Here is a 68,432-nt window from a genome sequence, read left to right as displayed (position 1 = left end):
ACCTGTCCTTGAGAGGGCTTTTCACGTGCCCATCCGCACTGGGTCTCTCCTGTTGCCAAGCCCCAGAGCCCCCTCCTTGCAGCTTTCTTTTGCCTGAGGATCTCATCCGACTGCGATCCCTTGACTGGCAGATCTGCTGAAGGCCCTTGAGTCTGGTTTCCCCACACACCACCCAGCCAAGTGTGGCCGTTCTCTTTGTGTGGGTGTGAGGAGGGATGCCCTTCAGCAATCCCAATTGGGGGTCTCCAGTTCGGGAGTGATGCTCAGGAGACTGCATCCTTCTCCTGCAGTGGTCAGGGAAAGAGAACATGTGGGAGGAAGGGAGGACAGACGTGGCACAAGGAAGCGCACCTCCCACACCATCCCAGAGGGCACATTGAGTGACTAGAGAGGTACCCTGCCCCCAAGACTCCTGCAGATGGTGTTGCACCCAAATCCCAACAACTCGTAGGTGGGCTGACCTATGCAGGCTGAGAAAGTGGCCTCTTGAGATTCTCCTAGGAGGAGGCCAAGGCCCTCAGTCACATCCTGACTCCTACCTTGAGAGAAGGGAAGGACACAAGAACACTTGACACACCCAGCAGTGGCTGAATCAGGCCACAGGTGATCCACTATATTCAGCTTCCTCTCCCTGCCCACAATGCTCAGCCAGATGCCCCAGTGGGAAGCCCATGAGAACATCTTCCTGTATCTCACAGCGGCCCACCAAATGCCCCAGGGAGCACACAGGCAGCAAGAGACCTGCATCCTGGTGCCCTCCCCTGCATCTGGCATTCTGACATAACCCATTTCTGAAATCAGGAGGTTGCACATACACATCATGGCTTGTAACCTGTGGTGGATTTTTCCTCCAGAAATTTGTCTAATCCAATTTTCAAGCCATCTAGGCCAGATGCCATCACCACATCCTGTGGCAAGCAGGGCAGGAAGGCAGCAGTTCTCCCTCCTTGGCCCTGGCCCCAATGTGAGCAATAGTTGCTGACTGGCCCAGACCTGGGCATGTGTGAGTGGCTGGCATGGCTGGGTCCAAAGTGTCAAAATAGTCAGAGGCTCTGCTAGCCTGCCACAAGCCACCTGTCCCTCCAAGGCAAACTGGAGGCTAAAATGCCCGGATGTTCCTGTGTGGGGCGAGGGGGGGGGGGAGAGATGCACAGTGTGTGTGTCAGACAGACAGACAGACAGACAGACAGACAGACAGACAGACAGACAGAGGGGGGGAACTTCCGCGGCCTGGGGGTTGGACGGAGGCTCCCTCCTTTGGCACCAAAGGCCTTACAGCTGCCAACCCAATTCCTGCTCTAGTGGGAAGCTCTGACTCAGCCACTGGCAGCCGAGCCCAAGAATGGCGAGCGGATGATGAGACATCTTTGCGGGTTAATGAGGGATGGTTTATTATCGCTTTGTCATGGGAGAAGGGGCTGGGGGAGAGTGCGGTCCCAGCTGATCTTCAGCCAGATTTGGGGGAAGGGGAGGAGGAATTGGGGAGTGCTGATGTCAGGGGCTGAGCCTCTCAGCTGGCAAGCAAAAGATAAAGGGTGCCCAGCCTGGCCTGCCTGCCTGCCTGCCACAGTGTCATCACAGCCCTACACTGCTAGGGTGGAGAAGGCTCACTGCTGGGCCGTGGGCCTTGCCCCACAAAGAAGAGGAGGAGGGGAGCTCCGTTGGAGCTGTTGACGTTGAGATAAATGGCTTAGTCCTGAGGGCAGGTGGGGCCCTTCCCCAATGGCTGCAAGAATAGGGCCTGCATGTGCGCCCGCTGCTCTGGGCAAGGAAAATGACTCCGGAGTTTGCCTGGAGGACCCGAAGTGGGAATGGGTGTAAGTTGTTGGAGGAATCTTAAAAAGTGGTTTCCTCTTTGGGGGGAAGCAGAGTAGCTTCATCAGCAGACCCCCCCCCTTTTGCTGGGTAGCAACCCAGGGAAGCTCCCACACCTGGCTGACTGCTAATTAAGAAAGACAAACGACAATGGCTGGTTGAAGTTGCAAAAGAGAGTCATTTACTCATGGTTCCAGAGAAGCATGTTTACAGCATCTGATTAGGATCAGAGGGTCACTAAACTTGAGACAGCAAGGCCCTAAAGCTGCCTCGCCCTGCGTGCCATGTGGTCAAGATGACGTCATCAGCAGAGCCCTGCTGGGTGCGACCTTGTCAGGTCAGTGTGGAAGAGAGGCAAGAGAGCAAGAGCATGGAGCAGAAGGGAAGTTTATAGGGTCTGGGCCACACTCCCCACATAGGTCACCAAAAGGGACAGGTAAAGAGTCGGGTCACTGGGCCATGACTTAACCCTTTCAGGACAGTATCCTGCCACCTTTGGACAGCAGACGGAGTTGCTCCAAACACCAACGTAAGTGAGGCAGTGGGGAGGGTGGCCAACCCCCAGAGAGCCTTTGTCTGTCTGTCTGTCTGTCTGTCTGTCTGTCTGTCTGTCTGTCTGTCACACTATTGTACAAAAGATGGTGACTAAAAGGGGGGGGTGAAGCCTTTCCTCCTGAGGAAAAAGTTTTTGGAGGTTCCAGTTGGAGGAACTTTTCCCTTTGGGGGATGGAAGCCTTGAGAGAACATGAAGAGAAAGCAAGAAGACATGCTTTGGGGAGGGGGAGGACAGAGCCATGTCTCAGCTGTAGGCAGGCTGCCCGCTCCTGGGCACAGCTGCCACCTTGGCTGGCAAAACAGGCTCCCTGCCAGGAAAGGGTACCTCATAAGAACATAAGAACAGCCCCACTGGATCAGGCCATAGGCCCATCTAGTCCAGCTTCCTGTATCTCACAGCGGCCCACCAAATGCCCAGGGAGCACACCAGATAACAAGAGACCTGCAAGGCCTCCTGGGAATTGTAGTTAAGAACATAAGAACAGCCCCACTGGATCAGGCCATAGGCCCATCTAGTCCAGCTTCCTGTATCTCACAGCGGCCCACCAAATGCCCAGGGAGCACACCAGATAACAAGAGACCTCATCCTGGTGCCCTCCCTTGCATTGGCATTCTGACATAGCCCATATCTAAAATCAGGAGGTTGCGCATACACATCATGGCTTGTACCTTGTAATGGATTTTTCCTCCAGAAACTTGTCCAATCCCCTTTTAAAGGCGTCCAGGCCAGACGCCACCTCCTGCTTTGACCGTGACGCAGCCTGCCTTTGGCCCTCCTGCCCTGGGACAAGTCGCCTGCAAACTGTCCAGAGGATGTAAAGCGCGGGAGAACCTACTCCCCCACCCCCAAATGCCCTTGTCAAGGTGAGGGGCAAGAAGAGCCCCCTGCACAGACTGGAAGGTGCTCCTCTTCTGGCTCCATCTCTCCAGCTGACCGAGCATGGTATGTAGAAATAGTCTTAGGTGGGTAGGGGGGAACAGTGTATGCATCTCGGAGCGGGGTGGGCAGCTGTGAGTCACGTGGCTGCGCCCACCCTGCAACACAGGCGTTCCCTTGTCCCGTCCAGCAGGAGGAGGAGGAGAGGTGGCAGGCGGTCCCACTGGTGGGGGGAAGCAGCAGCAGGCATTCTGGGGGCCGGAGGACGTCCACACTGACTGCAAAAGCGTCGCTGCCTGGCGTCAGGGGTGGGGCGACCCCAGCCTCGTTCGGGGCTGGGGGGAGTGAAAGCTTGTGGCGTCATTGCCCTTGGCCCCGCAGCCCCCTGTCCCTGGCGACCCCAGGCCTGGCGCTCCCCACGCCGCCCGGAGGTCTCCTTCCTTCCTTCAAGCCACTGGTCAAAGCCTTGGCCCCACCCCCTGCAACTGAACCCAAGTGTGAGCAGGTGACCCGACGGCACAATCTTCCCCTGGCACCCCACCCTGCCCCTTCCCCTATGGTCACCCTTCGGTCTCCCTATAGATGGTCAGCGCCTCGGGGCAGAGACCTGCTGTTTCTCCTGTGCGCAAAAGAATCACGTGTTTCCTTATTCCTGCAGCTGGTGGCATCGCTTTCTCCCTGGTGATTCAGCAGGGCTCGCCTCTGCAAGAGCCCAGCCCCCTCTTTTCCCAGAAGGCCCCCCACTCTCCTTTAGAATGGAGGATCTCCTTGAAAGGGTCCCACAAGGCCATCTAGACCAACCCCCTGCCTGTGGCAGGAACTCCTCCTAGAGCAGCTCCAGCAGGCGTCTGGCGAGCCTCTTCCTGCAGTGAGGGAGAGTCCACCGCCTCCCTGGGCGGTCTGAGCCTCCCCGACCTCCAAGAGAATGCCGAGCTCTCAGTCCTCACCTCCGCCACTGGCCCCCTGCCCCCCCCCCAGCAACCCCGTCACTGGTCTCCTTCCTCGTGGGGCGCTGCAGGTGGCGTTTTCCTTCCAGAGAAGGCCCTGCTCAGGCTCCAGTCTTGCGAGAGCGGCAGGCACGAAGGGATCCCGCAGCACATGCCGGCCTTCGGGGTGGGAGGAGCAGGGCTCTAGCGGCCGCGCAGCCGGCCTGCTTCGGGCTGCCGCCCTGCAGGCGAGGCGCGGCGAGGCGAGGCGAGAGCCCGCCTGCCTGCCTGCGCGTTGCGCGCCTTTCCCAGGCGCGCAGTCGCGGGCAGCCCGGGCGCTGGTGCCGTGCGGCCTGGGCCCGGGACTGGAGAAGAGGGTGCCTGGGCTCGGCTCGCGGCAGGGCCCGGGGCGGGGACTGCTCTGGGGCGGGCTCCGCTTCTGTACGTCGGAGAACCTGGTGCCGCCTGCCCGCTCCGGAATGAGGCCTCTCCTTTTCAGCACCGCGGAGAGCTCTCCCCAGGGACCGTCGCGGCGCTCTTCGCCTTGATTTACCGGGGGGGGGGGGCTCGGTTTGTCCCACCTGTGATGGCCATGGTGCTCCCCCCCCCCGAAAAACCCCGATAGTTGGACGGTTCTGTGGGTAAGAACATCAGAAGAGACTGGTTGCGGGTCAGGCCAAAAGGGGCCCACGTGGCCCAGCTTCCTGCCTCTCACCCTGACCCCCACAGACAGACGACCAGGTCCCCGTATCCTGGCGCCCCTCCTGCACCTGCATTCGGAGACAGGTCAGCACCTGGAGGCTGCTCACAGGCTTGGACGGGGGGGGGGGGCTTTTCCTCCACGAGTCTGTCCGATCCCCTTCCAAAGACCTGGAGGCCTTCATGCCTCCTGAAGGAATGCCGGGATTCTGGAACTTTCTGCGGATGCCCAGAGGCACTCCTTTCCTCCACTCCAGGCATTCCGCGTGTGCGGCCCGACTTCTAGTGGGTGGGGAGGGGCAACACTGTGCCAGGAGTCTGTCCCCTCCCCTCCCCTCCCCTCCCCCCTGCTGCGCTTCTCTCTACGGAGAGCCGAGGAAACGATGAATCACACCGGCCAAATTAGCTGCCTTTCAACCTGTTATCAGTTCCCTGCCACTTCTGCTTTCGTCCCGGGCAAGCGGGAGGGACGTGCGGGGGGGGGGGGCGGCGGGCGGGAGAAATGAATGCCATTGCAGGGAGCGGGCGGGGGCAAGTGCGCGAGCTGCTCCCATCCCCGCCACCGAGGACTGTCTTTCCCTTCCCTCCCCTCCCCCTCCCAACTCATTGCAGGTATTGGGGGGGGCGGGATGAGTCACAGTTAATGAAGGTTTCCGAAGGATGCGCTGATCTGCCGGCGCTGCCAGGACGGCCACCTCGGCAGTTTGTGGGGGCAGGAAGTAGTTAGTGGCTTCAAAGAGGTGCTGAGCTCCAGGTCAGAGTTCGGGGGCGGGGGTAAGACGTTCAGAAAGACAGGCGCAGTGTTCAGGGGCTCCTGGCGTCCAGGGACCCTTCCCCTCCCTGGCGACGAAGGAGAGGGCCGCCCCTCGCCTTATGGCTAGCCAACGGGACTGCGGGGAAGTCTAGGGGCGCCGCTTCTCCGCTCCTGGGGCCACTCTGGGGGCTTGCTTGAAAACCCCCGACCCCCACTTCCCATGGTGGTGAAGGACAGGACCCGTGCACAGGCCCAAAGGCGAACCCTGGCTGCACTCATTCCCGCCCCCCTTGGAAAGGAGTGCTGGGGGGGGGACGACGTTGGCGCTGGAGCTGGGGAAGACGCAACAGGAGTCTCCCACTGAGCTGTGTGAAAGGCCGAACGGGGGAGCAGAGGGTCTCAGCCTGGGGCGGGCGGGGTGCAAAGAGTCGAGATCCGGGTTTGGACCTAATTACGCCTCCTCCCCCTCTGCAACCGCCGCTTCCTCTTCCCGGCTCGGGTGACGCAGGAAGCGGCTGCAGAGGGTGAGTCATGCAGCTCCGGAGAGCGCAGCGAGACCAGCGGGAGCTAAATATAGTGCTGGGGGGGCAGAAGGGCGGCTTTTGAAAGTCCCCCCCAACTAAGAGGGACGACCCATGCAAAGGAGCCGCTATGAGGGGCAGGCCTGCCCCGCCCTGATCCCAGCTCTGTGTGTGTGTGTGTGGGGGGGGGGAGCTTTCTGGAAGCCCAACGCAGGTAGTGAAAAGGGGGTCGCTCCATCTCCACCCCACCCCCCCACCCTCCCACATGGCGGCCAAGAAGTGGCAGAGAGGGCCTCTGAGCACGTGCAGAGGACTCTTTTCTCCACCCTGAGCAAGTACAATCAGCAGCGCCACCCATCTGGGCGGGGGGATCCGGCCTCTCCTCGGGGGAACAGGGGCTTTGGAGTGACCGGAAACCCAGGCCTGGCCTGGCCCGCTTGGCCGGCCTACCTCGCAGAGTTGTTGGAGAAAGGAGGAGGCGGGCCGGTGGCCACCCTGGGGCGCAGGACAGTGCTGGCACCCGGCTCGCTTCCCCGGCCCCCGCCCCGCCCCGCCCTGCAGCCCTTGGCCGCAGCGCCCCTGGTCCCCTCCCTCCCTAAGCTGGTCTCCGCCGGGCGCCCGAGGCCTCTGGGAGAGGCTCCTTTCCCGGTCCGCAGGCGGAATTCCCTGAGCGGGCGGCGCGGGAGCCTCGGGGCGCGAGCCGTGCTCCCGAGAGTCCACCTGGGCGCGCCGCCTTCTCGCTCCCGCCTCTGCTCCCCTCCCTCGGGGCCGAACTGGACCGGGCCGGCCGGGCCCGCCCCTCCAGGAGTCAGCCAGCAAGCGGAGCGGAGACCTGCAGGCAAGACGGGCGGGCCCGTGGCCTCGCGTTCCCTCCCGCCCGGCGACCTGGGCGGGCAGCTGCGGAGGGGCCCGCCGCACTCGCCCGGCCTTCGCTCCTCGCGCGCATTCAGCGCAGCTGCCCCGGGGGAGCGCTCCGGCCGGCCCAGCAGGCTCCCGTTCGCTTCCGGCCCGCCCGCCCCCTTCCCGATGCCGGCGAAGCCCCGAAGAGCGGGAAGCCCTTGGCCGGGGCAGATTCCCACTCGCCCGCCCGCCCGCCCGCCCGCCCGGGCATAGCGCCCCGAAGGCCTTGCCCGAGGTGCAGGGGCGGCCCGCGTTGCAACGCAGGAGGCCTTCTCGGAACCCACCCCAAGGGGCGCCGGTGATCGCGCCAGCATCAGTCGCTGCAGGGTGGCCACGAGCAGACTTTCCGGCCTGGCAGGGGGCCAGGGAGAGAGAACCCCCCTCCCCGTTGGGTGGGTGCACCGCCGTCTGGGGAAGTGGCTTCGAGCGGAGCCTCCACCGAAAGGTCTTTCCCCAGACAGCCAGCGGGGGACCTGCTGCTCTGGGCAGGAAGGCAGACGCCACTTGGCCTGGGTGCGTCCTGTGTTTGTGCAGCACGTCACTGGCTGCTGGCTTTCCGAGCATTTTCGAGAAACTTTCCTTCCTGCAGGTCCTGTTCCCAAATGGGCGCAGCGTTCGTTGGATGGCGGAGAGGCAAACTACAGACAGGAGAATTCAGAGGGCTTCGGAAAAGGCTTTTACTATGTTTTGCAAATCGGGTCCACCACAAAGGCATGATGGACCCCGAAGAGTTACAATGTTGCAGGTTTTATAGAGCATTCTGAATAGTGGAGGGGTATGCAAGGGCCTCAACAGGTGGGAAACCCTGGCCTCTGAGCGGCCCGCTTGGAGGCAGGCTGTGCAGCATGGCCTTTCCCAGTTTGAAGAGACACTTGGCCAACAGACTGAGGCAAAGAGGCAAAGAAGGAAGGCCCACAGCCAGGGAGACAGACCAGGGACAGACTGCACTTGCTCCCGGTGTGGAAGGGATTGTCACTCCCGAATCGGCCTTTTCAGCCACACTAGACGCTGTGCCAGAACCACCTTTCAGAGCGCGATACCAGAGTCTTTCGAGACTGAAAGTTGCCAACACATGCAAGGGCACAAAGAGAGAGGAGTAAACACCCTTGGAAAATTAACAAGTAATCAGGCAGAAAGCAAAATCAGCATCCATTATCAGTTTGGAATGTTTGGTCGGAAGAACCGTACAATGTGCATCGACAGGTTATTTACATCTATTATTGAAGGTTTGGTAATCAATCACACCACTTGACCCTAGTCCTTCCAGGGGCTCACATCCTTGGTCTATTTGTTTATTGCCACCTGTCCTTCCTTGGAGGCCCATACTCGGCTTATCTTGTTTAGCCAGCTTGTTTCTGAGAAGGATGGTAGATGCTGACTAGTAGCATTTCTGAACAAGGTTCAGAGAGAGGCCTAAACCAGAGAAGCCTGATTTTTGAAGTTGGGCCTTGTGGGTATTTCAGTGTTGTGAGCTGGGCATTTTGGGAACAGTCCCAAGAAGTCCCACCCGGACTCTGAAAAATGAGGGCACTCGGAGCAGGAAGGCCAGAGAGGAAGCCAAGTGCGTGGATCTCTTTGGAGTGCAGGAAAGACTGTCTGAAAACCAGAAGAACAGAAGCTTGAGGAGAATGTGCGCTGCTCGGCAGGGAAGACACGACTAGGTCCAGGACGGCAGCTGATGAGTGGAGCCAAGGAAGGACAAGAAGGCTTCCTTCAGAGTAGCCCAAGCAAAGACCGCAGATGGGGACAAAAGAACTGCAAGTTGAGGATAAGGGGGGAGAGCAGGGCTGGAAACACCAGAGGGAAACAACAGCCATTTCTTCATCAAAAGTAAGAGACCTGCTGAGTGTTGGAGGAAATTAAAAATAGTTTCCTCTTTGGTGATGGGGGAAGCAGAGTAGCTTAAGCAGCAGACCCCCCCCTTTGGGTATCACCCCAGGGAACCTCCTTCACCCTTAGGGTTAGGGTTACAGGTAGACCACAGCTGCGATACATCTGCAAGAGGGATCTGAAGGCCTTAGGAGTGGACCTCAACAGGTGGGAAACCCTGGCCTCTGAGCGGCCCGCTTGGAGGCAGGCTGTGCAGCATGGCCTTTCCCAGTTTGAAGAGACACTTGGCCAACAGTCTGAGGCTAAGAGGCAAAGAAGGAAGGCCCACAGCCAAGGAGACAGACCAGGGACACACTACACTTGCTCCCAGTGTGGAAGGGATTGTCACTCCCGAATTGGCCTTTTCAGCCACACTAGACGCTGTGCCAGAACCACCTTTCAGAGCGCGATACCAGAGTCTCTCGAGACTGAAGGTTGCCAACATTCATGCAACAAACATGTTTCTGTCTTTGGTTTGAGCTGTTACTTGTAAATCTGTGAGTGGGTTTGCCAACCCCCCTTTTCTGATTCTCTCTGATTTTTTCCTCTGCCTTGGGCTAAGCTTAGGTGTTCCTTTAAACCTGGCTGTTTTGAATAACAATAGTGAGCTAAATGGCTTTGTTTTCCACATTGGAAGCATCTCAAGAGGTTCTTTGTTTAGCTTACTCTCTGCCCTGTAATTTGATCCACTCTCAGCAAGGTCTCCTTGCCTATAGGGCATCCATTCTGTCCTCAGCTCTGCTGATATGTCTTTATACACCCTTCCCTCTCTTCCACTTATTGCTGACTTAAAACTCCCAAAAACTGATTTGCTGAGGTAGCCAACAAGATATGCCACATGTTGATCCTCTGAAAGAATCATGCCAGTGAGTGCAAGATCATGGAAAAGCTGGATCATCTTGCTACAGTACTTATCACAGTCCTCTTTCCAAACTGAGGCAACACAAATCATTAATCAAACTGAACTGGTCTTTCATTCCTGTTTTTGAATAAGTTTCAATTAGGATTGTAATAATTTCTTTTCCTGTATTACCGTCTAGCACGTAAGACAACTGGAGCTCAGTTAGTGATCTGAGAATGAGGCACTTAGTCTTCCCATCTGCCTGATCCCATTTTTCAGTTGCAGCCTCTCCACTAGTTGGGCGCTCTTTTTTAGAGCAGTCAAGGTTCCATACATTTGTATTTCTGCCTTTATTCTACAATACCAGTTGTGGAAAGTTTTGGGGTTCAACCTGACCATTGGTTGGATGGTTAAGGCTTCCACATCTGATCCTTACATAAGAATATAAGAACAGCCCCACTGGCTCAGGCCATAGGCCCATCTAGTCCAGCTTCCTGTATCTCACAGCGGCCCACCAAATGCCCAGGGAGCACACCAGATAACAAGAGACCTCATCCTGGTGCCCTCCCTTGCATCTGGCATTCTGACATAGCCCATTTCTAAAATCAGCAGGTTGCGCATACACATCATGGCTTGTAACCCGTAATGGATTTTTCCTCCAGAAACTTGTTCAATCCCCTTTTAAAAGCGTCCAGGCCAGGCGCCATCACCACATCCTGCGGCAAGGAGTTCTACAGACCATCCACACGCTGAGTAAAGAAATATTTTCTTCTGTCTGTTCTAACCCTCCCAACACTCAATTTTAGTGGATGTCCCCTGGTTCTGGTGTTACATGAGAGTGTAAAGAGCATCTCTCTATCCACTTTATCCTTCCCCTGCATAATTTTGTATGTCTCAATCATGTCCCCCCTGAGGTGCCTCTTTTCTAGGCTTCTGCCATCCTGCCATCTTTTACTTAGCAAGCAAGTTCAGCCTTACAAGAGTGAGTGGGGAGAGATCCCAAAACTCAAAAAGCAAAAAATAAAAATTCTTCCAACGTATCTGGGCTTCTTAGTGCACAGTCCCTTGGTTTCTTAGTGCATGGTCCCTGGGCCCATAACCTGTTGGAGGAAATTAAAAGTAGTTTCCTCTTTGGGGGAAGCAGAGTAGCTTAAGCAGCGAACCCCCCCTTTTGGGTATCACCCCAGGGAACCTCCCTCACCCGGCTGACTGCTATTCAATGAAAAAAGACAAAGTGGCCATGGCTTGTTAAAGTTGCAAAAAGAAGTTGTTTACTTACAGTTCCATTGAGAGTATATTTACAGCATCTGATTAGGATCAGAGGTTCAGCTATGACTTAGAGAGCAAGGCCCTAGAGCTGCCTCGCCCTGCATGCCATGTGCTCAGGATGGCCTGGGCATCAGAGCCCTGCTGTGTGCCATCTGAACAGGTCAGTGGTCAGAGGACAAGAGAGGAAGTGCTCAGAGGAGAAGGGAAGGGTAAAGGGTTAGGGCCACACCCCCACAAAGATCACAGAGAGAGAACAGGTAAAAAAGAGTAGAGTCACTAGGCCAGGGTGCTCAATAGGTAGATCACGAGGCAAAATGAGTAGATCGCGGAGTGCCGACCCCCCCCCCCTTCAGGTGCCTCTGGGAGGAAATGCTGGGAGTAAGGCCCATTGTACTCAATGGGGCTTACTCCCAGGTAAGTGTGGCTAGGATTGCAGCCTCACAGCCTAATCCTAGGCAGGAGTAAGTCCTGTTATACTCAGTGGGGCTCAAGGTACACCAACATACATTGTACACATAAATGTTATAGGTTACGATGGCGCGAACATTGTAAAAAATACTCTGGTAGATCTCCGGGCCTTGCTGGGTTTCAAAGTAGCTCTCGAGCCAAAAAAGTGTGAGCACGCCTGCACTAGGCCATACCTTGACCCCTTCTGGACAGCAGACAGAGTTGCATCAACTCCAACAGCGAGAGGCAGTTGAATGGATGCTTAATGAGGGTGTCAGGCATCACACTTGGAGAAGCCAGACCGACAGAAGGGAGCACGACCTAGTATGCCGAAAATACCCGAAAGCCTGGGGGCCTGCTCATGGGTTAATAGCGACAATACCCTGGGAACACCAAGCCAGAATGGAGGCACCAGAGATGCAGCTGATGGGCAGTGCCCACTAGGTGGCTCTTCAGTACCAAGTACCAGGCATACTGCAGGACTTTCAGAAGGCATTTGACAGGATCCCTCACAAAAGGCTCATGAGAAAATCCATGATCAAGGAATAGGAAGGCAAGTCCTCTGATGGATTGGGAATTGGATGAAGGCCAGAAAACAGAGAGTGGTTGTCATTGGGCAACTTTCACAGTATGTGTGAATGTGGTGTGCCTGTAACCTGGTGCCACTCCCTTCCACCTGGCATTCAGAGAGGGGCTCAGTGGTGTACCTAGGGGCAACGGGGGCACATGCCATGGGAACCATGCCTGCAGGGTCAGCACCACCAGCCTCGCCCCTCCGTCACCCAGACATGGCATCCAGAATTGCGGCCAGAGTGACTGCAAGTTGAGGCAACTTCAGCTGTGATTCAGCACCATTTTGGGCCACCCCCCCTTTTGCTTTATAAAGGAGGAAAGAAGGGGGGCTGCCTAGAGCCCCAGAATGGCACTGAATCGCAGTCAAAGTGGCCACAACTCACACTCCGGCCATGATTCTGGGTCATGTCTTTTATCTCCTTGGAGGAGATGAAAGACATGGCCCAGAGCAACAGAATCATACAGGGGGAGGCATGAACTCCTACATGATTCTGGAAATAATTGTGGTGACATGATGATGTCACTGCAATTACTTCCAGGTCAGGGACAGAGGGAAGGCAAATACAATGGTGTCCCTGCATCACCTCTGCACCACCACTAAGAACATAAGAACAGTCCCACTGGACAAGGCCATAGGCCCATCTAGTCCAGCTTCCTGTATCTCACAGCGGCCCACCAAATGCCCAGGGAGCACGCCAGATGACAAGAGACCTGCAAGGCTTCCTGGGAATTGTAGTTAAGAACATAAGAACAGCCCCACTGGATCAGGCCATAGGCCCATCTAGTCCAGCTTCCTGTATCTCACAGCGGCCCACCAAATGCCCCAGGGAGCACACCAGATAACAAGAGACCTCATCCTGGTGCCCTCCCCTGCATCTGGCATTCTGACATAACCCATTTCTAAAATCAGGAGGTTGTGCATACACATCATGGCTTGTACCCCATAATGGATTTTTCCTCCAGAAACTTGTCCAATCCCCTTTTAAAGGCGTCCAGGCTAGACGCCATCACCACATCCTGTGGCAAGGAGTTCCACAGACCGACCACACGCTGAGTAAAGAAATATTTTCTTTTGTCTGCTCTAACTCTCCAACTACAATTTTAGTGGATGTCCCCTGGTTCTGGTATTATGTGAGAGTGTAAAGAGCATCTCCCTATCCACTCTGTCCATCCCTGCATAATTTTGTATGTCTCAATCGTGTTCCCCCTCAGGCGTCTCTTTCTAGGCTGAAGAGGCCCAAACGCCGTAGCCTTTCCTCATAAGGAAGGTGCCCCAGCCCATAATAATCTTGTCACTCTCTTTGCACCTTTTCCATTTCCTGCATCACCTCTAAAGCTGTGATGGACTTTTCCTCTAACAATCTGTCCAATCTTCTTTAAAGGCATGTAGGCCTGGTGCCATCACAAAGTCCTGTGGCAAGGAGTTCCGCAGATTAATTCACACAAGGTAAATAAATATTTCCTTTTGTCTGTTCTGACTCTCCTCACATCAGTTTTTGCGGATGTCCCCTGGTGCTGGTGTTGTAAGGAACTTCCCTCTATCAACGCCTGCATTATATTATAAGACTCAATCATGCCCCCCCCCCCGGCACCCTTCTTCTCCACTGAAGAGTTCCAAGCATTGTAACCTTTCCTTGTAAGGGAGATGCCCTTGCCCAGGAACCATTTTGGGTCACTCCTGTTCCACTCTACTATTTTTTTACATGTGGCAACCTGAACTGGACACAATACTTCAGCTGTGGCCTCATCATTGATTGTACAAAGGCATAATAATAATGGCTTGTTTTATTCTCTGTTCCTTTTAATCGTCTCAAGCATGGAAGTGGCCTTCTTCACAGCCCCCATAACTGGGTTGACACTCTCATTGAGCAGTTCACCAACATGCAAGATCTCTCGATCTCTCCTGATCCATCACAGACAGCTCAGAACCAGCAGCAGCTCAGAACTCATTACCCTAAATAAGAACATAAGAACAGCCCCACTGGATCAGGCATAGGCCATCTAGTCCAGCTTCCTGTATCTCACAGCGGCCCACAAATGCCCCAGGGAGCACACCAGATAACAAGAGACCTGCAAGGCCTCCTGGGAATTGTAGTTAAGAACATAAAAACAGCCCCACTGGATCAGGCCATAGGCCATCTAGTCCAGCTTCCTGTATCTCACAGCAGCCCACCAAATGCCCCAGGGAGCACACCAGATAACAAGAGACCTCATCCTGGTGCCCTCCCCTGCATCTGGCATTCTGATACATAGCCCATTTCTAAAATCAGGAGGTTGTGCATACACATCATGGCTTGTAACCGTAATGTATTTTTCCTCCAGAAACTTGTCCAATCCCCTTTTAAAGGCGTCCAGGCCAGACGCCATCACCACATCCTGTGGCAATGAGTTCCACAGACCGACCACAGGCTGAGTAAAGAAATATTTTCTTTTGTCTGTCCTAACCCGCCCAACACTCAATTTTAGTGGATGTCCCCTGGTTCTGGTATTATGTGAGAGTGTAAAGAGCATCTCCCTATCCACTCTGTCCATCCCCTGCATAATATTGTATGTCTCAATCATGTCCCCCCTCAGGCGTCTCTTTTCTAGGCTGAAGAGCCCAACGCCGTAGCCTTTCCTCATAAAGAGGTGCCCAGCCCCGTAATCATCTTAGTCGCTCTCTTTTGCACCTTTTCCATTTCCACTATGTCTTTTTTGAGATGCGGCGACCAGAACTGGACACATACTCCAGGTGTGGCCTTACATAGATTTGTACAACGGCATTATAATACTAGCGTTTTGTTCTCAATACCCTTCCTAATGATCCCAAGCATAGAATTGGCCTTCTTCACTGCTGCCGCACATTGGGTTGCACTTTAAGAACATAAGAAATAAGAACATCAGAACAGCCCACTGGATCAGGCCATAGGCCCATCTAGTCCAGCTTCCTGTATCTCACAGCAGCCACCAAATGCCCCAGGGAGCACACCAGATAACAAGAGACCTCGTCCTGGTGCTCTCCCCTACATCTGGCATTCTGACTTAACCCTTTCCTAAAATCAGGAGGTTGCGCATACACATCATGGCTTGTACCCCATAATGGATTTTTCCTCCAGAAACTCGTCCAATCCACTTTTAAAGGCATCTAGGCTAGACGCCAGCACCACATCCTGTGGCAAGGAGTTCCACAGACTGACCACGCGCTGAGTAAAGAAATATTTTCTTTTGTCTGTCCTAACCCGCCCAACACTCAATTTTAGTGGATGTCCCCTGGTTCTGGTATTATGTGAGAGTGTAAAGAGCATCTCCCTATCCACTCTGTCCATCCCCTGCATAATTTTGTATGTCTCAATCATGTCCCCCCTCAAGCGTCTCTTTTCTAGGCTGAAGAGGCCCAAACGCCGTAGCCTTTCCTCATAAGGAAGGTGCCCCAGCCCCGTAATCAGCTTAGTCGCTCTCTTTTGCACCTTTTCCATTTCCACTATGTCTTTTTTGAGATGCGGCGACCAGAACTGGACACAATACTCCAGGTGTGGCCTTACCATCGATTTGTACAACGGCATTATAATATTAGCCGTTTTGTTCTCAATACCCTTCCTAATGATCCCAAGCATAGAATTGGCCTTCTTCACTGCCGCCGCACATTGGGTCGACACTTTCATCGACCTGTCCACCACCACCCCAAGATCTCTCTCCTGATCTGTCACAGACAGCTCAGAACCCATCAGCCTATATCTAAAGTTTTGATTTTTTGCCCCAATGTGCATGACTTTACACTTACTGACATTGAAGCGCATCTGCCATTGTGCTGCCCATTCTGCCAGTCTGGAGAGATCCTTCTGGAGCTCCTCACAATCACTTCTGGTCTTCACCACTCGGAAAAGTTTGGTGTCGTCTGCAAACTTAGCCACTTCACTGCTCAACCCTGTCTCCAGGTCATTTATGAAGAGGTTGAAAAGCACCGGTCCCAGGACAGATCCTTGGGGCACACCGCTTTTCACCTCTCTCCATTGTGAAAATTGCCCATTGACACCCACTCTCTGCTTCCTGGCCTCCAACCAGTTCTCAATCCAGGAGAGGACCTGTCCTCTAATTCCCTGACTGTGGAGTTTTTTCAGTAGCCTTTGGTGAGGGACCGTGTCAAACGCCTTCTGAAAGTCCAGATATATAATGTCCACGGGTTCTCCCGCATCCACATGCCTGTTGACCTTTTCAAAGAATTCTATAAGGTTCGTGAGGCAAGACTTACCCTTACAGAAGCCATGCTGACTCTCCCTCAGCAAGGCCTGTTCGTCTATGTGTTTTGAGATCCTATCTTTGATGAGGCATTCCACCATCTTACCCGGTATGGATGTTAGGCTGACCGGCCTATAGTTTCCCAGGTCCCCCCTCTTTCCTTTTTAAAGATAGGCGTGACATTTGCTATCCTCCAATCTTCTGGCACCGTGGCCGTTTTGAGGGACAAGTTGCATACCTTAGTCAAGAGATCTGCAACTTCATTCTTCAATGAAGTTGAAATGAACCAAATGTGTTGGTTTCATACCCCAAAGTGCATCACTTTAAGCTTTCTCACACTGAAGTGCACCTGCCATATTGCCGCCCATTTCCCAGTTTGGAAAGATCCTTCTGGAGCTCTTCACAATCCATTCTGAACTTCACCACCCAGAACCATTTAGTGTCATCTGCAAACCTGGCCACCTCACTGCTTATCTCCAACTCCAGGTCACTTTGGGCCCAATCCTAGCCAACTTTCCAGTACGCACTGCTTTTCACCTCTCTCCTTTGTGCAAATTGCCTATTTACAACCACCCTCTGCTTCCTCTTCTTCAGTCAGGAGAAGACCTGCCCTCATATTCCCTGACTGTGGAGTTTTCTCAGCAGCCTTTGGTGAGGGACCGCATCGAACTGCTTCTGAAAGTCCAGATAGATAATGTCCACGGGTTCTCCCGCATCCACAGGCCTGTTGACTTTTTCAAAGAATTCTAGAAGGTTTGTGAGGCAAGACTTGCCCTTACGGAAGCCAGGCTGGTTCTCCCTCAGCAAAGGTTGATTTTCTATTTTGGAATTTATCATAATCTCTTTGGATTGGGCCCAATCCCTCTACTAACTACTGCCACTGGAACAAGTGAACTGGTGGTGCTAGGTGCTTTCCCGTGGTGGTAAGGCAGTGATATCAATATGCCCAGCTTACAATATGGAAATATCCCAAGATGCCCAGTTCACCCATAAGGCTCTTCCCTGACCAAAAAGCTATCCCTCTCAGAGAACCAGTTAACTGTGATATTACGCCTCCAAGGGTGAACAGAAAGGTCCTAGACAAGGGCAATCAACAAACGAGGATAAAAAGGTTAGGGTAAAAGGGATGAGTCAGAGTGCCAGACCCCCTCTAACGGATATCTCTGTAAACAAACTGCTGATGTGTATTGAATTGCCATCCTCAGATCAACATCCTGTACGATAACATGCCGAATGTTGTTTTGGGCGTCTGCCTGTATGTTATTTTTCCCTATAAAACCTGCATGATTGCAATCCTTCTGGGTCCTCCAAGTGTGTGGAGGTCCCGTTTGCAAACGAGTAAACGTTAAGAAGTTCTTTGAATTCTCCTGTCGCCTGTTTGATTGCCTCTCCAAAATCCAAAGAATCGTGTGTGTGTTCATTCGGGGTCAGCAGGACAAGCTGGAGGTCAGGGACTGTCTGCTGCCGGAAGCAGTGAATGGCTGGCTGTGCGTAGAAGCAGTTGACAGAGGTCCGCTGCCCAAGGTAAAAACATGCAGCAGGTGGGAGTGGACAGAACGGGGTAGGATATGGGTGGCAACAGGATGGGGTGGCAACGGGATGGAGAGGAGGGTGGATCAGGACCGGGAAGAGGGCGAGTTCAGAGGCAGCAGCATCTACTGAGACAAAGCCCCTTCTCAGGCCCAGACTGTCTTCACAGGTCCAGATGGAGCTGCAGCAGAGACATCACTGAAGAATGAGACTTGCTGAAAGAGAATCGTGTCGAGTTCTTTGAGGGTATCTGTAGACCTGAGAATAGAGATGATCCAGTTGCAATTGTGTCCCTGAAATGTCAGAACACTTTTGACACAGTTCCTCCCCAGAGGCTCTTGAGAAACCTTTGCATTCATGGGATAAAAGGACGAGGCCTTCTGCAGGCTGGAAACTGCTGAATGAACCGGAAACAGCTCATGAGCAAATGGAGGTCTGTCCTTGGGTCCCCCAGGGTTCTGTCTTGGGACTGATGCTTTTTAACTTTTAACTGTACACAGAGGGTGTTTGTCAATGCCTTTGCTTCAACCTGGAGGGCAGTTTCCAGTGGGGTACCCTAGGGCTCTGTCTTGGGCCCGGTTCTCTTTAATATCTTCATCAATGACTTGGATGAGGGCATACAAGGGAGCCTCATCAAATTCGCAGATGATACCAAACTGGGAGGTGTAGCAAACACAACAGAAGACAATAGAAGCCTTCAGGAAGACCTGGACAAAATGGAACACTGGGCTGAAATGAGTAAGATGAAGTTCAACAGGAAGAAATGCAAAGTTCTGCATTTGGGCAAAAACAATCAAAGATGCAGGTATAAAATGGGAGCTATGTGGCTTGGCAGCACTACCTGTGAGCAGGATCTTGGAGTTGCAGTGGATCACGGGATGCACATGAGTCAGCAGTGAGACGCAGCTGCAAAGAAGGCAAATGCCATTTTAGCTGCATTAGCAGAACCGCAGCTTCCAGGTCACAAGAAGTTGTGGTTCCGCTTTACTCTGCACTGGTCAGACCTCACCTGGAGTATTGTGTCCAGTTCTGGGCACCCCACTGTAAGAAAGATGCAGCCAAACTGCAGCAGGTTCAGGGGGGAGCGACAAGCACGATGCGGGGGCTGAAGGACAAGCCCTACGAGGAATGGTGGAGGGAACTTGGCATGTTCAGCCTGGAGAAGAGAAGGCTGAGAGGGGGTATGAGAGCTTTCTTCAGATACCTAAAGGGCTGTCAGATGGAAGAAGGGCATAATTCATTCTCAGCTGCCTCTGAAAGCAGAACTAGAAGCAAAGGGTGCAAACTACAAGAGAGGAGATTTCAATTAGACCTCAGGAAAAAATTCCTGACAGTCAGGGTGGTTCGGCAGTGGAACAGATTGTCCAAGAGGTGGTGGACTCTACCTCTGTTGGAGGAAATGAAAATAGTTTCCTCTTTGGTGATGGGGGAAGCAGAGTAGCTTAAGCAGCGGACCCCCCTTTGGGATCACCCCAGGGAACCCCCCTCACCTGGCTGACTGCCAGTCAATGAAAAGACAAAGAGGCAATGGCTTCTTAACAGTGCCAAAGAAGTTGTTTGCTTACAGGGCCATCGAATGTCTATTTACAGCATCTGATTAGGGTCAGGGGTTCAGCTACTACTTAGAGACAGCAAGGCCCTGAAGCTGCCTTGCCCTGCATGCCTTATGCTCAAAATGGCGTGGGCATCAGAGCCCTGGTGTGCGCATCTTAACAGGTCAGAGGACAAGAGGGTGTGCTCAGAGGAGAAGAGAAGGGTAAAGGGTTGGGGCCGCACCCCACAAGGATCACAGAGAGAACAGGCAGAAAGGTCAGGGTCACTGGGTCAGAGTTCGACCCCTTCTGGACAACATCCTGCCCCCTCTGGACAGCAGATGGAGTTGCACCAACTCCAACACCCTCACTGGAGATCTTCAAGCAGAGGCTCGACAAGCCCGTTGGAGATGCTCTAAGAGGATCTCCTGCCTAAGGCAGGGGATTGGACTAGATGATCTGTTAGGCCCCCTTCCAACTCTATGATTCTGTGAACTTGTTCATTAGTGACCTTGAGTTAGGACAGACGCACCCTTGCCCTGAAGGAGACCCACTGACCCCCCTCCCATCACTGGCCCCTCTCCCATCAGTTGGTCAGTAAAGAAGACCTGACCAGGCACACTGCGAAAGGGTTACTTGCACAGCTCGAGATCTTCCGGAAGGTTTCAGTGTGATGTTGGGTTTCCCTTGTCAGGGGCTCAGGCCCCTCCACTTGGGTCTGCTTTAATTGTTGGCTGTTTTACCGCCTGCTTCCTACCCCCCTTCCACCTCCACCCAGCAAGGTGGGCAAAAGAGGTTTCCAAACAAGGAAATAAACCATCCACATCTGTACCACCCACCAGCCTCAACCATGATGGCAATGATTTTTGCTGCACCCAGGGACAGACACCCTACTCTGGGCCCCCCGGAGTATGCTGAGATCAGCATGTGGCTTCGGTGGCTCGTCTGTGGCAGCCTTCCTTGCTGGTGACTGGGGCAAGAGGGTCTCCCCAGACACCCTGAGTGCCCTTATGCTGGGAGGTGCCAGGCCAAGCCTGCCCTTTCTCAGAAAGACTCTGGCACAGCCAGCAAGTGACCTCTGCGTGCCAGCTTCAGAAAGACACCACCCACCACCAGAGACTGACCCCCCCCCCCGGAAGACAGTACGGCACTAACCAGACTCCCAAGTCACAGGCCTCGTGCATCAGTTTTATAGGCACAGCAGCCTCTTCTTTCCAGGGTTCCAGGCTTTGGAGTGCCTGCTTGTGGGGAGGGGGGTGCTGCTCAGCCAACTGGCTCTCAGTGCAACTTCCCTGTTGTGTCTGGCAGGTTGAAGGGGGGACGTAATGAGGTAGGTAGGATGGAACTGGAGCTGTTGACTACAAATGGTGCTCTTTCCCCTCCAAAGTGGGAAAGGCCTCTCAGAGCAGGAGCAACCACAAAATCCCTGCAGGCTCCCCCAGTTTAGGGGCGTTTTTGAAAGGCTGTGACTGAAGTGGTGACTTGTGCCGGGTTTTTGCATTTTGGTTTTGAAGAGGCTCTTGCAAGGCTCCAGTTCCAAAGCCTCCCAGTTTCACATCTGTTAGTGGAAGTGTTTTTCCTTCCCCAAATTTTGGCAGTCCAGCAGCAGCCATCACAGTGAGTCACGGCAAAACTAGGAAATCCCCCCCTGCACTTTTAAAAGTAACCATGAGACTAACTTGACTCCCCCCCCCCACTCCGAGCACACATGGTGTTGGGTGCTGCTTCCCTCCCTTCACAGCAGCAAGAGAACCTGCTGGAGAAATAAAAGACGAGGCCACCACTGGTGCAGGATAGTTTTATTGCCAGAACCAGGAAAGTTGTCCTGCATCCAGGGATGGAAGGAGGAGACAGGAAGAAGCCGCCCTCTCCACAGGGAAGTCATGCAGAAGCAGGAGGGGGAGGATTCCCTCCAGAGGGTCTGCCCACCTCTCTCGCTGCTTCTGCTGGGGGGGCTCTCTCCCCCAGATCTGCTCAGGCTCTCTGGCCCGCTACAGCCAGCCACTGTGGAACTGGAGAGAGTGTGTCCAGCAGCCACACCACAAACTGCCACACGCCAGACATGCATGTGCCAGGACTGATCCTGCCCCGTTTACACAGCAGCAATTGGGAACAGAGGGGGTGGGGGCTGCGTGGATTTGCCTACAGACCCGGAAAATGGCTGCTGGGGAGGGCAGGGCAGCTTCTGGACCTGGTACCTTTATAAATATATTTTAATTTACAAGATTCTTATATTGCACATTAGCTAACCTGAAAGCTGCACACAAGAAACCGGGAGAAGTGCAAGCCTAGAGCTGAGGGAGGGAAGGGGGGAGGCTGTCAGGCCCCACAGCGTCCCTTCTGGAGGTCACGCTGACCTTGGCGCCACTCCATCAGTCACCATATCACCAAGCTCCATCACCACGTCAACTGTTGCCAGGTTCAGTCCTGTGCGTCAGCCTGGTTGCTAGGCACCTTCAACGGCTGCCATGTCAACCATTGCCAAGGGTGCTCTGTCACAATGTCAGCTGTTGCTAAGCGCCGGACACGGGGGAGGGGCGTCAGTTTGAATGGTGCCATTGCAAGCGGACCATCAGCATCCCACCCCAAAGGCCTGTCCCAAAGGTTGCTGGCTGCCTGGGGGTGCAGTGCCAGCCTTAGGAACTGTGGGGCCCAATGCAAAACATTTTTGTAGGACCCCTTCACCCCGGCCCCCCCTCACCGGAATGACTGGCAGCAGCAAGGCACCCAGCAGCGGCGTCGTCGGCAACTGCTTGGGGGGGGTAGTTTCAAGCCAATTGGGCTTGGGGGTGGGTGAGAGGGAGGGCCGCCCAGCAGCAGTTCTCTGCCCACCGCATTCTCCGTGCCGGAGCGTCAGCTGCAGAGCGAGGGGCTGGCTGAGGCTGTGGGTTCTCCGCCTGCTGCTCCAGCACAGGGCCCCTCCAGGCGCAGGCCCCAATTTAGCCAAGGTGCCCAGCCCTGCCCACCACTGGAAGGGGCTGTTGCCAGAGCTGCGTGTCTCCCCTTGCAAGCAGAGGCTTCTCCCTTTGGTCACTTGCCCAACATGGATCTGGGCTCTCATTTTAAAATAGCCCGAGACTCTTTGGCCTCAGGAGAGAAGCCCCAAAAGAGCCACCGGGAAGGGTGAGGTGCAACCCCAGGACTGAATGCCAGCCTAGATCCTGCGCAATGGGCAAATCTCAGCCAGGCGGCTTGGTTTGCCTTTGTGATTTTCAGTGCGCCAAGTGTGGCTATTGCATTTGGGCATTTGCGTGGCACACAGCTTTGGAGTCAGTCCCACCCCCCCAGAGCCAGTTGTGACCCAGTGGGGAGGACGGCGCCTCCTCCTGGTGCTCCAACAGCCTGTGTTTAGGACTGGGCGACTGACCCCCCTCTCCCAGCTTTGCCCCCTACATTCAGGCTGGCAAAAGGGAGGAGGGGGCAGGGCCTGATCTCTCCAGCAGACTTGGCTGTTGCTGCCAGGACTTTCTGGGGAGGGGAACACAAGTATTTCCAGGATAACACGTCACAGGGCTCAGAGAAAGTGCACCACCGCAGGAAGGAGCGTCAGCACAGAGGGAGGGAGGGAGGGAGGGAGGGAGTGCCGGGTTGGGGCGGCCTGTCCGCCCTTTGCCCCCCCATGCCCGCCCTAGATGTCTGACTCTAGCAGGTACTGCTCCGTGTAGTCCTTGGCCAGCTCCAGGCCCAGCGCGGACTGGCAGAAGGAGGCCATCTCCAGCCAGAGGGCGGGCTCCAGGAAGAGCTGGCACATCACCTTGGCCCGGAACCAGGGCGCCTGCAGACGCAGCTGGTGGATCAGCTGGCTCTTGATGTGGCCCAGGTCACGGCCAAAGACGTCGATGTTCAGGTAGCACCAGTCCTCGCCCAGCGGGATGGCGAAGGGCCGGGTGCCCAGCGTGGCCACCGTGGGTCGGGCCTTCTGATCCACCACCCAGCAGAGCTCCTTCTGCCGCAGCAGGCCCAGGTTGCTCTCCGTGGCCTTGAAGGGCTGCCAGTCCTGGATGATGGTCTGGTTGGGGAGCACCTCATTCTGGAAGGACTCCTGCAGCACCACCTCTGGCACCTCGCTGTCCAGCAGCAGCTCCGAGGGCTCTGGGCAGAAGCCACCCTCCACCAGGGCCAGCACTGTGGCATCCAGGCGGGACAGCAGCTCCGGAGCATTGAAGCGCACCAGGAGGATCCCCTGGGGGGGGGGCGGGAGAGGAAAGGAACAGGGAGGCAAAGGGGTGAGTCCTGCCAGCTGGACAGTCCCTTCTTCAGCCAGCCCCTTCTCGCCCCGATGCCAGCATCACAACTCCCTCCAAGGAGCCTGGACCTCTGGGCAGGGCTGTGTAACCCATGGCCAGGCCCCCAGGCGTGCATGTGTTTCAGGCCCAGAGCCCACCCCTATCAGGCGAACTACCAGCAGCTCCACAAGGCAGACGTAGCCCGAAAGCTGGTGCGGGAGGGGGCAGATCATGGGTGGGAGGGGGAGAAACCAAGTGTTCTGAGGAAGGGGGTTTGCATGTCTTTGTGGAGCAGCTGCATTGGCGCTGGATTACAGCCCAACCCTGTCCCCGACTGGCCGAGAGGGTGCAGTGCCGCTGATGGGCCAGCAGGAAACCAGTAAGACCAGGAACGCAGTGAGTGCCTCCCAGCAGAACCACAGCTCCTCAATGACACCCCCATAAGAACACCCCACTGGATCAGGCCAGAGGCCCATCTAGTTCAGCTTCCTGTATCTCACAGCGGCCCACCAAATGCCCCAGGGAGCACACCAGATAACAAGAGACCTGCAAGGCCTCCTGGAAATTGTAGTTAAGAACATAAGAACAGCCCCACTGGATCAGGCCACAGGCCCATCTAGTCCAGCTTCCTGTATCTCACAGGGGCCCATCAAATGCCCCTGGGAGCACACCAGATAACAAGAGACCTGCAAGGCCTCCTGGGAATTGTAGTTAAGAACATAAGAACAGCCCCACTGGATCAGGCCACAGGCCCATCTAGTCCAGCTTCCTGTATCTCACAGCGGCCCACCAAATGCTCCAGGGAGTGCACCAGATAACAAGAGACCTGCAAGGCCTCCTGGGAATTGTAGTTAAGAACATAAGAACAGCCCCACTGGATCAGGCCACAGGCCCATCTAGTTCAGCTTCCTGTATCTCACAGCGGCCCACCAAATGCTCCAGGGAGTGCACCAGATAACAAGAGACCTGCAAGGCCTCCTGGGAATTGTAGTTAAGAACATAAGAACAGCCCCACTGGATCAGGCCACAGGCCCATCTAGTCCAGCTTCCTGTATCTCACAGCGGCCCACCAAATGCTCCAGGGAGTGCACCAGATAACAAGAGACCTGCAAGGCCTCCTGGGAATTGTAGTTAAGAACATAAGAACAGCCCCACTGGATCAGGCCACAGGCCCATCTAGTTCAGCTTCCTGTATCTCACAGCAGCCCACCAAATGCCCCAGGGAGTGCACCAGATAACAAGAGACCTGCAAGGCCTCCTGGGAATTGTAGTTAAGAACATAAGAACAGCCCCACTGGATCAGGCCACAGGCCCATCTAGTCCAGCTTCCTGTATCTCACAGCGGCCCACCAAATGCTCCAGGGAGTGCACCAGATAACAAGAGACCTGCAAGGCTTCCTGGGAATTGTAGTTAAGAACATAAGAACAGCCCCACTGGATCAGGCCAGAGGCCCATCTAGTTCAGCTTCCTGTATCTCACAGCGGCCCACCAAATGCCCCAGGGAGCACACCAGATAACAAGAGACCTGCAAGGCCTCCTGGGAATTGTAGTTTAAGAACATAATAACAGCCCCACTGGCTCAGGCCATAGGCCCATCTAGTCCAGCTTCCTGTATCTCACAGCGGCCCACCAAATGCCCCAGGGAGTGCACCAGATAACAAGAGACCTGCAAGGCCTCCTGGGAATTGTAGTTAAGAACATAAGAACAGCCCCACTGGATCAGGCCACAGGCCCATCTAGTCCAGCTTCCTGTATCTCACAGCGGCCCACCAAATGCCCCAGGGAGTGCACCAGATAACAAGAGACCTGCAAGGCTTCCTGGGAATTGTAGTTAAGAACATAAGAACAGCCCCACTGGATCAGGCCATAGGCCCATCTAGTCCAGCTTCCTGTATCTCACAGCAGCCACCAAATGCCCCAGGGAGCACACCAGATAACAAGAGACCTGCAAGGCTTCCTGGGAATTGTAGTTTAAGAACATAAGAACAGCCCCACTGGATCAGGCCAGAGGCCCATCTAGTCCAGCTTCCTGTATCTCACAGTGGCCCACCAAATGCCCCAGGGAGCACACCAGACAACCTCATCCTGGTGCCCTCCCTTGCACTGGCATTTTGACAGAGCCCATTTCTGAAATCAGGAGGTTGCACATACACACCATGGCTGGTAACCCGTAATGGATTTTTCCTCCAGAAACTTGTCCAATCCCCTTTTAAAGGCAGGCAAAGGGTGGCAAAAGGGAAAGCCCTGCTGGCCCAGAGTGGACCCTGGCTGCAGAGGGCTGCCGGTCGGTCCCATGCCTGGCCTCCCCTCCTCATCTGAAGCCACCCCAGAGTCAAGTCACCAGACTCCCCTTCCCCACAGGCCATGCACAGGCAGGTGAAGAAGGCCTGAGCTTCTCCCCTCTGGGCTCTCGCCTGTCCTAGAAGTGAAGCTCCATGGAGAGGGTGCCATGGAGGCCAGGAGGGGAGGTGCACTGGCAGCCCCCCCACCAGCCGGACTAGAGGAATGGTCCTTGCAGAATGGCCCAGGGCGTGCAGAAGGCACTGCAGTGAGGTGCATCTCGGTGGCACTGGGGTGTGTCAGAATCCTATCCCTCTTCCATCTCCTTGTGAGGAGACCACTGGGGCAACTCAAGGGGGCCTCCAGGACTGCACTCCTCCCCAGGAGGATGCAGTGCATGCTCTGTTGGCCTGGCTATATGGGGGGGGGGCAGGATTGGACGGAAAGACCCACGAGATGATGCCTGGGTGGGTCAGGGGTCCAGGAGGGTGTTCTTTTCCGTCTCACACCTCACCAGAGTTTCCAAGTCTCACTGTGAGGTTTCCTCCAGGGGGCAGGGTGTCTCTTCACACATTGATACGCTCTCCCCAAGTACTTTTCAAAACTTCCCCTCAGAGTTGGACAGAGCGGCACAGTGGAGCCTCCCACCACCCTCCTTGGCTTTAGGGATAGTTCTTGCAACTGTGGGGGTCCCCCTCTTCCTTCCTTCTTGGAAAGCAGGGGCCTCTCCTCTGGCAGGAGCTGATGCTGCTTCGTGGCACTGGGCAAGGAGAGTGGCACTCCTCACACAGAAGTTAGCAGCAGGAGGTCACTGGAGAGGAGAGCCCCATGCCTCTTGTTCACACCCAGAGAGCTTGGTGGCCAAGGCAGGCCCCTGAGTCTCTTGCTGGACAGCCAGATTCCACCCCCCCCCCCGGAGAAACCCACAAGCATGGCAACCCTCCCCACTGTCCAGTTCCACAACCACCATTAACCAGGGTTAATGCCTCTGTGCATGGGGCTCCACCTCCCATCACAAGGGGCAGCCACTGACAGGGCTCTGCTCCTCCCCCTTGTCTGGCCCCTTGTCAAAGCCCCCTCAGTCAGTGCCCCTCCCCAGGCCTTGCAGTGGGGGGGCAGGACTCAACCCTGGCACATGTGGGTACAGTCGCAGCCCAGGAGGCCCCAGACTGCCTGCCTGGGATGGGCCACCAGCCCCAACAGCCTTCCCCCCGGCCCCAGTTACCTGCTTGGCAATGACCCGGTACTTCTGGAAGTCCCTGGGACCCAGCTTGTCGTCCCGGGTCAGGCGTGACACCTTGACGCTGGGGTGCTTCTCCTTCACCATCTCGGAGCAGAAGCGCTGCAGCACGCCAGCCACCCCCTTGCCACGTTCCCAGGGCGCCACCCTCAGCCCCTCCACCAGGGCTGTCTCCCCAGCATCGATGATGTAAACCGACTGGAGCCCAATCTGATCAGGTGGGGGGGGAGGGGGAGGGGAAAAAGCAGAGAGGTGACTCTGAGCAGGTTGGGCAGAGCCTCCCACCATCTTGAACAAGTCTGTAATTGGAAAGAAATGTGGCGTTAATTACACAAAGCAGGTGAGGAGGGGAGGGGCGAGGGGGAGGCAGAGAGGAAGGAGCAGTTTCAAAGGCAGCAAGTCTTGGCACATTATCAAACAATTACAAACAAGAGAACAAAGGCAGCGATACAGCAAGATCACAGAGTAAGCATCATACTAGTACCATTGGCCGGGGCCCTTTACGCTACGGGGGTCTCAAGAGCAGAGACACACAAAGAGGGAGACATTTATTTTGGTAACTTGTGTCCTGAGGCCGAACTGTAAGGATTTAGGATCCGCGCTCCAGCAGCCCCGTCACGATCCTCCGAGGGGAGCCCCGCCACCTTCCTGGACGGGGGCCTGATCCCCCACACACCTACGTGAATAAAATCCAGCGAAAATCATTGGGTTTTTATCCATTGCTTTCTTTCAAAAAAAGAACAGGAGACAGAGAGAGAGAGGCAGAGTGAGAGCAGACAGAGAGTCCAGAGAGTGAGGCTGGAAACAGAAGAGTCCCATGAAATGCCAGAGGAAGGGCATTGGGGTGCCCCACTGGAGCTGGGCATGGCCACTTGGCTGCTGCTCTACTCCCGGAGTGCCACTGGACACCAGCCCCTCCCCCAGGGAGAGGGGTTCCGCTTCAGAGGGCGCCTGCAGAGACCCTGTTCAGAATGGCAGAGGGCCGGCAGGTCACCGCCCCGGGCCAACTGGGCCAGGAGCCCTTTTGGTCATCTGCTGCCCCGGGAGACTTGCTTGCCGAGGGCGATTTCTGGAGCAGCTGGCTGGGGTGCAGCCTCCTGGTGAGGTCAGCCACCCTCCCGTGGGCCACAGAGCCAGGCCAGGCAGCCACCTCCCGGTTCGCCCCACAGTGGCTGCTTTAGGAAACACTGCAGCTGATTCAGCCGGGAGATGTCCCTCTAGTATGGGATGCCACCAGACTAGGGAGCCTCTGACATGCCCAGCTCCAGTGCCAGCATGACACACCCAAGTGTGTGACAGACTCACCCATGTGCTTCAGTTTCCATCAGTAGCCCTCCCCTCCCCCCTCCCTGCGATGATCAGATACAGGGGAGGAATCAGATGCAGAGAGGACTCAAGGGGGAGGCACCCAAAATGCCCCATCGGCTGTCGCCAGCTGGCACAAAGTCTTCCCTCCCCACACTGGCTGCTACTATGGAGCGGCAGGCCTGCAAGTGGCTCTTCTCCCAAGGGACACGGAGCAAGCGGGCTCCCCGCTGGGAGGAGGGGCTTCCCCTTCCTGCAACATGTGTCCCGACTCTGGGAACCATGTGCCCTTCATGCTGCTGCTGTGTGCCCAGCTCTCCACACGGGGCCCCCCAAGGCCTGGCTCCTGCGAAGCTGGTAGGGGCTGATCCTGTGGTCAGATAAGGGAGCCCCCCTCCCCCCCCAGAGCTGCCAGCCAGGGTTGCCTAGTTCAAGGATCAGAGGAGCGGCCTCTCTTCTGTCCTGCCTGCACCTGCGGAAGCACCACTTTGGGCTACAGATGCCACTGGGCCTGTCCTCCTCCAGCTTGGTCCAACCCTCTTGAAAAAGGCCCACCCCAGCCTCATCAGCCAGTCCAGGATTTCAGGCTAGAACTGGCACATTCCAAGACCCAGCAAAAATGGCAGGACTGACTTGTAAAAACCAACCAACCTTTTAGAAACTCCACTTTTCTGACTTTAAAAAACTAACCCATGCCTGTCCCATAACTGGTCAAATTTGGAAATTTTACACCTTGTACTTTCTCTCTGTAAAACCCAACAAAGGTCACTGGCTACACTGAGGAAATATGTAAATAGGAGAGCAAGAGGCTGTGCAAGCAAAAAGGTGCCCGGGAGGTCCGCACTGGCCTGCGAGCAGAGGCTGCAGGACCAGGCACTGGTCACTCTTGCAGCCCCAGACTTGGACACTGGATGAGAGATGCCGCAGGAAGGTCAGCTCCCCTGAGAAGGGAACCCAGGCAAGCACCACGGCTGTGAGCATCAACTGCTGTTTCTTCGGAGAAGCCAGCTGGGGCTCGCAGTGGGCGGCCCTTCCCTGCCAGGCTGGCAAGTCTGACCACAGAAGCAGGCACTGGTCTGCCCCAACAGTCCTGGCTTGGCACCTGCACCTCACGTGTCATGCTGCTGGCCAGCCAAAAGATGCCCCGCAAACGGCCGTCTCGCCCCACATCGGATGCCCCCTTTCTTCCAGGGAGGTTCACTGCCACGCAGGGCCCTGAGCCTGCCTCCCCACAGGCTCCATAGCAGTAGCCAGAGGGCTGCCCCTCAGTCGTCTCTGCAGCCTCTGCCCCAGAGCCGGGCACTCCCCAGACAGAGCAAGAGGCCCGCGGCTCCCCAGGTCCTCACCACAGCTCCATTCTTCTTGGCGAGCACGACTGTGCGGTTGGTCTCCCGGATCCAGGCGTGGTAACGGCTGGGGAGGTAGTCGAGACCTCCATAGATGCCCTTGGACATGGCCAGGATCTCCTCAAACTCCTTCTCTGTGGCGACTGTGAACTCCAACGGAGGGTCCGCACTGGGGGGGCGCTCCAGCTTCATGGCTGCACGGGGTACAGAGCGGCTGCAGGGAGATAAACTTCCATGAAAACCATCAGGGAGGTGATGGGATGGGAGCCACACAGGGGTCCCCAAGGTCCTGAGGCCTCTGAGAACAAGCCAGACAGACACCAAGCAGTGCCCCTTCCGGGGAGGGCATCCCCGGCTGCAAGGCGGCTGCCTCTGGGTCCAGGGAGGACCCAGGAGGGGATGCAGCTGGCTCTGGGATGGGGCAAGCCTGCTTTCGTGCAGAGGCCAGGCCAAGCATGACTGGGCGGTGGGGGGGGCTCCTTCCATAATCACAGCCCCTCTCTCTTTGGCTTTCTTCGGTCTTCAACAGTGCCGTTTGCACCCATCTGGAGGAGGGACATGCGGGGGTGTGGAGGAGGGGGCCTGTCTCTGGCACACCTTGGGGGGGGGGCTGCCACTCTCTCTCCTGGCTTGCTGAGGTCTGCAGAGCCTTTTGTCTTCCGAGGGGTCTGGCACTGGGGCGGGAGGGGGGTGAGGGCCAGCTTGCAGGCTGGGTCACCTCTGCTGGGCTGCTTTGGGTAAGACAGTTATGGTTTGTTTTCATTGCTGGAGGGCAGTTTGAATGTATTTTAAAATTCCTCCACCCCCCTTCCTGCTCGGAGCCACTTTCCCTGCTACTGGATCAGAACAGCAGGCCAGAAGAGGTATTTCTGAATCCAAGGTCAAGAACAAAGACAGAAGAGGCCTTCCGGAGGAGCCTGCTCCTCTTTCCTGCCATGGCAGGTCTGAAAAAGCCAGTCGCTGCTGCCTCGTTGAGGCCACCTTCGCAGGGAAGATTTCCTGCTCTCTGAAGGGCAGCGGCAGAAATGCTTTTCTGAACACCAAGTACTTTTACAGAAGGACACCTGAGAGCAGCCGCTTTAGCAGGTCTGCAAGCGGAGAGTTGGGATGCGGGAGCGGCACTCACTGGTGACCTGCTTTCCTCCTCTGCAGTGACGGACTCCTGTGAGATGCTGTCACGAGATGCCCACAGGCGGCCCTCCTCCCCGGGTCACTGACGGGTGCCTTGTTAAAGGGCTGCTCAAGGGAGTGGACCACAGCCTGTGTGCATGGTGCTGCTGCTTGTCTTTCATCCCCCCCCCACACACATGGGGGTGCAAAGGCCCCCTGTGATGTGCAGCCTGCCATGTCACCCAGTAGGGAGGTCTGTTCCAAGATGGCTGGACAATGAGGCCTGTCCGGCCTGAAGTTATCTCAGAGAGCGCAGGGTAGGCCATGGCCAAGGGACGGAGAGAGGCAGCTGGCCGAGGAGCAGAGCACTTCAGCGGGGGGGGGGGGAGCAAGGAGGGATGCGAACATGCTCCCACTGGGGGCCTCGGACATGGGGGCTGTGCTCAGCCACCAGCAGCACACTCAGTGCCACTTTTATTCTCTTCTCTGGCCCCTGCACAGCCTCTCAGTGGTCCAGAGTTCTATTTTGACCAGCGCCAGTTGCGTCTCCCTCTGGCTGCTCCAACTCCGTCCCTGCCCTGAGGGGCACTGCAGTCCGTCTCTCCCGAGTCAGCCAGTGGACAACAAGCTCATGCAGCACCCATGCAGTGTCTCACCGGGGGAGGGGGCTGAGCCCTGCAGTTCATCTGGGGGAGGGAGCCTGACTGAAGCAAGAAGCCTGTTGCCCTGCCCTGCCCTGCCCCGCCTCTGGGAGCGCAAGGGATTCGTTTCCCCAGAAGTCTACTGCAGAGGCTGGGATGAGGTTGGGGGGGGGGGCTGGAAGGAGGAATGACCCACCCTGCTCCAAGTTCAGAGGGCTGGGCTGATCTGACCTCGGCCTGTTAATGCCTCCCCTCCCCCCTCCGGTCACAACTGGACTCAGGAAGCAGGAAGGCAGCAGCCCTGCACCGCCTGAGCAGTTCTATCTGAGCAGGGCATCAGACACTCCCAAAACCCAGTGCCCAAGAGTGAGAGAGTTTGGAGAGATGGGGGTCCCCTTTGCTGCAACTCCCCAGAAACAGCATCACAGAGACAGACACAGTGCCAGCCTTGTCGGGCAACATGCTTTTGTGGGCAAGGCGTCCACTGTCAGTGGAAAGGGACCATTGCTAGGCCCTTCCTCCAGCTTGGCTGCCACCTGCAGGCCAACAGGTGGCTTGTCTGATTCTGGAACCGAGGCAGTGGCTTGGATGGGGCTACTCAGAAGTAGGCAAGTGGGGGGATGCAGCTGAGGAACTTAATATCCTCCTGATTGTCCACAAGCTTTGGAGAAACTGTTTATACATCTTTTAGATAAAAAAAGTAAATGATGGGAGCAGACGGAAAACCCGTGTCTGCACAGAGCCCTCCAAGCACCCCATCCACCAACCAGGAGAGCACCACCAAGAAGAGGGCCCCTTCCTTGATCTGTGATCAGGAGCTCTTCTTCAAGCCATGCCTGCCTCCCCCCCCCCACCCAGAGGCCCTCCCAAGTACACTTCTCATGAGTCTGACACCCCTCACCAGAACAAACCAGGCAGACACAAATGCTGTGAAATTGGCGGGGGGGGGGGGGCTTCCATACCACACCCTTAGAAGGGAGGTGTCCCATTCCCCAGCTGGTATTTGTGGCCCCCCCTTACACCCCAAATTGTCTGGTGTCCTTAGTCAGGAAGGAGGAGAAGCAGCAAAGAGAAGACGACTGCCCTCCCCACGTCTTTTCAGGATAAAACAAGGCTCAGTCCTGACCCTGCCACTGAGCCTCCTCACCCCAGTGATGCGCCCTCTGAAGGTCCCCAGGGGTAAGCCCAGCTTCTCCCATTTCGCCCTTGCTCCAGTCACCCATACAGAGCCTTCCCTGATGGCCTCGGACCAGCAGTGTCTCCCCCACCCCAGCCAGGCTGCGCATTTCCGAGAAACTCAACATCAGAAAAACAAGAGATATAAACTCTGCTTTACAGGTTCTGTCACTGGGCGGTGTGGCTCCGAGAAATGCCGCTGGTGGCGATGGGGAGCGGGTTGTGGGGCACTGGCTGTCTCTTGCCTTACCCGGGGATCCAGGCAACAGGCCCTGCGGAGACAAGGAGGGGAATGTCAGTGGCACTCAACTGAGGAGGGAGCAAATTGGGCTTTCTGGCCAAGAGTCTGTCAGAAACGCGTCCCACAGGCCAGCGCTGCCCCCTCGCCCATTTCGCCTCTGCAGCTGGCTGCCTGGTGCCCCTTTGCTTGGCCTCGAGGCTCAGCTGCCCACTAGTGACTGGCAGCCACTCTGTGCCCAGAGGCCACCTTCCAGGCTTGAACAGTTTTTCAAACACAGCAGCCAGCCTCCTCCAAGCCGGGTGCCCAAGCAGGAAGCCCCCCAGCAGGCAGGAGGACCCAGCTGTTCCCCCCAAGTCTGTCTGGTATGCAGAGCGAACTGCCCCCCAACCGGACAGGCTCTGGTCTTGGCTCTCATGGCCCAGAGCCACGGACTGCAAGAGAGGAGACTTTGATTAGACAGCAGGAAAACATTCCTGGCGCTCCGGCAGCGGAACAGACTGCTGAGAGGTGCTGGCCTCTCCCTCCCTGGAGATCTTCAAGCAGAGGCTCCACAAGCACCTGTTGGAGATGCTCTGAGAGGATCTCCTGCAGAAGGCAGGGGGTTGGACTAGATGACCTATGAGGCCCCTTCCAACTCTAGGAGTCTATGAATCCTCTCTGAGGGGCAGGCGGGGGTGGCCAGAGAGGAGCCACCCAGCTGGCATCCTGCTTCCTTGCTGCTGTGACCCCCCCCCCGCCTTGGCAGGCACCAGCATCTGCCACTGCCTCACACCCACCTGGCCAAGCAACTCCCCAAACAGTGGGGGAGCCCCCTGTGCCACAGTGTGTGTGTGAGTCTCAGTGCGTGTGCCTCTGTGTGCACACTTGCAGAGGCTTCGTTGTCTCCAGGCATTGCTTGTGCCCTTGCTGACGTCACCTGCCCCCCACGTGGCCAGTCTGGGAAGGAGGGGCACCACCAACCACCACGAAGGCCACAAAAGCCTCTCCAGAGGGCTTGGGGCATCCAAGCCCCATCCTGCTGGCACCTCTATGCTGGGAACCTCTGACCCCAGGGTGGCGGCAGCAGCAGCGTTGGGTTTCCACAGCCAGCGGCCATGAATATTCTATTGCATGGAACCTGAAGCCCGAGAGGGACCAGGAAACAGGTCGGACAACATAACACCAGGCTCAGACTTGCGGCCCCTGCAGGGCCCGGATGGAGGCAGGAGGCAGTGGTGGCATCTGCCATGGCCTCAGTTCCTGCTTACCTGGACCCGTTTCCAGAACTGAAGCACACCTGCAACCAGAGCAAGAGCGGAAGGGCTTCTTCCCATGTGCAGAACGCATTCTCCACAGTTCCACTCATGGTTGCAGAGAAGCCTGTCCTTTGATCAGAACTGAGGGGGTGTGCGGGGCAAAGGGGCGGGTCTCTCTGCAACCCCAAGATGCCCAGAAACTTTGTGGTCACTGGTGGCAGAAGTGGTGTGCCACTTTGGCCCATCAAACTCAGACAGGCACCTGGAGCCCGGAGGTCCCTAGGGAGGGAGGGAGGGAGGGAGGGGGCTTCAGGAAAGGCTTGGCTTGGGGGCCTTTTCACTGCCCAGGACTGCCACTGCTGAGCCCAGCTCCTGCATCCCTGCCTTCCTTCCTTGCTCACGTCCACCTTCTGGCCATCTCAGATGTACCACTCATTTTGCATTGGCTGGAAACTGCTGGCAGCCTGGCAGAGAAGGTGGAACAGAGAAGGCTGGTGGCCAGGCCGCTTGGTTTCTATTGAGGGTCACAAGAAGGTCTGCAAGTGGTGGTCCCACATACAGGCATAACTAGGGTGAAGCCTGAGGGGCACCTGCCCCAGGTGCTACACCAAGGGGGGCACAAAGCCGACACTGCCTACTCCTCAGGGGAGAACCTGGAAGCAACAGCCTTGCACCACTTGCAGTCCTCCCTCAGGATGGGGTGCTCACTGCAGCAGCTTGCACCCCATTCCTTCTCCTGTGCAGGCTTCCCTTCGAAGGGGTGCAAACTGCCAGCACCTCCTCTGCGGAGAACTTGGCAGTGACGATTTGATGGCATGTGATGTTGGGACATGGGCGCCGGGGCTTCCAGTGACACCTCTGGTCCCATGAACAGTCAGGGTCCCCAAACCCTCCCCCTGTGCAGGAGAGCCGGCAGGGCTTCTGCCCTGGGGACACAGTGCCAGACCCTGGCAGGCTTGGGAGTCATTCTTTCCCCCTCTGGGGAAGCCCTGGAAAAATCCTGGAGGGGCTGAGATGGCACAAGCGGAGTGCCAGGGAGGGGGTGCACCAGCCTCTGGGCAAGGAAGGAGCTGGCTGCCCAGGCGTCAGTCAGCCCGGCACACACAGAGGCAAGCCGGCCTCCAAAGCTCCCAGGCAACTGCTGAACACACAGTGCGTGTTCCAACTTCTGCCCAAGTCACAAAAAACAAAGGCACTCTGGGAGCCCACCCTCCTCTAGCGAGACCCAAAGCCTCTGTGGGGGGAAAGCCAACTCCTCAGGCTGGCCTGGAGTAGGGGCACTAAGGGAGGAGCAAACAGACTGCCCCCCTCCCCGGCCTGAAGTATGGATGCAAACATGGATGGACACTGCTTCAGACCTGGCGCCAGACAGCGCCAGACCAGCCCCACTGGATCAGACTGGAAGGGGGCACTCCTGTTTTCCCCACTACTTGCACCAGCTGTGTTCTGGGGGGGGGTCCATCTAGCCGTCTTACTCACAGCCACTGGCAGACCGACCTCCTTCACACACAGTCTCCTTCCCGTTAAAGCCCCCTCATCACGGCTGGTGGCCAGGGGACGCCCACCCACAGTGCAGACGGGAGCACTGTAGTCTCAGGGGATGACCCCAGGGATCTGCTGCTGGGACAGGAAGCTTTTCTCCCTCACCTGCTCAGGGAAATGCAACCAGGACAGGCCCTCTGGGGAGCCTTGTGGCCCCCACACCGGCCCATGGCCTTGGCAGCCCACGAGGAGGGCGCCTGAACAGCCCGACTGGGTGCGCCTTGGATGCCTCCACCTCAGCCCCAGCCTGTGGGGGCTTCCCCACCCCCTGCCCAAAAGGCCACCCTCCCCAGTCCTCTGCTGCGGCTCAGCCTCTCTTCCACCACACAGCTTCTGCAAAGACAACCAAAGCATCTGTGCTGCAGCCCAGCAGGAGAGCAGGGATGAGGCCAGGGACCCCATGTGGACACCCCCCCCCCCCACGCAAAGAGTCTGCCATTGCCTCCGGAGGCCAGGCTGCCTCTGGAGTGGCCGGTGCACCAGGCTGAAGCAGATGCACCTGCAGCCCCTGGTCTGCCTGCTGACACCATCCTCTCCAGGTACAGGCTGATGCAGATCTCCTCAGAAGCAAGTCCCACTGAGTTCCATGGGACCTGCCCCCCCATCACCCCTGTTATGGCACGGACTGGGTGAGCCACTGGCAAGCACAGGGAGCCTCCAGCAGCAAACACTGGCAGTTTTGCACGCCTCTGGAGACCGCACAGCAGGACTGGTGGTGGTGGAACTTGGTCTGTCACCAAAGCCCCAAATAGGACTGGGCTGCCCTGTCCTGACCCGCAGAGACAAGACGCTCCCTGCACTTCTGTACGTGAGCAGCCATTCCGAGAGTGGCAGGAGTTTTCTCAGGAGAGAGAGGTGACTGGCTCGCCCTCTGCTGCCGTTTGGCTGGGGGGGGGGAGCACATGTATTTGCCTTCCCACTTGGAGCAGAAGCGGAATGATGGAGAAATGGCCACATCTCCTTAACTCTGCCCCTTCTGAGAGATCAGTGCAGTGGATGCTGCTTGTGGGATGCAGCACCTGGTCTAGGTAGCCTGACAGAGTGGAGTTCCTGCCCCAGTCTTGTTCTGCCCAGCCCCACCTGAAAGGCCTGTGGAAGCACACCGGGGCGGGAAGGAAAGAGGGCCCCCAAAAGAACTGCCTCGGACCCAAGGAAAAGGCAGCAGACTCACCTGCATTCTGCACACCTGCACTAACAGGCAGGCAGGCGAGTCCTTGCGCTCACTCTGTGCCTGCACCACAGCCTGCCCTGACTCTGGGCGAGGTGCTCCCCCCGGGTCACCCCCCCACGCCCGTCATCTCTCTGAGCTTCTGGAGTGAGAGTCTTCATCGGAGGCCTTGAGCCCAGCATGGCTGCCCGCAAAAGCTCCTGCGTATCCTGAGAAGCAGCTGCAGGAAACACTGAGGCACCCCATGCGAACTTGGAACTGCAGGTGTTGACCTGCCAAGGGGCAAACAGGACACCTGAGCCCCATGGATTCTAGACGCCACCATCACCCAGGAACATCCCTCACTGGGGCTGGCCCAACCCTGAGGTCAACTGAAGCGCTTGCCTCAGGGTGGTGGGGGCACTCATCTCTGTCTGCCCCCCCCCCGTTTCTCTTCCTTCCACTCCCTGGTTTGAAAAGAAAGAGGGGGAGAGGAAGTGTGGAGGGGAGGAGAGCTGGGGAGGGTGGAGCAGAGGCTGGCATGTCACCAGGGAAGGGGGGCAGCAACCGGCCAGCAGCTTCAGGCATCAGGAAGGCTTGGACCCCCTGCCCCACTCCATCCCTCCAGCTGCGACCCAGGCAGCAGAGCTCCTGAGTTCCAGGACGGGGCACTTGGGTTGCTGCAGATGTCTGACAAGCTCCAGCAAAGCCCATCAAATGCGGCGGGGGGGGGCAAATATTTTTGGGGGGTGGGTCTTCCACTGCATGAGTGAGGAGGGGGGTTGAGGGAGAACTCCTTTCCCCAGCTGCTCTAGGAGGAGGAAGGGGGCGCAGCCCGGTGCCCTTGGCAGAATGAGGACAGGACTCCATCTTCCTCGGTCTGCACAGGGGCATATTTCCCCCCCCCCAGGATGCCCCACACTCAGCCCCTCCCACTGAGGCCCTGCAGCCCCTGCGAGTCAAGTAGAAGCTGCCCGGCCTGGGATGGAAATTGCGGGGGGGGGGGCACAGTCAAAACCCTCGCCCTCCTCACCCCCACCCCGGAGGGAGCCCCACAGCACTGGTCCATATAGAGCAGGTGGCATTTCCGGGCCGGGCCGGGACGGGCGGTCGGAGAAGCAGCGTGGGGTCTGCGGTGCCCACTCCCAGACTTGCCCGGAAGGATGCTGCGCGTGACGCTCCCCTCCACCGCTCCATCTGTGCCGGGAGCCCCCCCGCCCCAAGTCACGTGCCAGCCGCCCTATAAATAGCAGGCGTGCGGAGCAGAGCAGCCGGCGCTGGAGGAAGGAGGCCGAGGGACCGCTGCCATCTCTCCCGCCCCGCCCCGCCCCGCCCCGAGCACCGGCCCCTCAGGCCAGCCGGTCCGGAGTCTCCCCCGCGCACCCGCAGCATCGTGCCCCCCCGCAGAATCACGAACCCTGCCGGCGGGGGGAGGGCGCAGGGGCGTCGACGGGGCCGGGAAACGGGGGGCGGAGGGCAGAGGGCGGGGCAGGGGCCCGCCGGGCGAGCAGCAGCAGCCCGGCGTCCCGGTCAGGTGCGCGGGGAGCGCCCGGGAAGGCGGGCGCCCTCTCCGCTTCCCTCCGAGCGCGGGGGGAGGGTTCGGGGCCGAGGGGCGAGGTCCCGATGCACGAAGCGGCTCCCGGCGGGCGGCGATGTGCTGGGGTACCTGCTGCGCGCAGAGGCGGAGGAGCCGGTCCGGCGCGCGTCGCTTCTCTCCGCTGCCAGTGGCGCTCGGAGCTCCTCTAAAGATGGGCAGAGGCCCCGCCCCTCCAGAAGCCCCGCCCCCGCGCCGGCGGGGGTCCCTGGCGGGAAGGGTCGCTGCTGCCCTCGCCCTCCCCGCGCGCGTCAGAGGGGGTGGGCTGGAGAGGACCGGTGGGGGGGCGGGGGGAGCAGCGCCCGGGCGGAAGGCGGCCTCCCCCTCCAGAGGAGGTGGCTCTGGAGGCGGCGGGGTCCAGGAGGAGGGGGGAGCGGCCCTCTCTGGACCTCCCTCGCATCGCCCTTTCAAGTCATCCACGGCTTGTGGCAGCGAGTTCCCCGGACCAGCCAGTCTCCGCGGGAGCCACGCCGGAAGGGGGCCGCAGGCAGCTGCCCAGCAATAAACGATCCTCCGTCGACCTGCTCCTGTTGCATCCTGTCCGCCTGACGTTCCTTTCCCGCTCCCACCACGCGAGAGCCAGCCAGGGACATCCACTCCCACGGAGGGTCTGGAGAGGCAGAACAGACAAAAGGAAGGATTTCTTTAGCTAGCACCTAATTCGTCTGTGGAACTCCTTGCCACGGGATGTGGTGATGGCGCCTGGTCTAGATGCCTTTCAAGGGGGATTGGAGAGATGGATGGAGGAGAACTGCATCTCAGGTTACCAGCCATGATGGGTCTGGGCAGCCTCCTGAGAAGCAGGCTGCCTCAGAGTGCCAGGTGCGGCACCCGGTTGCAGGTCTCCTCTTGTCTTCTCTGCTCCCTGAGGCGCCTGGTGGGCCACTGTGAGATGCAGGAGGCTGGACTAGCTGGACCTCTGGTCTGACCCTGCAGGCCCTTCTGAGGTTCTTCTTGACAAGGACACAGCAGCGCCCTCTCGCACCAGAGGCCATGGCTTGTGATGTCACCCCCCAGAAGCCCCACTGGATCAGGCCATAGGCCCACCTAGTCCAGCTTCCTGTATCTCACAGCGGCCCACCAAATGCCCCAGGGAGCACACCGGATAACAAGAGACCTCATCCTGGTGTCCTCCCTTGCATCTGGCATTCTGACATAGCCCATTTCTAAAATCAGGAGGTTGCGCATACACATCATGGCTTGTACCCCGTAATGGATTTTTCCTCCAGAAACTTGTCCAATCCCCTTTTAAAGGCATCCAGGCCAGATGCTGTCACCACATCCTGTGGCAAGGAGTTCCACAGACCGACCACACGCTGAGTAAAGAAATATTTTCTCTTGTCTGTTCTAACTCTTCCAACACTCAATTTTAACCCTTGTTCTGGTGTTATGTGAGAGAGTAAAGAGCATCTCTCTATCCACTTTATCCTTCCAATGTATAATTTTGTGTGTCTCAATCATGTCCCCCCTCAGGCGTCTCTTTTCTAGGCTGAAGAGGCCCAAACACCGTAGCCTTTCCTCATAAGGAAGGTGCCCCAGCCCCACAATCATCTTAGTCACTCTCTTTTGCACCTTTTCCATTTCCATTATGTCCTTTTTGAGATGCGGCGACCAGAACTGGACACAATACTCCAGGTGTGGCCTTACCATCGATTTGTACAACGGCATTATAATATTAGCCATTTTGTTCTCAATACCTTTCCTAATGACCCCAAGCATAGAATTAGCCTTCTTCACTGCCGCCGCACATTGGAAGCAAGTGAGGGGGTGTGATGAAATCATCACCAGTGACTTATGGGCTGCAGCACGCTCAGTGGCTACACACCACTGGAGGTCAGCCAGGGACCTTGGTGCTTAAGTGGGGCGCTGCTTAGCTGTGGCCTAAACATCAGAGGGGTTCCACCCAGCTTATAACTGCTGCCAGAGGATGTGGAGATGACCACTAGTTTCCACAGCCTGAGCAGTGGGGGGGGGGGGGGCTATGAGAACATATCTGTAAGAAGGGCCTCGCTGGATTAGACCAGCTCCTGGGCCTCACACCCTAGACCAGTGATTTTCAACCTTTTTCATGTCATGGCACACTGACATGAGGGTTAAAAAAAAGGCACTAAAAAGGCTCACATCTGCCATTGGCCCTATTAATAAATGGACTTCCTCCAAATTCCTGTGGACCACTCATGGCACACCAATGTGCCATGGCACAGTGGTTGAAAATGGCTCCACGAGACCATCCTGGTGCCCTCCCTGCACCTGGCCTTCTGAAGAAGTAGCCCACATCTCAAATCAGGAGGTTGGACGTCCCTCTCCTGGCTTGTAACTGGACTTTTCCTGCAGAAATCTTTCCAGTCCCCTTAAAGGCACCCAGGACAGGCGCCATCACCACTTACTGACTTGTGGCAAGGAGTTCCGCAGATTAATCACGCTCAGGGTAAAAAAATATTCTTTGGTCGGTTTGGTCTGCTCAACAGAGCGGGAGCTCTGTTGTGGCCATTCCGAGGCGGCTGTCCTGCAGGACCCATGGGGGGGTCATCGTTGCCCGGCCCAGGCACCAAAGGGGACCCCAGAAACGTCCTGGGATCTGGCATTTTCCAGCCTCGCCCACGACCCTCCTGCACACAGCGACCCGTACGGGGGAAACCTCCTGGGGCTGGCGGCTGCGCTGGCCCTGGAGGAGCGGGTGGGAGCCGGGCGCCGCTCCTCACAAGACCGGAGAGAGGCGCGGAGAAGGCCGCCTGGCCGCCCGCCCGGGGTGCGGTCCCACTGGGCCCGGCTGCGGCTGACCCCGCGCGGGCCTGGGCTCCGAGGACTCCTCCGGCTGCGCTGCCGGCCGCGCCGCCCTGCTTGGCCCCTCCCCGCCCCATTCGGCCCCCGCACTCCCCCCCCTGCTGGGCCGTCCGCCGTCGGGAAGGCCCCGAGGAAACTGCGAGGCTTCGGCGCGGGCCCTTCCTTGCGTGGGGAGCGCGGCCATTTCAGGGCAGGGCGCGAGCAGCCGCGCAGCCGACCTCGTGGCGCAACGGTAGCGCGTCTGACTCCAGATCAGAAGGTTGCGTGTTCGAATCACGTCGGGGTCAGGGCGGGCTGCGCTCTTTTGGCAGGGCGGGGGTTCCCTTTTGGCGCGCGGGGGAGGCTGGGCCGGGGGCCGCCTGCACGTGTCCAGAGGCTCAGCAGGCCGGCCCCTGCTCACGTGGAGCCGCAGCAACGCGCACGAACAGGGCCTGCCTGCCCTCGGGCGCCCCGGAGCCCCCGCGGGAGGCCTCGCTCCAGGCCGCCCCCCGTTGGCGGGCGGCCCGGCAGCGCTCCCCGGGTGCCAGCTGACCCCGCGCCTGCCGGTGGGTGGCCCCCCCCCCCCCCCCCCCCCCCCCCCCCCCCCCCCCCCCCCCCCCCCCTCGACGGCCTGGCAGGAGGCGAGCGAGTCCTTGGCCCCCGCGGCGGACAAGCGCTCCATTGATCGGCGCCGTCACGTGGCGCCCAGAAGGGGCGGGAGGCCAAGCCCCCCCTGGCCCTGGTGCCTCCTCGCCCGTCATTAAAACGAAGCAGCGGCGCGGAAAGAAGGGGGCGCGATTAACCCTGCGCAGGCGCGGCCGCGCTCCCTCGCAGCCCGAATGCCGCTGCTGGCTCCCTGCCCGTCCGCCCCGTCTGTTCTATCGGTCTTTCCATGGCAAGATCGATGCAGATCGTGGCACGCAGCGCCTCCGCGGCCGGGCAGTTGAGTCCCGCTCCAGTCACGAGGACCCACCCCCTCTGCGCCTCTGTCCAAGCTGGTCCGGCGTTGACGTCTAGGCTGGCCTTCGAGCGTCCCGTCCCTCCCGTCGGGATCCGGTGCGGGTCTTGCAGCCTGCGGGCTCTGCAGTGAACTGCTGCGGCGAGAGAGGCTGGCAGCGCCGCGCGGCGCCGTGGCTTAGTTGGTTAAAGCGCCTGTCTAGTAAACAGGAGATCCTGGGTTCGAATCCCAGCGGTGCCTGCAGCCAGAGGGACTGGCGCGGCCGCCCCTTTTCCCCGGAACCCGCCGCGCCTCCTCTTTTGGAGCGAGAGCCCTCCGGGCAGGAGGCTGGCGGCAGAGCTGCGCAGGCGGGTCGCCCTGCCGTTTCCATGGTGCGCCTTGTCAGCAGGTACAACGGGAGGGGACTCGGGCGCACAGCGCTCCTCGCACAGGTCTGGGTGCTGAGATCGCACGGGGCAGAGCTCCTCCTCCAGCGCTCCCCTTCAGTCCCTGAAGCCCAGTTGCACAGCAGCCTTGCTTCTCCCCCTCAGGCATTCCCTGCCCCACTTGCAGATCCTACACTCAGAGCGAGATCCCCCCAACTCCCACCCACGTCCCTCTTCTCCGTTTTTGGCGTCCTGCTCCCCGAGCGGCTTCAGAGCAGACTGAGAAGCTTTCTTCTTCCCACTGAGTCAGCCCAGACGTGGTCTGCGAGCCGCCACTCCCCTCACCTTTCATTCTTTCGGGGAGGGGCCACAGGTTGGTGGGCTGCAGAAGGACTTCCCAGTCCCAGTCCCTGGGTAACATATCTGGGGTTGGTTAGGGCAGAAAGAGCATTCTGGCTGCTGCCCCCTTGGAGAGCCCCTGCGGTCAGAGCAGCGAATCCTGCCCCAGCTGGGCTCACTGGAAGGCAGCACCCTGCATGCCCCCACCCCAAACTGTAGGGCCTGCCCCAGCACTAGAAGGCCTGCCCTGTCAGGCGCCCAAGTCGCAGGCGCCTGGGGGCCACACTTCCTGGGTGTGTCCTCAGTGGCTCCTTCCAGGAAGGGTCCAGCCTTCTCTCCAAGGCACTTCTTGGAAGTCAGCCAGCACTGCTTGTCTCACTGCCCTGGTCCGAAGGCGGTGCCAGCTGCAGCAGGGGGCAGAGCCCTCAGGCAGGGAGGGGGGCTTCCAAGAGGAGATACCGTTTTGAGTACTTTTTTTGATGTGTTTATTGAGTTTTCCAACAGCCTGAGTAACAACAATCACAATTAAAGAACCTGCAAGCATTCTGGGAAATGAAAAGTCCCCGATCTTTCTGCAGAAGTCTCTGTGCGTGAAAAGTCAACACAACTTCCTGAAATCACTGGGCTGGCTGACTGTGCTAGTTTCCCACCTGCAAGGAGTGGGGGTGGGTTTTGTCTTCAGCCCCTCAGCTGCAGCCGGAAACAGGCTGGGGTGGAGGAGGGACAGACATGCGGTGGTCTCTGTGCCTTCAGAAGCCACTTGGAGGAGGGGGGAGGCTTCTGTGGCACAGGAGGGGCAGCTACGTGATGACCAGCCGCTGGGAGGGTGGGAGGCCACAGCTGCCCTTGTGGGCCTCGAAGAGCTGCTGCAGGGCCTCCACGTACCTGGAATGGTAGAGGTCCACCTGCTCCTCGGTGGGGCACCGGCACTGGGGGACGGGGATTGGTTGTCCCACTGCAGGAGGAGGTAGAGAAGAGACGGGAAGGTGGGTGACCGGGAGGCAGGGCTCCCCCGGCCTGCTCCTTGGCCAGGACTGCTGCCACCTGTGGCAGGCTCCAGCCAGGGGACTGTGGGGGCAGGAGGAAGGTCTATTGCCCGTGCGCTTGTGCCCTGCAGTGCTGGCGTGAGGGGGTCCCCATCACAGCAGAAGGCCCGGATGCTCTGCTATGGAGGGGCAGGGACCCCCCCTGAGCCAGTCCAGGGCTCTCTGCATTGCTTCCCCCCCCCCTGGCCCATGTGTTCATGGACGTGTGGCCCTTCTTGGCATGAAGTCTGCTTTGCACCAGTCCTTCGACTTGGTCCAAAGTTGTTGCAACAGGGGTGAGGGTGGAGGGCAGATCCTTACCCACAACAGTGATGGGGCTTGCCAAGGGCAGGAGACCCCAGGAGCCACTGCAGAAGAGGCCCCGGCCCCCAAAGAGGCAGGGGGCAAAGCCCACCAGCTGCTTGAACCAGAGCTGCAGGCGGCGAAGGCAGCTGCCCTCGGAGAACTGGAGCTGCCAGAAGATGTCGTTCTCACCAAAGGAGTATGCCGGGACAAGGTCTGCCCTGCAAGGGAGGGGAGGGGAGGGGTGGCTGAGGCAGTGGCAGAGGTGCGGAGACCGACTCGGCCACCTCCAGATTGAGAGGCGTTTGCTCAGCAGCTGGCCCCAGCAGAGCCTACTGTGGGGGAGGGCATGGGGGGAGTGGCGATCCTGGCCCTGGTAGTGCCCCAGGCCAGGCTTGCAGGCTGCCCTCCCCCCCACCCCGAGCTGCCACCCCCTGCCTCCCTTTTGGAGGCCCAGGGAGACAGCAGGCTCTGCAGGCGAAAAAGTGATGTTTTTAAGCCCTTAGGCGGCCTTGAGAGGCTTCCCTGGCCCTCAGAAGGCCTTCTAAGGGCTGAAAACATCCCTTCCGGTTTCCTCCATGAAACTGAGCAGGGTTACCAGATGTCATAACGGCAAAAGAGGACAAGGCATCCCAAAATGGAGGACATTCCAGAAAAATGTAGGTTGTGACAAAATAAAAGATAAGAACAGGGGTATATTGATTTCATGTGGTTAATTTAAACACAATATTATTAAATGTAATTTCTTAATTGCAAGAAGTCTCTGTGCCGCCTGCAGGGGCTGCTCACAGAGAAAAGGAGGACATTTCAGGACATGAGGCTAAAGAAGAGGACATGTCCTGGAAAAAGAGCCATCTGGTTACCCTGCTTCTGAGGCCTTTGCAGGGTTGTGGAGGCCGCACACTGCTTCCCCAGCCCTCAGAATGCCTTTGGCAAAAAGCTCTGGGTGGTGCTGGGGGGGACACACCACAGGGTGGTGGTGTGATGGCTGGCATCTTGGGCATTTGTCCCCCTTGCCCTCCCCTCAGGTATGCTACTGCGTGGAGGAGGGATGTGCAGGTCGGTCAGAGGTGGCAGTCCTGCCTGGGGTGGGAGATTTCCATCTGCACCACTTCAGGCCAGAGGTTGTGAACAGCCTCCTCTAGAAGGAAGACATCCCTTCAAATAGAAAAGTAGTGCAGCAGGGAGAGGATGACCTATCCTCTTTGTGAGGCTGACTTTCCATTTGCGAGGTCGTTTTTTTTGAGGCTCACTTTCAGAAATAGGATTCCAAACTCCTCACAGTCCGTACTGTCCCCCCCAAGGACTGCAATTCTTCCCCCCCATGTCCCGTGTGCTCAGATTATGCCTCCTCCAAGCATTGCCACACCTTCCCCCAGCTGGTGTGCTTTCCTTACCCATGCTGCAGTGCCAGGCGCACGAAGCCCCGCCTCCCAAGCAGGCGGACCCGCTGCTCGCCAGGAGCACAGTCCAGGGATTCGGCTGCCCCGCCCACCACAATGACAACCACGTGGCCAGGTCCCCCCTGGAGCAGGAAGTCCAGGGACTGCTTGCTGACAGGAACTGCCCCTGGTGGGGGAGGGGAAGGGGTGGAGAGCAAGGGTGAGAGTTGCGGCCGCTTGCACTGGAGCCCCGGCCTAGCAGCGGCCCTTCTGCAGCCTCTGGCTGTCCCAGAGCCCTCCACTTCCTCTGCACATGCTCAGAGGCCCCTGTGCCTTCCTTGTGGCATCACACGTTCTAGGAGCTCTGTGCACCCTGGGCAGGGGGGCAAGCCATGCCCCCATGCCCCCCGTGCCCCCAGCTGGCAGCATGGCCCTACCTGAGCTCATCATGTATTCGCGGTACACAGGCAGGTGGAAGAGCCCAGCGAGGAGAGCAAGACTGGGCTTCAGACCGGGGAAGGTGCGGGAGAAGCCCGTGGCCTCGGTGCAGAAAGCGGAGAAGGCCCCGGCGCAGATGATGCCGTGGGGGTGGGAGCCCAGCACGTAGTTCCGAGTGGGCGGCAGCTCAGCCGTCTTCACCAGCTGCAAGTCGAGAAGCCCAGAAGGGCAGGCAAGTGGGCTCAGAGCGCAGGGCGGGCCAGGCCAGGCCAGTCTCTCCTCAACAGGGTCTGGCCAGGGCTGGTCCCGGAGCCCTCCGTGCTGGTGGCAGCAGCAGCACCCTCTCCCTCACGAGGAGGGCAAGCTCCTCTTGCGGAATTTACAGCCTGGTGCCATGTCTGGTGCACTGCAGGAAGGCAGCCCCCCTCGCTGCCTGTTCCTCTCGCCTGCGGTCACTCTGTGGCCTCTGACCAGGGCCAGGTGCTGCCAGAGTGGCCAACAGCCACGGAGCAGGATGAGCTGCACCACCGAATGTGGCCACCAGGTGGGGCTGTCCCTGCTACACACTAGGCCTCCCTTAATGAGGCCTCACCTGGCCCTCAGCCCCCTTCCTCCCACCCTGCTGTGTCCACCCCTTTGAGAAGAGGTTGCGGCAGGCAGGCAGGCCACACTTCCTGGGAAGCAGGGGCAAAAAAAGAGCTGCTCCCCCCCCCCCGCTACCTCCCTGCCCCACGCCTGTACTCTCCAGAGGGGTCCTACAGGGTCCTTCCTGTGTGCCTGGAATGGCCTTCTCACTCTGACTGCCTTCTGCTTCTTCTAAGTCAGGGGTGTCAAACTCATTTCATACAGCGGGCCAAATAGCATTCCTGGTGCCTGCTGAGGACCAGAGGTGATGTCATTAGGCAGAAAGTGATGTCATTAAACAGGTCACAACCAAAAATAAAAACTTTTTGCTCTCTTAGAAACTCATGAGCTGCAAATGGCAGAAGAGAAAATATGCAAATCTTGATCATATTTCAAGATATGGCAGGGCTGCCCTTTCAACAGTGAGGGCTTGGCACTGTTCAGCAGCTGAGAGCCTGAGGGTCAGACTAAAAGCCTCCATGGGCCGCATCCGCCCCCCCCCCGGGTCTTATGTTTGACACCCCTATCTAAGTCTTCCAGTCCCAGTAAGAAATGGTAGCTCAGGGACAAGTACCAGGAAGGACTACGGACTTTGGGGCTTTTCAGCTTTCAAAAAGACAGCCGCGGGGGGGGGAGGGGCATGACTGAGACCCACTCCATTCTGCATGGTGTGGGGAGGGTGGCGAGAGGCATTTCCCCTTCCTCACAAGACCAGAGCCAGGCAGAGTCAATCTCGGATGGAGATTCGGGATGGACAAAGGGAGGTCCTCCTTCAGGCAGCAGGTGGCCGGCCTGTGGAGCTGGCGGCCATGAGATGTGGCAGCAGCCGCTCACTCGGGGAGGACTGGACAGGTCTGTCACTGGCCCCAATTGCAAGGGCTGAGCCACACCTCGACACAGTGGTTGCCTGCCTCTGAGCCCTGGTTGCAGGGTAGCAGTAGTGGCTGGGGGGCAGCCCTTCCTGTCCTGCTTGGGGGCTTCCCAGGGGCAGCTGGGGGATGCAGTGTGGAGCCCACTGGGGCTCTTCTGTTCTATGGGACCAATGAACTTCCCCACACCTGCCTATATAGCTCATTTCTGCTGTTCTCTGAGGCCTTGACTCACAGCCTCTGGAATCTGGTGAGCGGAAGTGCCTTCTGGGCCAGGGACGGTGGCACAGTGGTGCTCTGCACAGCTCCCGGCTGGAACTCCTGGTTACTCCCCTCTGGGGCAGGCTCCCCGACCACCTCCCACAAGCAGGCATTGCTCTTACCTTGATGGGGAAATAGTCCCTGTGCAGCTCCCAGACCTGCCACCGCCTCATCCAGTTGCTCCGCCAGCCGCCTGTGAAGCAAAGGGGGTGAGAGCAGGCCAGCCAGACCGCCCCCAGGCCCACCGCTGCCCTCTTTGTCTCAACCCTGGTTGTGGGGGGGGGGGGGGCGGGTGATTTTGGCAGTGTGTCAGCCCAGGGCCTAGGAGAGGGGGGTAATTTGCACCGGGCCCAGGATCCAAAAGGGGGCCCAGGAGCCACAGCAGGTCCAGAAATTTCCCTGGGATCTGACATTTTTCCTCTCTGGCGACAGCACCAGGAGTGAGAGGCTGCAGGTCCTGGCAAGCCTATATGCTGGACCCCGAATGCACACTGTCAGATCTGGGAGGAAAGAGGACTGCTGCAGCCCCTCCTTTGCCTCATGGCTCTGCTCACCCTGAAGAGTGCAGAGGAGCTCAGGGACACCTCAGGGCTGTGGGGCTGCAGCTGCTGCTGAAGTCAGGACAACTTCCCTTCTAGTGAGAGCCTCAATATGAGGATGCTCATTTTCTCAGGATTTTCCACACTTAAAGATTTTGGAGACTTGGGAACGTGTTGGTTTTCCATATTGCTGTAATCTCGCTGCCAATGCCCACGTGGGTGGGTAGACCTGGGCTCCCAAGACTTTTCCTGCTGTCTCCACCTCCCCCCACCCTGTTTCGTCTTCCCTGCCCCCATTCTGCTTGCCTGCCATCACCCTCCCCCATTCTGTTTCACCCCTCCCCCTTCGAAAAGGGGTCCAAAAGAAACTTTGTGCCCCCTGACAAAATTCCTCTCAGCGTCCCTGTGTCAGCCTCCTCTCCTGGGCGCCGCTCTGGCACATGCTCCCTCGTGGGGGGGGGGGGAAGAGGCTCTTGTGCAGCCTCCTCCCGCACAAGCGTCCACCAGGAGGGGCAGAGGAGGGTGGTTCGCGGGCTCAGAACCGATCTCTCCCCGCCCCCTGTTCAGCAGTAGGCAGCCTACCCCTGATGCCCCAGTCCTTGCTCTTAGTCCGGACTGATGTCCAGCGACCGGCCCCGTTAGCCACCCCGCCCCAGCCGGTGACCACCCGGTACCACCTCCGCGGAAGCCCGTCAAGCAGCAAGTCCTTGCCCGGCCTGCCAAGGGCCCTCCCAGTCCCTCCGACTCTGGCAGGGTCTCAGCCTCTTCCTTCCCGAAGGAGGCAGGGCCGGGTGCAGGACCCCCGACTCACCTCTCTGCGGGGTCTCCCAGTCACGTACCCACCAGGCGAAGTACAGGACAGAGACGGACAGTAGGAGGTGAACAGCAAGTAGAGGAGGAGGGCCGTGAAGAAGGAGCCTGCGGGGCAGAGACCGGGTCGGCGGGCGGGCGGCCGGGCAGAGCGCCTCGACGGAGGATTCAGCAGGGACAGTCTGACCCCCCCCCCCCGGCACGAGATGCCTGCAGGCTGGCAGAGCCCCATCGCCCGTGGATACAGCCCTCGCCCCGTGGTCGGCTGGGCCGGAGAGCGGGGGCTTCCGCTGAGGTCCACTATAGGCAGCAAGCAAAACGAGCGGGAGGTAGAAAAGCCCCTACGGCCCCCACGGGGGAGGGCGGGCGACCAGGAGGAAGCGGCGACTTGAGAAAGGCCTCTGCACATGCTCAGAGGCGCGTCTTTCTCGGTCTCGGGGAGACCCGCAGCCCCCTGGGAGCGGCGGCTTGGCAAGGAGCGCAGGAGTGCCGGCGCCCTCCGAGGGCCCGGCCGAGACCGCGAGGTCGCCCTGGCCCCCGACCTCCCCGCCGGAGCGGGTCACGTACCGAAGAAGAGGAACGTCAGGACCCACTGGAAGACGCTCAGCGCCTCCAGGTGCCGCCGCAGGGTCGCCATCGCGGCCGGAGAGGAAGCAGCTCCCGGCTCGGGCTGGGGGCGCCCCCTTCTCGCACTGCGGGCGCGGCCGCCCCTCCGCTGCACTCAGTCCTGCGGCCCCAGTGGGGCGGGCGCGCTCCTCCGCCCTGCACCTTGGCCCCGGCCGGGCGGACCAAAGTCCGGGACGCAGAGGCGGCAGATAGATAAGGCGGGAGGGCTTGGCAGCCACCGCTCCTCCCCTGGAGGAGCCCGGACGGCGGCAGCGGGCAGGCGCGGGTGGAGGCTGGCTGGCTGGCTGGCTGGCTGGGGGCGGCCGCGGAGGCCCCTGCCCAAGAGGGAAGCCCGCTGTGGGGCGCACCAGGCCGGCCCTCCAGCGCAGGAAGCGGAGGGGGGGCACAATGAAGCCGGGGAGACCGGTGGCGGAGAGGCTGGGCTGGCGAGCCCTTCGCCCCGCTCCCGCTCCAGGCAGTGCTCGCTTCCACTGCCGAGCGGGCGCTCCGGAGGAACTGCCCGGATCTCCCCGACCGGCCGGGTTCGAGGGTGCGGGTGGGGGGGCTCCAGAAGCGAGCCGGCGGGCAGGGAGCAGGAGGCCTCGCGGCTGGCCGGCCGAGGCAGTCCTGGCCGGTGAATGGCCCGCAGCCGGGGCCGGGCTGGCCGCTGACCCCAGAGCCCTCTGCGAAGCCTTCCGAAGGGGTCAGGCGGGGCCCATCGGGCAAGAGCCCCGCACTGCAGGCAGAGGCTGGCGGGTCGGAGCTGCCCGCGAGGGATCCTGGGCTGCTGGCGCCAGTTCCGTGCCGGAGATCAGCTCGGGAGGGCGCAGGGAGAACGCCGCGGCAGGCACAGAGCGAGGGCGAGGCCGCCCGCCGGCCCGCGCCTGGGCTCCGAACACCGCGGAACCGGAGAAGGCCCCGAGGAGCGCAACTGACAGGACTGGGGCCCGGGCGCCTCCCCAGCCGGGAAAGGCTTTGGCGTTTGGGGCGTCTTGCTGCCTTAAGGGCTTCCTGGAACATCTGGTGGGCCGCTGTGAGGTACAGAAAACTGGACTCGACGGGGGGGGGGGGCTGATCCCGCGAGGCTCCTCCGGTGTCCTTAGAGGTGTCTGGGCTCGTGCACACCACGTAAACAGGTGGAACTGATGCGACACCATTCGCCAGGCTGAACTCCGGAGGACTTGGGATGTTACCTGTCCTTGAACCGGACCTTGAAGGACTGAGTCAGGAGCAAGTGACAAGGGTGAGGTTCTGGTGCACACTGATAAAGGGAACACAGAGTCCAGCTGGCTTCCGCCCAAGAGTTCTTCGTGTGCAAATGTGGCATCGCTGGTCTTCTCACAAAAACATGTCGCCTGCCCTTTCAGTTGCCTCCATAACTGGGATGTAGTTCGTGATATTCTTAAAATGACCGGGGGATGCCAGAAAGCACAGGCCAGACATCTGAACATCCATTCCAGGTAAACTGGTGGAAACCATTAAGTGTTCACCTGAGAGAAGGACAAGCATCTCCCTCCCACAGGATGGGGTGATGGTGCCTTCAGAAGGGGACTGGACAGTTTTAAGAAGAGTCCTGCTGGCTCAGGCCCAGGACCATTCAGCCCAGCTTCCTGAACCACAGTGGCCCACCAGATGCCTCCAGGAGCACACCAGAGGCCTGCATCCTGGTGCCCTCCTTGCAGCTGGCCTTCGGATGTAGCCTACTTCTAAGAGCAGGAGGTTGCACGTGCCCATCAGGGCCTGCGTTGCGATAAACCTTTCTTCTAGAAACTTGTCCAAACCCCTTTTAAAGGCATCTAGGCCTTCAGATTGTTGGAGGAATTTCTTAAAACTGGTTTCCTCTTTAGGGGGGAAGCAGAGTAGCTTCAGCAGTAGACCCCCCCCCCCCCTTTTGCTGGGAATCAACCCAGGGAGGCTCCCACACCCGGCTGACTGCTAATCAAGAAAGACAAACAACATTGGCTGGTTGAAGTTGCAAAGGAGATTCATTTACTCGGTTTATTAGAAGTATGGTTACAGCATCTGATTGAGATCAGAGGTTACTCTAACTTAAAAAGATAACAAGGCCCTGAAGCTGCCTCGTCCTGCATGTGCCTTGTGGTCAAGATGGCGGTGCCAGCAGAGCCCTGCTGCATGCCATCTTGTCTGGTCAGTGGTTGGTGAGGAAGAGAGGGCTAAACAAGCGCATCGGTAAAGCAGCTACCACGTTTTCCAGACTCACAAAGAGAGTCTGGTCCAACAAGAAGCTGACAGAACATACCAAGATCCAGGTCTACAGAGCTTGCGTCCTGAGTACACTTCTGTACTGCAGCGAGTCATGGACTCTTCGCTCACAACAGGAGAGGAAACTGAGCGCTTTCCACATGCGCTGCCTCCGACGCATCCTCGGCATCACCTGGCAGGACAAAGTAAAAACAACACAGTCCTGGAACGTGCTGGAATCCCTAGCATGTATTCACTGCTGAAACAGAGACGCCTGCGTTGGCTTGGTCATGTCGTGAGAATGGATGATGGCCGGATCCCAAAGGATTTCCTCTATGGAGAACTCGTGCAAGGAAAGCACCCTACAGGTAGACCACAGCTGCAATACAAGGACATCTGCAAGAGGGATCTGAAGGCCTTAGGAGTGGACCTCAACAGGCGGGAAACCCTAGCCTCTGAGCGGCCCGCTTGGAGGCAGGCTGTGCAGCATGGCCTTTCCCAGTTTGAAGAGACACTTTGCCAACAGTCTGAGGCTAAGAGGCAAAGAAGGAAGGCCCATAGCCAGGGAGACAGACCAGGGACAGACTGCACTTGCTCCCGGTGTGGAAGGGATTGTCACTCCCGGATTGGCCTTTTCAGCCACACTAGACGCTGTGCCAGAACCACCTTTCAGAGCGCGATACCATAGTCTTTCGAGACTGAAGGTTGCCAATACAAAGGTTACAGCATCTCATTGAGATCAGAGGTTACTAAGAACATAAGAACATAAGAACAGCCCCACTGGATCAGGCCATAGGCCCATATAGTCCAGCTTCCTGTATCTCACAGCGGCCCACCAAATGCCCCAGGGAGCACACCAGATAACAAGAGACCTCATCCTGGTGCTCTCCCCTACATCTGGCATTCTGACTTAACCCATTCCTAAAATCAGGAGGTTGCGCATACACATCATGGCTTGTACCCCATAATGGATTTTTCCTCCAGAAACTCGTCCAATCCCCTTTTAAAGGCGTCTAGGCTAGACGCCAGCACCACATCCTGTGGCAAGGAGTTCCACAGACCGACCACGCGCTGAGTAAAGAAATATTTTCTTTTGTCTGTCCTAACCCGCCCAACACTCAATTTTAGTGGATGTCCCCTGGTTCTGGTATTATGTGAGAGTGTAAAGAGCATCTCCCTATCCACTCTGTCCATCCCCTTACTCTAACTTAAAAAGATAACAAGGCCCTGAAGCTGCCTCGTCCTGCATGTGCCTTGTGGTCAAGATGGCGGTGCCAGCAGAGCCCTGCTGCATGCCATCTTGTCTGTTCAGTGGTTGGTGAGGAAGAGAGGGCGTGCTCGGAGAAGAAGGGTAAGTTATAGTGTCTGGGCCACGCCCCCACATAGGTCATCCAAAGGGGACAGGTAAAGTGCAGGGTCACTGGGCTATGGCTTAACCCTTTCAATGGACAGTATCCTGCCACCTGTGGCAGCAGACGGAGTTGTACCAACTCCAACACAGATGCCATCAACACATCCTGTGGCAAGGATTTCTGGAGAAAAAGTTCATCACAGGCTACAAGTGTGCACAGCCTCCTGATTGTAGTTGGGGGCTACCTTAGAAGGCCAGGTGCAAGGTCTCTTGTTTTTTGTGCTTCCTGAGGCATCTGGTGGGCCACAGTGAGATGCAGGAAGCTGGACTAGGTGGGCTCTGGGCCTGATCCGGCAGGGCTCTTCAGATGTTAAGTCCCCTTTTCAGGCCAGTGAGGTATGCATGTCCTTGTCTGTCTGGTTCATGTTCACAGGAAATGCAATGGGCCACTATGTCCCATCACTTGCAGGCACTGCTGTTGCTGGCTTTCAAACAAGAACTCTGGGGGCTCTGCGCTCTCCTGGTATTGGATGTATCGCAGTCCAGGCTGACACCCACTGAACCCAGTCTCCTGGCACACAGCTGGTTCTAGCCCTGCCTGTCTTGTTTCACCCCAGACAACTCCCATCTGTAAAGATAGCCTGGCAGCACCCCTTTTCATCTGCCTGCCCTTCAGCGAGAGGGAGGCCTGGAGGTCTACACGTTCAGACAACTGTTCTTCAGTCCAGAACAATGCAAACCACCAGTGCTCCTTGCCCCATGGCTGTGGAAAAATACTCAGCAATATGGCTGAAATGGCGAATTCCTTCTCACAGACACCATCACCACATCCTGTGGCAAGTAGTTCCCCAGATTAATTACACACTGAGTAAAAAAAGAAAAATTCTTCTGTTCTAATTCTCCTGCTACTCAATTTTAGTGGATGTCCTCTGGTTCTGGTGTTGTGCAAGAGGGAAAAGAACTTCCTTCTATCCACTCCATTCATAATTTTATATATTTTAATCATGTCATTCCCTCCACACACACACCCCCCGTGCTTCCTTCTAGAGACTGAAGAGCTCCAACCACTGCAGCCTTACCTCATAAGTGAGATGCCACAGCCCAGTAATAATTTTTGATGCTCTCTTCTGTTGCACGATGTCCTTTTTGAAACAGTGACCAAAACTGGACTCAATACTCCAGCTGTGACGTTACCATCACTTTGTATAATGGCATCATAACATTGGCTGTTTTATTCTCAATCCTTTTTTTAATGATCTGAGCATAGAATTGGCCACTTTCAGTTGACACTTTCATCAAGCTGTCCACTAGTACCCCACAATCTCTCTCCTGATCTGTTAAGGACAGTTCACACCCCGTTAGCCTATATGTGAAGTTTTGATTTTTTGCCCCAATTAATATTACTTTACACTTGTTTACATTAATTGGGGCATTTTGCTATCCATTTCTGCAAGTTGGAGATGTCCTTCTGGAGCTCTTCACAGTCCCTACTGGTCTTCATCAGCAGGAAAAGTCAGGGAAAGTTTAGCTTCATCCACAAACTTGGCCACCTCACTGTTTATCCTCAACCTCAGGTCAAAAAGGGGTGAAGAGAATTACAACAAGCAGCTGCTGCAAAAAGCCTGGACAGCCCCCTCCCACCAAATTGTTATTGTTGGCATCCTTCAGTCTTGGATGACTCTGGTATCGCGCTCTGAATGGTGGTTCTGGAACAGTGTCCTCTCCAGTGCACAAAGCCTGGGGAAGGTAGATATGGAGGATAGACTGTTTCCCATGCAGCAAATCCCCCCTCTCCATGTAGTTGAAATGGTCCAATTGAAAGGCAGAGGCCAATACGGTTGTTTCTAGTGGGAGTTGCCAGAACATGACTGTGTTCAGCCATGAACTGCCTCAGGGACTCCGGCTCCGGATTTTGCCTCGAGGTTGACTCCTGAAGCCGTTTCCATAACTGGATGTAGCCACAAGGCAGTGGAGGTTTGGGGTCAGAGTTTTCCTTCTCTCAGATGAGCTGCCTTTGAAGGCTGATGAGTCCTCTTACGACAAGTCCAGCCAAACTGAGGGCCTATTCTTATCCCCAGCCCCCAGGGGAAGCCAAATAAGCTTAACCAAATTGGGCACAGTAACTAGTAGTGCCCAGCATGGGGTGCCCAGAAGCTTGCAGGCAGCTCTAGTAAAAAAAAAAAAAAAAAGCCTAGGACAGCAAATCACCCCCCCCCCCCAATGGCTACTGCCATGTGCCCAAGAATGTTGTCCTGCTGCACTTCCTCCACTGGGGCACCAGAGGGCCTGCTTTCAGCGGACCAGCAGCAGATTGGCATAGCACTTTCTGCTGGACCCTCAGAAGCAGCTCAGGCCATGCTGCTTTGATGGGAACGGCATTATAAAGCAAGCTGTGCAGGGGAGCCCCCCCCCACGAGTCCTTGCCTAGCACCCCAGAAGCAGCAGTTAATTCGGGGACGGGGACGGACCTAAAGCATCTCAGATAAACTCTGGGGGCTACTAAAGATGTCCCAAAAGAGGCAAAATGTGGCAGTGGGGGAACATAAGAAGAGCCCTGCTGGATCAGGCCAAAGGCCCATCTAGTCCAGCTTCCTGTATCTCACAGTGGCCCACCAAATGCCCCAGGGAGCACACAAGGCAACAGGCACAACCTGCGTCCCGGTACCCTCCCCTGCATCTGGCAATCAGAGGCAGCTGCCTCTTAAACCAAGAGCTTGCACAGACCTACTATGACTTGTAACCCCTAATGAACCTTTCCTCCAGAAATTTGTCCAATCCCCTCTTAAAGGCATCTAGGCAAGATGCCACCACTACTTCCTGTGGCAGAGAGTTCCACAGACTAATTACATGCTGGGTAAATAAATATTTTCTTCTTTCTGTCCTAACTCTCCCAACACTCACTTTAGTGGATCCCTTGGTTCTGGTGTAGTTCTGGGACAGGTTCTGTTTCTTAGGCCATGGCAACTGGTCTGGGGTCCTGGTGCCCTGCCCCCATTTCATCCCTGGGGAGAGCTTTGCTGCTCAAATCATTCCTCAGGCCTGGGTCCCCCCCACCCCCACAAGCTGGTCGCAGGCTCAGGGTTGGACTGGAGAGGAGGCACTTTGCAAGCAGCTAGACCCCAACCCATAGGAAAAGGCTTTTTGGCAACACCAGCATTTGTGCCTAGAGGCTGAACACAGGCCCTCTTGAAAGCTCATTTTGGAGGTCAAAGTGCCACTTGGCCTGCCCCATTGACAAGAGGGGTGCACGAGCAAGAGTTAACCCTGCCAGTGCTGAGGAAAACGAACACCTCTCCAATCAGCCTTCCTTCGTGTGGGGTGCAGGGGTGCCACTTTCCTCATTGGGTCATTCAATTATGGGAAACCCCTTAGGGCATGTAACAGCCTCATAGGGCGGAGGGGACGGACAACCCAGCCGGGTTCCAGGCGATCCTTCCTGTCCTGCAGGAGCCAGCCACATCAGCGTCACCCTGTGTGCTCCTTGGATTGTGGGAACTGAGGCCCAGTGCTCCCTTCCAGGGCTTGGCCAATTGCCACTCCCCTCCACAGAGAGCAACTAAGATGATTCCGGGGCTGGGGCACCTTCCTTGTGAGGAAAGGCTACGGCGTTTGGGCCTCTTCAGCCTAGAAAAAGAGACGCCTGAGGGGAGACATGATTGAGACATACAAAATTATGCAGGGGATGGACAGAGTGGATAGGGAGATGCTCTTTACACTCTCACATAACACCAGAACCAGGGGACATCCACTAAAATTGAGTGTTGGGAGAGTTAGGACAGACAAAAGAAAATATTTCTTTACTCAGCATGTGGTCGGTCTGTGGAACTCCTTGCCACAGGATGTGGTGATGGCGTCTAGCCTAGAAGCCTTTAAAAGGGGATTGGATAAGTTTCTGGAGGAAAAATCCATTATGGGGTACAAGCCATGATGTGTATGCACAACCTCCTGATTTTAGAAATGGGTTATGTCAGAATGCCAGATGCAAGGGAGGGCACCAGGATGAGGTCTCTTGTTATCTGGTGTGCTCCGTGGGCATTTGGTGGCCGCTGTGAGATACAGGAAGCTGGACTAGATGGGCCTACGGCCTGATCCAGTGGGGCTGTTCTTATGTTCTTAACTACAATTCCCAGGAGGCCTTGCAGGTCTCTTGTTATCTGGTGTGCTCCCTGGGCATTTGGTGGGCTGCTGTGAGATACAGGAAGCTGGACTAGATGGGCCATGGCCTGATCCAGTGGGGCTGTTCTTTGTTCACAGTGTCTCTTTCAGCTTTGCTTCCTTGACCTTCAGCCTCCTGCAATCATTGAAACTGAACTCTTGCACAAGTTCCTGCCTGTCAGATATCGTTATTTTTCAGGGGTCCCAATCATTGCCTTGCCCAAGTCTGGATTGCAGAATAATTCAGGGCCCCATTTCACTTCCAAAAGAAAGCCTCTCCCCCACAGCCACCTCAGTGGGGGGCACTTTCCACCTCCTCAGAGGCCCTTGAAGCGCCACTCTTTGCACCAGCTGTCTCAGCAGGTACCCAAACCCTCAGTCATGACCTCACGCTGGCTGCTGGGGGCCAGAGTCCCAGGCCCAGGCTCCCCTTCAGCACAGGAGGGATGCAGTTCACTCAGGCCGCAGGTTTGGGGTTGTGTTTAAATGGCAGGGAGTGGGGGTGGAACGCCAGGTGGCAAGGAAGGCTTACCCAAGAGCAGGGCAGCAGATCCTGAGACCCAGAAGACACTGCTTGGCCCCCAGACTGCCAGGCCCTCAGTCTCCCTCAGAAGAACCTGGCTGGACCAGGCAAGGAAGGGCCTGCAGCCCAGCTGCTTGCTTCTCCCCACAGTAGCCAGCCCCACGCCCCTCAGGGAAGCTCCCGCACAAGAGCGGGAGCACCGGGCAGCAGCTGGCTTCAGACTTCCTCTGAACACGGAGGCTTCAGTCTGAGCTGTTAGGCTGGATCATGCACGTTTCTTTGACCTTCCAAAGAACAGTCAGGCCAGACCCACAGAATCCACCCCCCCCCCACTGTTTCTCCAGTGGCTAAGCACAGAGGTACACACTTGGTGTACAAAGGCAGCAGCCCTACTATTCAAGAGGCAGGCCTCGTCTGGCCAAGCAGGCACCCAGCAGTCATATCTGTCCTCCATGAGCCTGTCTACGTGCCGTATCCAGCTAGGTAAGCTGTATCTTGTGGCAGTGGAGTTCCATAAGGGGTTCAGGTGGTGCAAGTCTTTTCTCACACCTAGCATTACATGACATCACCCTTTCCTGTCCTCCGAGCAGCTTCTCTCATAGGCGCAGAGCTGCCTTGACCTTCCCCCACACTGCGTGATGCTAGCAGCCTCCCTTGCGCCTGCTCCTCCTCTTTTCTTCCCCCTCCAGGACAAGGACCCCCTTCCCCGCTCAGGGTCAGTCACAGAAACATTCCTCTGCTGATGGCTGGCCGGCTCCCAGCCCCCCTTTGGCCCTGCAGCCTCTGCCCTGAGCTGTGAGCCACCCCAGCGGCAGCGATGCCTGATGCAAGCACAGGGAACAGCCCTGGGATCAGGGCCCAGGGGAGAAGGTCTGCCGGCAGAGAGGAGAGCGAAGGAAGCTGCTAGCGGCCATAGGCGGCAGTGGCAGCAGCAGTGGACGGGGGCCCCAGGCCCAGGAATGTGCTGCCCCTCACACTCACCCCCCTTTCTGACCCCTGCCAGAGTAAGAGGGGGCACTGGGGCAGATGGCCGTGACTCGCCCAGGCGGGCTCGGGTTCAAAACAGAAACAGCAGCTGTTCTCCTCCTGACCCTTCTCCAGGACACGCAGCTACCCGTCAAGCTGCTCTCTCAAAATGCCAGGAATTGGGGGAAATGGAGGCAGGGGACAAGGCACAGGACACCCGCACCCGGGAGGGCCCTGCAGTCCTGGCCCCCAGCACCTCCGCTCTGTTCGCGGCCTTGGCCTGCTCCCGCACACACCCTGCTCCGTCTCACCCCAACAGAACCGCTGGCCGGGCTGGCAGTGACCCCCTCCCCCTCCGTTTCACTGGGTTATTGCGAGAGAGGAAGCAAAACTTCTCGTCCCCCACCAGCCACGACGTCAGGCTCCTCAAAGGCAGGCCCCCCTTCCTCAAGCTAGAACACCCCCAGCGCCAAGGCCTTTCCTCCCAGGACGGGGCCCCACCCCCACTGGTCTGCATCCACAGCACAGCCAGAGCCTGGCTCTCTTCTCGCCCAAGGACAGCACCATAGTGTTGTTGCTGGCCATTCACTCTCACCCCCTAAACAGTGACATATTTAAAGGTGGGGGGGGGGCTGAAGTGCAGGGGCTGTAACCAGCGCGCCTGAAGCCTTCTCTGCAGGCAGGTCTAAGGGCTCTTCTTTAAACCCCAATGGCAGCCACGGCATAAGCAATGCCTGAGGCAGGACAGGCCCCTCCTCGACCTGGCAGCCTCGGACCAGTCATTAAAGCCTCAGGAAAAGGAACTGGAATGGGCGGGGGGGGGGGGGGACAGTTCCACTGAACCAGGTGCAGTAACTGCCAGTGTCCAGGAGGAGGAGCCGGCGAGGCTACTTAAGGACAAGGAAAAGCTGCCCCACTGCCAGACAAGCAAGGAAACCGACCAGGTCTCGCCAGAAGCGCAGCAGCCCTTGCAAACTACCCAGGTTGTCCCAGGAGTTCTACCCTGAAGTGAAGCTGGGGGGGGGGGGGCTCTGCTGCCCAGCAGTGGCTGGTTCCAACAGCAGATTGGGCAGAAGACATTGCTCTGCTGGAGGTGGATGCTTCTATCACCAGGATCCGACAACATCACTGAGACACCTGAATGGAGAACCCACAGCCGCCTGGCCTGGGTGCCCAGCTGATCTCACCCATGGTGGTGGTGGTGGGGGAGGGGTTGTCCAATGGGCAGCAGGTGCAAGCCCTACCAGGAGCTTTTACCATCTGCTAGCCCTAGCTAGGGTGGGCTAGCCCTTGGGTGGGCTAGAAAAGGCCAGAAGTAGTGAGGAAGAAACTCAGGGCTCCTCCTACCCACCGGCAAAATGGTGCTTCTCCCTCTGCCCGTCTGCAGGCGTCAGGGACATGTTGCTCAAGAGAGCACCCCTCATGTGGGGGGGGGGGGGGAAGTGGTGGGTGGGAACAGTTTGCTCCCAGCCAATGGCCTGGAAATGAGAAATAGGCCAGTGAGGCTCCTTTGCCCTGCAAGGGTAGATGCAGCTGCAGCCCCCTGCCCCACAAGAGACAAGGGGGAAATCCGCTCCCATCTCTTCGCCTGCCCCTCTTTCCCTTGGGCACCCCAAAAGCAAAGCTAGCAGTAAGAGGGTAGGCCACGTAGGGCAGCAGCCTGGTGCTCCACAAGCCGCAGCAGTTTCTTTGGGACCTGGGCCGGCCCTGCGGCTCCTGACCCAGGATCAGGTCCGGCCACCTGGTCCCCCTCCCCACCAGTCCCCTCAAGAAGAGAAACCAGACTCAGGGGCCTGAGGAAGAGCCAGAGGGCCCTCCTCCCAACAGCAAGAAGCACCACCTCCACCCCGTGCAGCCCAGCCGCCCCTCCACCCCCGGCCAGGAGCCTGCAAGAGTGAAGGCACTCCCAGGCCGCCCATGCAGTCCCACTCCCTGCTGCGAGCAGCCTCCAGTCAGCAAGTGGCCATCCTTATGCAGAAGCATCCTTACCCCACCCTCCCACCTCTTCCTTTGGGCATACCTAAAAACCCCTTTGTTGTGCTTGACCTCCCTGGACAGCCTCAGCTCATGCTGAGCTTTGGCATTCCTGACCTCGCCCTACAAGGCGAGGTTCTTATGACCTCGCCCTACAAGACTTGGACTGATCGCCAGGATAAGAGAGGTATCACAGAGCCCTTCTTCCATTTCTTGTACAGCTCTTTTTAAACCTCCTTCAACTCACCACTAAGACGCTTGTGCAGCCATCTTGGCTTCTTGAGGTGTCTTCCTCTTTTCTTTTTCATAGAATTGTTTGACTTCATGTTCCTTCTGCTTCCATAAGACTGAAAATTCCAGCAGTTGGTGATCACTTTCCCCTAAAGGTTCCTACAACTTTGACCTCATCAGCCAATTCTTCCTTATTGGTTAAGGTCAGGTCGACGAGGGCCCCTCCCTTGTTCCTTCCTCCACTTTCTGGAAGATGAAGTTATCTCCAGGGACAACAGGCATTTACCTGCACTCGCTCCGTGCTTGGCCGAATCAGTCTCCCAAGAGATATCCGGATAGTTAAAGTCCCCATTACAACTACCTCATGTTTCCTTGCAGTGTCTGCCAGTTGTTTCAAGAAAGGTTTTGTGAGAAGACCAGCAGTGTGAGCACTGCCAGTCCTCCTGGGCTGGCATCAGAGGGACGCAATGCTGCGCCACTGGTCAGCCTGACCCGTGTGGCGCCCGAGGTTAGGTTTGCAGAATGTCGCCCCTCCCATCATGGCTGGGAAGCCTCTGGAGGAACAGAAGGGGCTGCTGGCGGCCTTCCCCTGCAGGGGAGTGGGTGGTGGTCCGGTGGTGCCAGAGACATTTGCAACCCTTACCCCCCCTCTACGCCCGTGCACTGTGCTGGTTTTAATTTACAAATTACCCTCTAAAACCTCAAAGATTGTCACTTCCATTTGATTGAGTCCTGGAGCCCTTCCTCTTCCCCTCCCCCCACCTGTTTCCTTCCAGATACCAGTCTACTGAGGACTTGGGACAAGATGGCCTGAAGCCTCCAGAAATTTGCTGTTAAGCAGCAGCTATGCTGAAGCACCTTCCTGGCTACAGAGACAGGCAGCTCTCTGGAAACCCCCACAGGGCACAAGAGCCCAGACAGAGGATGGGCTTATGGCTCATCTGCACTCCCCATGCTCAGCCGTGGAGCACGTGGTACAACCACGAATGCTCCTCAGCACGTGAGGAGGGCCTTTCCCACACCAGTCACAAGCTCACCCTTGACCCTCAGAACTCGCTGCTCCTTGGGCACATCTGCAGGGCAACTCCAAATGCCTTTTGCTTCTGACCTTCAGCTCACACCGACAGTCACCAATGGCCTTCAGGAAAACAGCTCAGGGTCTGACCAGGACCATTTTAGATAGAGGATGACCATCACCCAGCATTCGCTCCCCCCAGTCAGACAGCTGTGCGCACTGCACCAGGGCTGAGGTTTGTGTCAGGCCTGACAGCCACCCCAGCTCTCCTGGGATCTCTCCCCCATGCCAGCTGGGTCAAGAGCTGCCCTCAGTTCCTCCACTTGGCATACACAACTGCCCTTGGGAACCTCTGCAGCCAAGGGGCTTTGAGAGAAGCAAGAGCCAGGTCGGCAGAAGCCAGACATGCCCCCCCCTCCAGAAACAGGGGCAAGAAGCAGAAGGGGCATGTGGGGGGGGGGAGGCAAGGAGGCCCAAAGCACACTCCTCGCACTAAGCCCTGTCACACAGACATCTGCCCAAGAGAAGCACACCCACATCCTGGAACACCAACAGGGTTCTGCACTTTATTGTGACAAAGAGCAACAGCCCAAAGAGGCACACAAGGGAACGGGATTCCAGACAGCCAAGGAGGGGACGCTCTAATTGGCCAAATACAGCAACTCCCAGGCTACTCCCCCAGACACCATTGAAATTACAGGCCCCCCCCCTTCTACAGAGCCCAGCAACATCCTAACCGCCTCTCAGGTTTCGCTCCAGGAATTGTCTTCAGGGCGCTGAATGCCTCTTACTGGGGGCCCCAGTGATAAGCAGGGGGTCTTCTACTCCAGCCCCTGACAGTCAAGCCCAGAAATTAAGCCACAACCCCAAACCAGGGGAAAGGGGGCGGGGGATACGTCCGCAGCCCTCTTGCCTTCTAGACCAGGTGGAGGTGCTTGTCCTCTGGGACTCCATATCTGGTTTTGTTCTCTTCAAAGAGCTGGACCAAATTCTCCAGGTAGGTCTTGTGCAACTCATCAATGGCTTCTTGGGATGGATGTGGGGTCTTGGGCACTAGAATGGGTGCCCCCACTGGGGGGGGGAGAAGAGCAGACAGAGGAAGTTTGTGCCCCAAAGCACCAGATCTCTGCAGCCTGCCAACCCTTGGGCCCCCCATTACTCCAGAGATTGCACCACACGGCACCGCTGAACTCTACTCCAGACAGCCGCTAAGGGAATACTCGGCTCCAAATCTCTGCAAAGACTCACTTATTGGGGCTGCTCTGGGAGAGCTCCAAAAGATTCAACCTGGAGTACATCACAAACAGCACATCTCTGTGAACTAGGCATCAAGTGAGCATTTCTCTCCCTGCTCAGAGACACCCCTGCCCCAGAGCTGGGGTCAGAGGGCTTCTAACCCCTTCCAGCCTGCAGGCAAGAAGCCTGCAAAGCAGAACTCAAAGCATGCCAGAGTTTGGAGGAGGCTGGAAGAGAGTTCACGCAGGGGGACAGCAGAGTCCAGGTGTGGGAGACAGAAAGGAGCTGTCTTAGGCCTCTGGAGCCAGAGTTCCAGCAGACAGAGGGCCAAAGTCCACGGCAGGGGCAGCCTGGTGACCAGGCCAGGGTTGCACAAGCCAGACAGATGGCCAGCCCAGAGGAGGCAGCCCTCTGTCTGGGACATTCCAGGCAGAGTCCTGATGACTGGGGAAGCACCCCCCCCCCCACTGAGTCCCTTCTCACCAGCACTCCACTCGCAGCCAATGTGGAGACGCCTCACTCACCGACTGTGTGGATGGGCCTGCGGAAAGGCAGGAGACCAAAACTGTACTGGAAGACGCCCCGGGCATGGAAGAGGGGCAGCGCCAGCCCCAGGACCTTCTGGAGTCGGTCCTGCACAGCACGGACGAAGGAGCCCTTGGGATTGGAGAGCTGGTGGAAGAGCTCATTCTCCCCAAAGGAGAAAACGGGGACCAGAGCGGCCCTGCAAGGGAGGGAGCAGTGAGCACAGGAGGGGAGTCCTGTCCCAGCCCAGGATGCCCGTCTCAACCGCCAGGCCTTGCAGGCGCCACCGGTGGGCCACAAGCCCCTCCTCACCCGTGCTGCAGCGCCATCTTGACAAACCCTCTGCGGCCCAGGATCCGGATGGTCAGTGCGCCAGGGCGCGCCTCCAGCGCCTCTGGGGGGCCGCCGACGGCCACCACAGCCACCTGGCCCCCGCCCTCCCGGCCGAGAAGGTGGGCGGCACTCGCCTTCTCCGAGGAGACCAGCCCTGAGGGAAGGAACCAGAGCTGGGGGTCACAGGGGGGCCAGGAGGCCGCGGCCGAAAGCCCCCTCCCGCAGGGGCTCCGGCGGCTCACCTCCACTCATGATGTAGTCCCGGAAAAAGGGGACCCTGAACCAGAAGGGCAGCATCAGCAGGTGCGGAGTGAGGCCGGGGAAGAGCTCCTGGAAGCCGGTGGCCTCCGTGCAGAAGTTCCCGAAGGCTCCGGCCACCAGCACGCCGTGGGGGTGGAAGCCGAAGAGGTAGTTGCGCCGCGGCTCCAGCGGGGCCGTCTTCACGAGCTGCGGGGAGGACAGCGGTGAGGGCGCGGGAGCTCCCCGAGGAGGAGGACGAGGACGGGCGCCCCCCCCCACCGCAAGCGGGCGCGGCCGTCCTCGACGCGCGGGCAGCTCCCTGCGCCTGGGCCCTCCCGGGGAGCCGCCAGCAGCGCCCTCCAGCCCCCCCCCCGGCCGAGGAGGAGCGGGGCGCTCACCGTGATGGGGAAGTAGTCGCGGAAGTGCCGCCAGACGGCCCAGCGGCGCACCCAGGCCGAGCGGCGGCCGCCGCGCGCGGGCGTGTCCCAGTCCAGGTAGAGCCAGGCGGCGTAGAGGACGGCGAGGAGCCAGCCGGAGCCCAGCAGCAGCGCCAGGAACAGCAGCAGGCAGCACTGCGCTGGGGGGGACGGGGACGGGAGTGTCACCAGGGGCGCCCTCTGCACGCGCTCAGAGGCACGCCGCCGCCCCGCCCCCGCCCCCGCCCCCGCAGGACCAGCCCCCCGAGCAGCCGCCCTGCTCTCGCAGCCCCCGTGGAGGGCAGCGCCGCCCGCGCTCCTCACCCAGCGCCAGGAAGGAGAAGACCCACTGCACGACGGCGGCGGTCTGCAGGCGCCGCCGGAGGGGCAGGCGCAGGGGCGCGAACTGGACCCGCATGGCGCCTTCTCGGGGCAGAGACCGCGTTCGCAGGAGCGCCGCCAGGACCCTCCCGCCCCCTTTTCAGGCCCTCGCCCGCCCCGCCCCGCCCAGCCGCCCCGCCCCCGATCGGTGCTTGGCCGCGCCCGCCCCGCGGCGGCGCTCCTGCTCCAGGCGCAGCTCGGCTGACAGCCCGATCCTAGCCGCACTTTCTGGGGAGCAAGCCCCGTTGGCTTATACTTCTGAGCGGACTGCGCAGGCTCGGGCTGTGAGCCACCGGAGGGGCCCTAACAGCAAGGAATGGACAGGGAATTTTTGCAGGGGATGGACAGAGTGGAGAGGGAGATGCTCTTTACACTCTCACTTAACACCAGAACCAGGGGACATCCACTAAAATTGAGTGTTGGGAGAGTTAGGACAGACAAGAGAAAATATTTCTTTACTCAGCGTGTGGTCGGTCTGTGGAACTCCTTGCCACAGGGTGTGGTGACGGTATCTGGCCTGGACGCCTTTAAAAGGGGATTGGACAAGTTTCTGGAGGAAAAATCCATTACGGGGTACAAGCCATGATGTGTGTGCGCAACCTCCTGATTCTAGAAACGGGCTATGATGAGGTCTCTTTGATGAACTCTTCCAGAAATCTGTCCAGTGCGCTTTGAAAGGCGTCTAGGCCTTTAGATGCCCTCACCACATCCTACGGCAAGGAGTTCCACAGATTAATTACATGCTGAGTGAAGAAATACTGTTGTGTGTTCGGGCGGCAGGTGAGTGTGTGTGAGGAGGCAGGCAAGGGGTCTGTTGTGCTCTTTGAAAGAGTCACCCTGGACAGCAAGGCAGTGCTGTGGCCCCCGAGTCCTCAGGGGTGCTGAGGAGGGCCGGGTCAGTCCCCTGCCCAACACCCCCTCCCTGGCCCCTGCAGCGCTCCTCCTGGCCAACTCATCTCCATGCAGGATCGGGGCCAGAAGCAGCAGGGTGGGCCCCTGCAAGGCAGCATCTCCTTTGGGCCCAAGATATTTGGCTTCCAGGAGGCCGGAGAAGGGCCAGCACCCAGGAGATGAGCTGCTGAGGAAGTGGAGGGGCACCCAGCAGCACTGCCCAGGATGTGCCTGGGGACTGGGCAATGGCACCCCCAGACTGGTGTGAAGATGCCTGCTGAGGGCTGTCTCTGGAGTCCTGTCCATTCATCAGCCACATGGCAGAGAACAGCATGAGGTGGAGCTGCTGCCACTGTGGTGCCACCTCCTGCGCCAGGCCTCCCCCCACTCCAAGAAGAAAGGGTGGGGCCACCAAAACTGGGAACCAGCTGCTGGATCAGGCTCAAAGGAGGCCCTCCCACTCTGCATGCCGTTGCTCCCCAGTGGCCCACCCTCAGCTGCCCCAGTGGGCAGCCCCACAAGCACCCTCCTCCCACTATTCCCCCTACAACTGGGGGGGGGCAGGACATGGCCAGCTGGACTAGCAACCATGGAGACCCCGCCTCCTCCCCGTGACTGTGCCCAGCCCCCTCTGAGAGGCAGTCGAGCCTGTAACCATCCCAGACTGTGCACTCCTTCCCTTCGCCCGTCCCCTGACCAGCCTCACTGGACCTTGGTCAGCATTGTGAGACAAGGAGAAAAGCTGCTCCCCCAGGATCCACTTTGACACACCCGTCGTGCCTCCCCCTTGCCAAACTACAAAGCCCCCTTTCCATGCAAGGACATGCTTAGTGCCCAGCACTCGGGTGCCTTCCTTGAGGCCTGGTGACCCAAACTGGTTGCACCGGGGAGCTGCCTGAGGGCAAGCAGCTGGCAGGAGACAAATGACCTGCGGCCCCCCAAGAGTCTCATCTCCTTCCTTCTCCCAGGCTAAAGGGAGAAGTGTGTGTGTGTGGGGGGGGGGGTCCTGGGGTGGAGCTGCTCATCCTGCCCCTCCTAGAGAGGCCCTCCTGCTGTGAGTTGGGAGCAGGCCAGAGATGGAGGACCCCCAGAGACCAGACAGCGACACGTCTTCCACCTGCAAGGGCACATACAATGGGAGGACACTTGCCCCTGTGTGACGCTTGCTTCCTAGTTCCGTTCTGGCTGCTGAGGCTGCCGGCTTCAGAGACTTTATTAGCAGGACATGCTGTGCGCGAGATGCAGAATTCAGCAGGTGTAAAGCATTAACACATTCGCTACACAAATGCCAGCAGGCAGATGCAGGCGTGAAGGGGAATCCGGCCCAGAGCTTGCTTCCTTGACCAACCAGGGCCTCCCCTTGCTGGGTGCCAGGCCCAACACCCCACTGCTGGGGGGGGGGCACACAGCAACACTGGTCAGGTCTTCTACAAAGGAGGGCAGGTGGTGATGTGCAGAGCTCCGGCTGCAGGACCGACATGTCGTGGCGACACAACAGAACCGAAGGCAGGTCAGTGCTGATGCCACACTCAGTCACATGCTTTCTGGTGCCCTGGAGGTCACAGGGCCAAGAGGTCACCGCTAGCCCATGTTTCCACCAAGAGGGAGCCAGAGAGGCCAGTCTGGGCAGCCCCCTCCAACTGCAGCACTTGGGCCCTGCCTGTCTCCGTGGAGGTGTCGGCCAACATCTGGACATAACCCAGCTGTGTCGCCTGGCCCAGACCTGTTGGGGGGGGCCGAGAGGGAAGTGTGAGGCGGCAGGCAGGCTCCAGGGCATCAGGGAAGGGCAGCAGAAGGGCAGAAGCAACAAGCCTGACCAGATGTTCTGGGGGGGCACCCCTGAGACACACCACCGAAGGAGCCCTTTCTGCAGTGCAGTGAGCTCAAGTGTGCTTGGATCACACAGGCTATAAGCCCGCACATGCACATCTCCCTTGTTACCAAAAAGGCTGTTTTGTTTAGGGGAATTATTTATATTAGCCTTCTGGAAACTTTTGGGACCATAGGCTGGATACAAGACAGCGTAGAGCAAAGAAATCTCTTGTTTAGCTTAATGAGACTGGGAGAAAGGTAACTTTCAATCAAAGGATTATATTTTTATTGCAAAAATACACAAAGGTAAAACATAATACACATAGAGAATCGATAAGTATAGATTTCTAGTACTGGTCTGGTGTACCTAACTAGTGGTGGATGCGTGTGCTATGTATTTTGGGGTGCATCCGAAAAAGAATCAGAAATGGACAGAAAGTAGGGAGGTATTATAGGGGTTCCTTAATCTGCTAAACCCAGTTGCTGACTAAA

At 57.9% G+C, this 68,432-nt stretch overlaps 3 protein-coding genes and 2 non-coding genes across 5 annotated transcripts; 2 read left to right on the top strand and 3 right to left on the bottom strand.

Annotated features, from left to right (window-relative positions):
* Positions 1 to 22,450: 22,450 nt before the first annotated feature.
* Positions 22,451 to 38,549, bottom strand: NAT16 (N-acetyltransferase 16 (putative)). Its single transcript, XM_066611054.1, has 5 exons — positions 38,480 to 38,549; positions 32,809 to 32,920; positions 29,722 to 29,935; positions 27,056 to 27,280; positions 22,451 to 23,506 (listed from the first exon to the last, which is right to left on the bottom strand). Exons 3-5 carry the CDS (start codon positions 29,911 to 29,913, stop codon positions 22,952 to 22,954), a joined length of 972 nt encoding a protein of 323 aa, XP_066467151.1. The 5' UTR covers positions 29,914 to 29,935; positions 32,809 to 32,920; positions 38,480 to 38,549; the 3' UTR covers positions 22,451 to 22,951.
* Positions 38,550 to 41,406: 2,857 nt separating this feature from the next.
* Positions 41,407 to 41,478, top strand: TRNAW-CCA (transfer RNA tryptophan (anticodon CCA)). Its single transcript has one exon. It is a non-coding gene; the product is annotated as a tRNA-Trp (tRNA).
* An 816-nt stretch (positions 41,479 to 42,294) lies between these two features.
* On the top strand, positions 42,295 to 42,368 carry TRNAT-AGU (transfer RNA threonine (anticodon AGU)). Its single transcript has one exon. It is a non-coding gene; the product is annotated as a tRNA-Thr (tRNA).
* Positions 42,369 to 43,632: 1,264 nt separating this feature from the next.
* LOC136636007 (2-acylglycerol O-acyltransferase 3-like) lies at positions 43,633 to 49,720 on the bottom strand. Its single transcript, XM_066611047.1, is given in 8 exon segments — positions 43,633 to 43,787; positions 44,179 to 44,381; positions 45,558 to 45,729; positions 45,980 to 46,184; positions 47,857 to 47,927; positions 49,085 to 49,144; positions 49,147 to 49,191; positions 49,651 to 49,720. Coding segments are annotated over 8 exon segments (981 nt in total).
* A 13,302-nt stretch (positions 49,721 to 63,022) lies between these two features.
* LOC136636006 (2-acylglycerol O-acyltransferase 2-like) lies at positions 63,023 to 65,274 on the bottom strand. The gene is made up of 6 exons (XM_066611046.1): positions 65,181 to 65,274; positions 64,839 to 65,017; positions 64,443 to 64,647; positions 64,180 to 64,354; positions 63,867 to 64,066; positions 63,023 to 63,177 (listed from the first exon to the last, which is right to left on the bottom strand). Exons 1-6 carry the CDS (start codon positions 65,272 to 65,274, stop codon positions 63,023 to 63,025), a joined length of 1,008 nt encoding a protein of 335 aa, XP_066467143.1.
* Positions 65,275 to 68,432: the final 3,158 nt, after the last annotated feature.

Source organism: Tiliqua scincoides, unplaced genomic scaffold (assembly GCF_035046505.1).
Source record: "Tiliqua scincoides isolate rTilSci1 unplaced genomic scaffold, rTilSci1.hap2 HAP2_SCAFFOLD_46, whole genome shotgun sequence".
NCBI classification, from domain to species: Eukaryota; Metazoa; Chordata; class Lepidosauria; order Squamata; family Scincidae; genus Tiliqua; species Tiliqua scincoides.
The sequence above is the reverse complement of the archived record's forward strand: the minus strand, read 5'-3'. Positions and strand labels throughout refer to the sequence as shown.

Excerpts from the sequence above, each read along its gene's own strand:
- NAT16 (XM_066611054.1), bottom strand. The coding sequence starts at position 29,913 with ATGAAGCTGGAGCGCCCCCCCAGTGCGGACCCTCCGTTGGAGTTCACA. Across the intron at positions 27,281-29,721 it reads CCAAGAAGAATGGAGCTGTG|ATTGGGCTCCAGTCGGTTTA; the intron begins GTGAGGACCTGG and ends CCACCTGATCAG. Across the intron at positions 23,507-27,055 it reads ACCGGGTCATTGCCAAGCAG|GGGATCCTCCTGGTGCGCTT; the intron begins GTAACTGGGGCC and ends CCCCCCCCCCAG.
- LOC136636006 (XM_066611046.1), bottom strand. The coding sequence starts at position 65,274 with ATGCGGGTCCAGTTCGCGCCCCTGCGCCTGCCCCTCCGGCGGCGCCTG. Across the intron at positions 64,067-64,179 it reads AAGATGGCGCTGCAGCACGG|GGCCGCTCTGGTCCCCGTTT; the intron begins GTGAGGAGGGGC and ends CCTCCCTTGCAG. Across the intron at positions 63,178-63,866 it reads CAGGCCCATCCACACAGTCG|TGGGGGCACCCATTCTAGTG; the intron begins GTGAGTGAGGCG and ends TCCCCCCCCCAG.